This window comes from Eucalyptus grandis, chromosome 2, assembly GCF_016545825.1.
Source record: "Eucalyptus grandis isolate ANBG69807.140 chromosome 2, ASM1654582v1, whole genome shotgun sequence".
NCBI classification, from domain to species: Eukaryota; Viridiplantae; Streptophyta; class Magnoliopsida; order Myrtales; family Myrtaceae; genus Eucalyptus; species Eucalyptus grandis.
The window spans coordinates 37,874,419-37,935,366 of NC_052613.1; the positions used below are offsets into that span (position 1 = coordinate 37,874,419).

The window sequence follows — 60,948 nt, forward strand, 5'->3', positions numbered from 1 at the left end:
CTCACGGGTCCAGATACAAAACAGAGGCACCGAAAACTTTCGGGAGGGAATTATTCGCACACTATGAATAGTGACTGTATTGTGAACAGTACTTTCCCTAGCCTGGTGCTACAGTAAAAGTGAACAGTGATTTTGCTACAGTGAAATTGTACGGACTCAACGGTCTCGTCCGTCACGAGCATTGTAGCTACACACTGAGTCTTCCAAGCTGTCTTCTAGAATATGTGCTTCGTATTTCTGCTCAAGGGCTTCAAGATCTTCAGGTGAGAGGATTTGATTCAGCTTTCTTGATGAGGATGCTTGTTCATGAGCCCAATGTGATGCTTCTTGTTCAGCCCAGTTTGTATTTTCATCTTCTTGAGGGTCAAGAATATATCGATAAATTATCAAAAAGTTTATGAATAAATTGGTACAATTAAAAGATTTATTACTTAATTAGTTGTTGTGACATTCTGAAATCTAGGTTCTGCTTTCGATCGAAATAGTTGGGCATTTCATCGACACATTTATAGTTCTTTTCCCCGAACCGATCACTCATGGGATAACTAGTCTATCAGGTGAAGCCGTTAAAGAATTTTAATGCATTAGACTTGAGAATTCGACCAGGAAACGACTGCTCGACCGTGTAAATTTGCAAGAGATCATTATGACACAGTAAGATCGATTAGAAATCGGAGATATGTTGACTCGACAAAGGTATGTGATTAAGTGTGGGTGATTCCACCTAATTGCACAATTCTTGTCGATCGGCACTAGACCGATTATTCTGTCGTTTCGATACCCCGTGTCTGTATTTGAAACCTTGAGATTTCTACAACAATTGAGAGTCGCCAATGTATCGAAGATGTACTTTGTGACTTAAGAATAATCAACCACGGGTCAAATGCAAGAAAATTTCCTAAAAACTATCCGGTAGATTAGGACGCACTAAATTCGCGTCGAATTGAAATTAACCGTGAAATCGAACTCGAATTCAGAAATTGAGAATTCTGTCAAGTCACAATTCTTTTTAGGAACGTCGACTCATCCTCGAAGATTTTTCTACAAACCGAGATTTTGGCGGAAAAGCAAAGTAAGGCTGTTTTGTTCAAGATTGTCAGAGGGCCGTTTTGATCGAATCTTTGGGAAGCAAGTTGGATCATTTGATGAGGAAAAGTTATAAGAAGGTTGAGGACACATGGGTTAATTTAATTGAGCTTCAATTAGATGGAATTGATTGAGAATTGATTGAATTAAGTGTACGAGATTTTATGCCACAGCGGAAAAAGAAATTGGACCCATTGGACTAAGATTGTGAGAAATTGGAGATAGTGGAACATGACATACATGGTGGGCCAATTTTTGGGAGATTAAATAAAGAGAAAAAGAAAAGGAATGCCCCCCGGTTCTCTCTCCTCCCTCTCCCTACCGTGCGACTCCTTCGGCCCCTCTCAATCTTCTTCATCTTCTTCTTCTTTGAAAACCCAACCAGCCGAAGAAGCCGCAAAGCAACCAAAAGCCGGAACGCTGCCGTCTATGAAGCACAGACACGTTGCCCGTGCTTCCGTGTCGTGTCCGCCACGTGTCGGAGCGTGTCGACACGTCGACACACGCTCGGACACGCCGGACACGCGGTCAACGCGTGTCGGATTTTCCGACACGCGGTCAGCTTCTCGACACGCGTGTCGACGCGTGTCCGGGAAGACTCCGAATGGAGAAGAAGGAGGGGAAGGAGCAGAGGCCGCGAGCGACGGCGAGACGGCCAGAGAGAGGAAGAGAAGAGGAAGGGATCGGGGCCCGAGGGGGCGCCGAGTGGCGCGGCGGCTAGAGACGGCCGAGAGAGGAAGAGAAGAGGAAGGGATCGGGGCCCGAGGGGAGCCAAGCGGCGGCGGCGGCGACGGCATCTCCTCCTCCTCGGCGTCGCGTCCGCTCCATCGTCGGAAGCTGAGAAATGATACGAGGTGCGAAAGAGGGAGCGAGGTCGCTATCTGCGTGTTTGTCTTGGTCCAGTGTTTTTTGTGCGAGCAGTAGAAAGAGGAGGAAAAAGAGGTTCGCTAGGGTTTGTGATAAAGGAATAAAAAATAATAAAAGAGGGGGACGATGGCGTGTTTTTGAGTTTTGGGGGGGGAAGTGAGGGTGACAGCCTATCTGTCATGATTTTTGGGGGAAAAAAGTAAAATAAGTTTGGGGTGGAGGGAAATGGACAAAGGAAAGGAAGAGTGGATTTGAGAATTTTTTTTTATAGAAAAATTAAATAAATGAAATTGAAAAATAATTTTGAAAAGTAAAAGTATTGAATTTTGAATAATGATAAATTTTGATCATTCTAAAAATCATGAATTTATTTAAATAAATTGATTCTAATGTGCCTTAGTTATGAATATATCTTTCAAATTTCAAATGAATTGATTTATTAATATTATTAGTGTAAATTTATTATAGGCTTTATTTATTTATAAATTTGAATTAAATTAATTAAAAATAAAAATATTCATTTAATATTCAACGTGTCGCAACGTGTCGGAATTCTCTATTTTTTAGAAATGACGTGTCGACGTATCGTGTCGTGTCAGACACTCGTGTCGTGTCGCGTGTCCGTGCTACATAGGCCGCCGTAAGCCCACCGGAGGCCGTCGCACGTCCAGCCGCACCTCCGCCTCCCTCTCTTCCCCTCCTGCTGCCGGTCAACCAGCTCTTTTCTTCCTCCTGGTTGTGCCTTTCAAACCCAAAAATTTCATAGGAGAAGCCGCACGTCTCCTGGATTCGCCGCACGCCTGCCGTTCGCCGCTCCTCGCGCGCGCGCAGCCGCTGCTCCTCACCCGCTCGTGCTTGGCCGAAGCCCAGCCGCCCTCGTCTGTCTCGATCTGCAAGTTCCAGGCGTTGCCGGAGCTTGTCCCCACCGCCGTGAGCCACCATACGCCTCCGCCTTAGCCCGCCGGAGCTCCGCCTAGCCCTCTCGGCCCTTGCATGCCCCAACTGAGCTCGTATCTGCCCTTTTCGGCCTCAACCAGCAGTGAACGAAGAGGAGAAAAATGGGTATGGCAGCGGCTTCGTGGCCCGTTTTGGCCGGCTTCCCGACCCTGGAAGCTAGGCCCGCCTTGGAGTGAATCGATCCCCTTGGCGTCCCCGTCGATTTGAGCCGCTCGGAGCGCTAATCAGGTGAGTTTAACTCACTAATCCCCACTTAGTAAGTTAAGGATGTTTAGATTAAGCTAAGTAGGTTTAGGTGATTAGATTAATTTATTTAAATGTTAAGTGGATTAAGGGATGTGATTAGTTTAGTGAATAATTAATTAAGGCTAAGTAAATGTTTGGATTAAAGTAATATTGTTTAAGCCTTAATTAATTATTTTAAATTAAATAATTAATTCGAAATTGTACTATTATAATAATATAATATAATATTATTATATTTAATTTTCGAAATAAATTTAATTATTTATTATTTTTCCGAAATTTTGTTTGGGATAGCCGGTGATCGGAATTTTATGCTGATGATCGTGGTGAAGTCCGTTTGTTTAATTGAGCTCCGATTTGAGCTAAATTGAATTTATTGTAATTAATTATTAATTTTAGAAATTAATTAATTAATTAAATAAATTCGGAAATTAAGATTTAGATAGTCGACGACCGAAATTCCATGCTGATTATCGTGGTGCAGTCCATTTATTTATTTGAGCGTTAATTTGTGCTGAATCGAATTAATTGTGAATTTAGGATTTTCTAAATTATATGATTTTGGTTATTAATGGAGAAATAACCGGGCGTCGGTTTACAACGCCAAAAATATGTAATGGGCTGATGAAATTGGTGGGATATTTTTAAGTAAAATTATTATATTTTGGCTAAGGCCAACCGTGTACCCACACACGGCTATTTATCATGAATGATAAAAATGATGAATTGACTATATAGTTGAAGTGGTATATTATATCAGCCTTTGGGCGATATATCAGCTTTGGGTGAGCAATATACCGGTATACTATATTGACCTACGGGCGATATGTCAGTTTTGGGTGAGCAGTATGCCTTATTATCAACTTGGGCGAGCGATATATTTATCAGCTTTGGGCGAGCATATATAGTATATTAAATTGGCCTGGGGGCCCTAATCTATCAGCTTTGGGCGAGCATATACATAGTATACTATATTTATCAGCTTTGGGCGAGCTATGCTATCTATTATCAACTTTGGGTGAGCAGTCCTAGACTATGGTCGGATTTTATAGATAGTATTGAATGTACTGACTAGGGAAAGGTCGTGGTGACATGTAATCGATTAAGTCGATTGATCGCTGAGTCGATCTGATTGGTGGAATGTGATTGTTTGCTGTAGTTATCAATATTATTAATCGAACTAATGTGCAGGAAAGGAACTGATGCCAAGGAAAGCCTTTTGATTCGTGTTGTGCTTAGGCAGCCCTTATGGCGTATTGGCTTCCTAATTGGGTCTTAGTGGGGTAGAACTTGCTGAGACATAGTCTCATCCCGGTTTTGGGAAAATATTTCAGGTTCCTAGATGACGATCGTGGAGGACCGGAAGTCCTAAAGTTCGGAAGGTGGAGGCTCAAAAATCGGCAAATGGGTCTGACTAGTCGATGTTAAGATAGTCCCCTTTTTGATAAGCCGTTAATTTTGTAAACAGCCTAAGTTTGTAATTAACCAGTTTGTCTATAAAGACTCGTCTTGGTTTGAAAAATATGATCCTATTTTTCTATTCCATTGTTTGATTTTCTGGGGATTTTATTAAGCTTCCGCATGTGTATATAAATGAATGGGTCGGCGACCTTCCTGGGACGTCGCAAATAAATCGACCAAGTAAGGGATGGGCGCGCGCCCGAGGATCGGGGCGTGACGGTTGTCCTATAAAAGATTTAGGATTTTTTTGACAGAGTCAGTAAGATTTACAAGTCATCTGACTGGAGGTGTGAACATTACTAAAAACTCCAATTAAAGAAGAATAGAAACAATGAATGGACAGACAGGCCATGGCTGTCCTCACAGATCTGAATTTAGACATAGCACTATTTCTGACTTGTAATTTGCAAAGACAAGTCTCTCAAGTCTGAACCATATCAATTACTTTACTCAAGATAACGGCGCCCTTGATCTTTAGTTTAGTCGTGCACAACAAACATTCTTAACGAACAAAACACTGGCGGAGCTTGCAGCATGAAGTCGATTCAGGTATGGAAAACGGTCTGCTCATAGTCGATCACAACATGTTTGTCCAGATGGGGAAGGGATTGGTTCGCAAATTCGGCATGAACAGGATGATCCATGTACTCTGCTAATCCCTTGGCGCTGTCAAACGTTAAATATAAAACGTGCGTGAAGCCCTGGTCCAAATTCTTGATGCTCACGACCTTTCCCCTAGTTTTATAGAAGAGATGATGATGACCCAAGATCAGGCATTCCAAACAAACTGCCAAAGAAGAGTCTATGAACGATACACCAAGACATAGATATGCTCGACTGAGGGGAAACCAAGTAGGAAAAAGCGCCAGAAAAGGCGGGGAAAACACAGAGATCAGACACAGAGAGAAGAGTACATGTGCTAAGATTTCAAGGGTTCGATGAGGTCAACGAGATTGGCGAAATTCTTGATGATTTGCTGCATCTTGGCTGGTGGGGTTCCGTCTTTGAACTTGACAAGGAGCACATGCCGCACCAATCCCTTCGCTTCCTCCATTGTTAGTTTCCTACTACGGAGTTCCAAATTCCGGTCCACACTCCAAAGTACTCAAGCTCAGCCCACACTATCCCGTCATTTATATACTTATATAGTGGTCTGAGAAAATTACAGAAAACACACCCGGTTTTTAGGGTAGTATACATTTACCCTTAAATTTTTTAATTATTTAACATTACCCACCTAACATTCTTCGTCTTGTAGCCATTAGTCCTCCATTATATTTAGGTTAGAAATAGTGAGAGTATAAACACATCGATTAAAGAGTGTGATGTAGGAAAAGAATCAAAACTTTATGAAATCCTTAAGATTACCCTTGTACTAATGAAATTAATCTAACATATAGATTTTATTTTAATTAGTAGCAAAGTCATTGCAAAATCCTCCAGAAGCCACTTCATCAATTTACTATTTGTAGATATAGGTAACCTGAGTCAAGAGAGTATTTTATATGTCAAATACATTTCTTGTGATAGAATTCTTTCATTTTTAATTATTGATTCAAGCTAAGGTTTTCCTTTTTTTTTTTAATCTTAAGTTACTCTATAGATCTTTCTAGCAGTCAAAGCGGATTAGGTGGAGTTACGTACTTCATTTCAATTATCTAAGACGATGCTCCCACATGCTAGGTTTTCCCTTTTATCGTAAGTTACTCTATTAATATTTTCGGCAGTTAAAGCGAACTAGGCCGAGCCAAGTACTTCATTTCAATATCCGAGACTACGCTCCCCTATGCTAGGTTTTCCCATTTTATCTGAAGTTAACCTATAAATCTTTCCAACGCTTAAAGTGGATCAGATCTAGCTAAGTACTTCATTTTAATTATCTAAGACTACGCTCCCGTACGCTAGATTTCTATTCATTTTACTTATAAACACATTTTTTCGGGTGATGCGAATCTATATAACGTACTTCTAGGACTTCATCTTTGACTAGTTTCTGGAAACTCGCAAATGCGGCATGAATGTGGGTTGAAAATAATGAAAGCATGCAAAGGAAAAGAACCAGACTTGAGTGTGTTGCACCGAGGTCGACGAAACACGTTTCAAAATATGGATTGATGAGCCAATCGACAAATAATGTGATGGATTCTTTGCTGATTTTTTGACAAAAAGCACAATTCGGCTAGAAGAAAAAATTCATAAGTACTGAGACTGGATGTAACATCTTTAGATTGACTCATTTGAGATATTGTCTACTTTAACCCGTCTCACACTGAACCGCACAGATTAGTCGTTTGGTGTACAGGCAAGTACTTTACTAAAAAGTCACATATCATGATCGTCCTCTAACCTAAACATACTTGTAAAGCCTGTTGTTGTGTCAAAAGACGCTTTTATAAATTAATTTCAGTTTTCACATAAATATCCCAGGTATGTCCTCCTCCTATTCAGTGCATACTCCAATTCATTCATGCCCCATTTGCCATTCAAGAAGCCTACCATGAGCCACTCTTTGTCCAGGCCGTCTAACCTCAACGACCACGCTCTATCCTTATTGATAGGGGTGTCAAAATCGAACGAAACTAAATTGAACAAAAAAATTCGATTTTTTCGGTTCGGTTTTTATTTGGTTCGGTTCTCATTAAAAACGAAATTTTTTTTATCGATTAACTGAATCAAACCAAATCGACAAACCAATAAAATCCTCTCCACAGGTCACAAACCATTAACCAAATTCCTTTTCTAATTCTCTCCCGTCTCCTCTCGTCTTGGTCGGCAATGGCAATGGTGATGGAGAAGGACATTCCGGCGAGGACACGGTCGGAGCGACAGGGCTGGACCGGCTGCCGAGATCCGCTTGCGGTCTGCCGCTGCGCACTGTGTTTCGGGTTGGATGTAGATGCGGAGAGAGAAAGAAGAGAGAGAGAGAGAGAGAGAGAGAGAGAGAGAGAGGGGAAGAAGAAGAAGAAAAAGAGTGTTGCTTTTTGTCCACTAATTTGACGTTGAGCTTGGGGAAAAGACAACAATTATTATTGCTTTTTTCGCCTTTTTCGTTCCTGCTGATTTCTTTCTTTCTTTTTATTCAGTTATCTACAAATTATTATTTCGGTAGCTTTTTTTCTTTTATTCAGGATTAATTATTTATATAACGAATAGACATCAGTAAAAGAAAATATTTTTGGATGAAACTTTTCTATTAAAATAAAAGAGTTGGAGAGGCCACTCGTTTAAATTGGTAATTACATATCGTATGCATATGCAATAAATAACGTACTTATTGAAAATAATAGGTTATTAAGTTTAAAGGTTTGATCAATTAATTCATTAATTGAGATCATAATTAAACTGGGTTTTTTTTTTGGTCGCTCTACTCTATATCTACTATACACTCACTCTTAGACTTTTACCCTGTCTCTTGCAGAGCGTGGGAGTCGAAACCCACTCCTGAAACTTACTTGTCCCCACCCCATCCCCCTGAGAAGGTGGGGATTTGAACCCCTCACCTCCCCCTTATATATTGGGGTGGCCACTAGGGCGAATCCCAGTGGTAAACTGGAATTGGACCGATCCGAAAACATACGACCAAAAAAATAAAAAAATAAAAAATTCGAATTGAAGCGAGCCAAACCGCCAAACCAGGGATTGGGAAAGTTATTCTTATAAAATTTGACCAAAAAAGAAAAAGAAAAAAACAAAGCGAAAACCCAAAACTGAAAATACGAATCAAACAAGGGCTAGGAAAATTACTCTTATAAGTTATAATATACAACAAAAAAAAAACAAAAAAACAAATGCAAAAACCAAAAATTGAAAGTTGAAAACTAAAAACCGAAAAACTAAATCAAACCAAATTTCGGTTTAGTTCGTATTCGGTTCGGGCCTCATTCGGTTTGGTTCGGAAGTTTTTCTAACGGTTCGATTTGATTCAGTTTTTCAAAAAAACTAAGTCAAGCCCAACCAAACCGAACCGTTAACACCCCTACTTATCAGACCCATTGTTATAGGCCTGCCAACTTCCGCGTGTTTTGTTCTCGAACCATACACCTATTGGAGGGGATCCTACTCTAACAACATATTATAACATATTAGAACTAACTCACTCAAGATTTTATTCGCTTTGGCCAGTCCTACATCAAGCCTCACGATTTTGTCTTGCAGAGTACGGGTCGACACTTTCTCAAGAGGTCACCCATCATAGTAGTGGTCTAGCCTAAACACATTTAACTTTAGAGTTCCAAAGCAAAACTTAATGTTCATCAAAAGGTGTCTTTGTGAGTTAATTCTAATTTTCACACACACACACACATATCCCAAACACGTTCTCCCCAAATTCAATGCACAATTCAATTCATTTATATCCCCTTCATCATCCTAAAAGCTTTCTATGAGTTGCTCCTTGTCCAAGCTCTTTGGCCCCAACAACCACTCTCTATCCTCGTTTGACCTGGTTGTTATAATGTTGGAGTTTGGAGCAACATCCCTTAGCAACTCTTTTGTAAGATGCCTTAGAAGATTGACTTCTTCAGGTCAATTTCCTTCTATTGCTCTCCTGGCGGCTAAAGACTCAAAATGCAAGGTAACTTCGTTTCCAGTTTGTGGTATTGGATTGTTGTTACCGGCAACATTATCTGGTTCTGGTTGATTTTTGGTTCTCACCATGAAAACTTCCTTGGATCAATGAACAAGAGTCCCATTGAGTGTGCCAAAAGAGATGTTTCACCAAAAAAATATTGACAAAATGCCCTTCAAAATATGATTGATAAGCCAATGGATAGAGGATGTGAAGAGTCATTTGCTAATTTTTGAACAGGAAGTGCAATTCGACCAAAAAAGATCAAAAGTACTGAAACTTGAGATAGTCGTGTTCAACCATATATAAAAGGAAACTGAAATGTGAATATAAGTTAGAAGTAAAACTGAACAACGTTAATTGATTGGTGATCCTTCACAAAGAGTACAATGCGAGTTTCTATAGCTTATAATCGACAATTACAAGCGTATTCTAAGACTCCACTACTCGACAAAGAGTACAATGCGAGTTTCTATAGCTTATAATCGACAATTACAAGCGTATTCTAAGACTCCACTACTCGACAGTTACATCAATATTTACATTGACTTCGCTACTCAATGATTACTTGACTCCTCTACTTGACCTCCAACAAGTTTCTGTTGATCAAACTGTCACATACTACACTCGAACATTTTTTTGCCGTCAACAGATTGTTAGGAAAGATTGGCTGATAATTGAAAAGTAGTTGGTTTGCAAAGATTCGATGACAAATGAATTTATTGAACAAATAAAACTAGGTCCAACTTTAATCGGAGGATGATATGAAATTTTTTTGTTCGAGATGATAAAGCGTTTGAACAATGAGGAGATTCAACAAGGAGATGTAGACTCTGGCTAAAGGCCAGGCGAAAACACTCAAAAGGACTTGAAACAAAAGATACGGACCAAGAATAAATTTCATAGGTGGCCACAGAACCTTCCTGTGAATTTTTCTCTTGAGTTAGCAACATTTGAGACCTTACTACTTAATCATAAAATCAATTTAGTCAAGTCTTAATATTTGTTGGTATTTAGTAGCACGGCCGTCTCATCAAAGCTGTGCATTGGAACACAAAATTCGCCATGTTACACGAAGAAAATATGAAGATTTTGTCAATATAACTTTTCAAACCATATATTACATTAACCAACACTACAGTACAATAGAATTCAAGTTATTACTCTCACGCAATAAAACTTTTATTTAAGCATGGCATCAGCAGAATATAGCACGATTCGATTCGGTTTAAGCGTGAACAGTGGTCGGCTTGAAGTCGACCACAAGGACCTTCTCCAACCGGGGGAGGAACCGCTTTGAGAACTCGACATGGGCTGGATGAGGTAAGTACTCTGCTATTCCCTCTGTGCTCTCGAACGTCGTCTCGAACACATGAGTGAAACCTTGATGGACATTCTCAATGCTCACATCCCTTCCCCTGTAACATTAACCCCAGAAATGATCACAAAAAATCATTTGGCTCAGCGAGAGAGAGAGAGAGAGAGAGAGAGAGAAGAGAGAGAGAGAGACCAGTGGAAAGATTTCATGGGAGGGACGAGATTGACGAGATTGGCGAAGCCCTTGATGAGTTCTTCAATCTGGTCAGGCGTGGTATCATCTTTGAACCTCACAAGCAACACATGCTTCACTAGTCCTTTGGCTTCCTCCATTTTCTCAAGTTTTCTCTATACTTCATTTGTCACCTGGCGGTCTCTTATTTATACCTGGGCGTGTTGCATCTTACTTTTCATCACTCCCATGTCTGCACGCTTCCCTCTTTTGAACTTTCCAAATAAAATTTCTGGAAAGTCGTAAACAAACGACGATGAGTCCTTCCCGTCTCATGTCACTTCACAGCTTCGTCGTCATGGGTGACTCAATTGGAATTTCGTCACGTGAGTTGCCACCGATGTTCTTTTGGAGGATGGTTTGACCAGATCGATTCGATAAGGTTTGTTTCAATTCAATGGTGGTGATCAATTGGCATTCGAATTGCTTCTTAGATATATTTCTAGAAGTAGTGTTTCGTTTGAACTAATGCAAAGACACATGTTGTGTCAAAGAAACTTATCATTATGGATTGGAGAGCGATGTGAGAAAAATTAGAAACTCCTTAACTCAAGAGAGTGAGATGTAAAAACTTCGCATTAAGTAGGGATGTCAAATTATTATGGATTGTGCCTGGCCAGCTTGAATTAAGGTGTCGCCTTGTGCTAGGCCGGGTTGATAGATCCTCCACATCACGACATGATGCACGTGCTGGGCCAAGCCCATTGTTTCAAATTTATTTTAGCCCAAAGGGTAATTGTTCAATCTCCATTAGCCATACAAAAACCCAATATCTTCATATGGGAAGATCGTCAAAAGGAAATCTGAACCAAAACATTGACTTATGAACCATATACGATTCCATACCATCTAATTCTTCGACGTGACACTTTTCTAATACAACTCACAAATGCATCTCAACAAGCCACTCCAAAAAAATTCTCGCAATGCACTTGGAAATGACCTCAATTTGGCATGCTGAGATGTCCAAGGCTTGCATGAACCAAAATCTTTCCTTTCTCTCTCCCGATTTCACCTCTTTCCTTCTCTTCTCATTCAATTTTGGGGTTTATGCTAAGATGCAAAGATGTTCGAGGCTTGTCACAAATATATTAGGTTGGGATTTTTAGTGATAAAAAAATTAATTTAGGTATAAATTTATCATAGATATACTAATTTAGGATTTTTCGTGGTATTAACGATTATTATAACTCATTGAAAAATTTATGCCCACGAATGCAAACTAGTAAGTTCGTGCATCCAAAATCACTATTTGGTTAGATTCGATTTGAAGTATCGATATATATTAAAAGATCAGTTAAATAAAGGATTAAGTCTACTCTTATTCTGGCTCTCACTCTCAAGCTCTTTGATCTGCCTCATTACATAGTGTGAGAGTCGAAATTCATATCTAAAGCTAAATTGCCTTCCTCCCAATCCCTGAGAAGGTCAAGATTCAAAATCCTTGCCTCCCCCTTCCCATGTAGAGAGGGTGATCCCAATGGTTTCTTAAATAAATAATTAAGCCTACAAGTATCTAAAGGGACTCGATAAAAAGCGTATTTAACCAAAAACAGAGTCTAATTTTCCAAAGGACCTATGCATCATAAAAGTTCAAATGAAATCCTTTTTTTTATTTTATTTTTTATAATCGTGAATGTAAGGGCATCCGACGGGTATCTTTGTCTCTTTTGAGTCGCTTGAGAGTTGTGTATTCATCCAAGATCCGTATTCATCCGGTTCACATCAATTCGACAAGTTTATCCCGATAAAGAAGTTTCGGACCGACTGCTAGCATGACATTGGCGGCTCTAATTGCGGCTCACCCACGCCTGCCTGGCTTTAAGACGGGTCATGCACTTCGAGAGGTCGTGCGAAATTTATTTACCAGCGTAACAGCCCCACCTAAATGACGTGAAATCCAAGACATACACAAGGATTGACTCCAAATGGAAAGGCTTTCTTATTTCAATAAGTTGTTAAAATAGATGTCCTATTCTTCAATCAAAATTCCGCTTTTTCTGGGATGATAATATCAAGAAAATTATTTAAAAAATTCTAAATTTATTGTATGACGGTCATTTCATTCATCTATCTTTTAATTTGTTAGTTTAGTTTTAAATATTTTAATGATTTATCAATATAATACTTATGGACGATTTTTGGTTGGGAAATTGCTCATGTGTATGCTGGTTGGCGCAAATGTAAACAATTTTTGTATTTTTAAAATTTTCTAAATTTTTTCTTTTCTATTTTTCCTTTTTTTTTTTTTTTTTATTTTTTTTTTTGGCCTATGGTTAGTAGCCGACGACTGGCCACAAGTGAGGACTAGTAAGGGTCACTATTGCGGCTTGAGTGAGGACCGCCTTCACCTAGGTCATGAGGGTTGCACTCTTGTAGGTTGCGAGAGTCAGCTCTCACCAAATTTGCGGAGGGTCGCAATGCCCTTTTTTGGCCTCCCTCGTGGCTAGACACTAGCCATAGCTAAGTACTTTGTGAAAGAAAAAGGAAAGAAAAAAAATCAGAAAATTCTCTAAAAAAGAAAAAAGAAAAAAATTATTCACGTTAATGCTAGTCATATTATGTAAGATGTCTAGTGTTCATTTTAACTATTTCCAATCAAAATTGGCCAAACGAACTATATTGACAAATTGTCAAAAAAATTTATGACTAAATTGACACAATTAAAAGGTTTAATACTTAATTACCTACGGTACAATAGGTTTAGGATTGCTTTTACAATTATTTCCAGTAATGTCTAATTATACCAATTTAGTAAGATTTATGAGTGATCAGACTAAATGCATGAACGTTCAAGAACTTCATGTAAACCTAAAGAAAAATCAAAACACAAGACCACAATGAATGGACAAGCCACGGTTTTACTCATGGATCTGAATTTAGATGTAGTGCTATTTCTGATTTGTTATTTTCAAAGACAAAAGTCTTTAGAGTCTAAACCATATTAAACACCTTATTCGAGATAATGGCACCTTGATCTTCAATTTAGTCATACATAACAAACCTTTTATTCGAACACGACATTGGCGGATATCGCAGTAAGAAGGTGATTCAGGTACAGAAGGCAGTCGGCTCGTAGGTGATCACGACGACTTTATCCAGATGGGGACGGAGCCGGTTTGAGAATTCGGTGTGAACAGGATGATCCACGTACTTTGCTAATCGCTCAGCGCTCTCGAACGTTAATTCGAAGACGTGCGTGAAGCCCTGGTCCAAATTCATGATGCTCACGTTCTTTCCCCTAATTTCACGAGAGAGAAGTTCAACACAAGATCAGGCATCTCAAACAAACTACTGATGAACATTCCATGGCAGATCACCAGGACAAAGACATGCTCGATTGAGGGGGAACTGAGGGGAAAAAGCGCCAAGAAAGTGGGGAAAACGCAGAGATTAGACAGAGAGAGAAGGATACATGTGCCAAGATTTCAAGGGTTCGACGAGGTTGACGAGATTGGCGTAGTTCTTGAGGATTTCCTCGATTTGGGCAGATGGGGTACCGTCTTTGAACTTGACAAGGAGCATGCGCTTCACCAATCCCTTCGCTTCCTCCATTGCTAGTTTCCTACTCCGCAGTTCAAAATTTCTGTTGAAGTGCTTGGGCTCCACAGTCCACGCCATCCCGTAATTTATAGTGGTCGGAGAACACACCCGGTTTTTAGGGTAGTAATACGTTTACCCTTAGATTTTAATTGTTTCACGTTGCCCACCAAACATTCAATTTTTTTTTTTTTTTTTTTTATAACCGTTCGTCCTCCATTATATTTTGCTCTCGCACGACTTTTATTAAGGAGTGAAAGTATATTTCCATCTCATTTTCTCTAAGAAGTCCCTCCTTCAATACATGCCACTTAGCCAAAGAAAGATAATTAAAAGTCGACCAAAATGAATACTAAATACTTTTTAAGAGATCTCCTCTAAATCAGTGATATGGCTATCAAAATCGAGAGTATCAACATGTAGTAGGTCGATATGTTCCTTTTCTATTCCTTCTATGTCGTACGGTTAAAACCAAAATATATTTGTTTTTTCCCTCAATTTCTATATATAAAAAAAAAAAGATTGAAAAATTGAGAAAATAAAGAGAAATTGGAATAGTATTTCTCCATTTTTTTCAAAAAAAAAAAAAAAAAAAAAAAGACTGATTCTAAAAAGACCAATTCAATGAAATGTAATTTCATTCTCGTTCCATCTTTTTTTTAAAAAGGCATGGAGGAGAAATTTTAGTTAGAAGTTGTAAGAGTATAAATACATTAATTAAAGGGATGATGTAGGAAAAGAATCAAAACTTTATGAAATCCTGATCAAGAGGTAAGATTATCCTTGTACTAATCAAATTCATCTAATATATAAATTATTTTAATTAATATCATGACCATTGCAAAATCCTCAAGAAGCCACGTCATCAATTTATTATTCAAATGCCTTTACTTAATATATGTAGATATAGGTAACATGAGTCACGAATATCTCATATGTTAAAAACATCTCACGTGATAGAATTCTTACACTTGCAATCGTTGATCAAAGCTAAGGTTTTCCTCTTTTATCTTAAGTAACTCTATATAGTTCTTTCTAGCAATTATCTAAGATGATGCTCCCATATGCTAGGCTTTCCTCTTTTATCTTAAGTTGCTCAATAAATCTTTTTAGCAACTAAAGCGGATTAGGTTGAGCCAAGTATTAGGGGAGCATGGTTCTAGATAGAACCTGAAATATGAGAAGTGGATCAGTTGGAACTTGGGTTCTAGGTTTCAAAGTATGCAGGGTAGATTCCATGTTCAAAAAAATAAAGAATCTATTTTGACATGTAGGTTTCAGGTTTTTAGCTAGAGGAACTTAGAACTTGGAGCTTGTAACCTAGAACTTGGAACAACTTTTAATGTTTTTAGTTTATGTCTTTGCATGATCTTGTAATATTCCATGCTGTTCGATAATAAGTACATAATCTGAAAGTGCTAATCTAAGCTTCCATTTTATGATCGAGACTTTTACTTTATTAATATTCATATTTTTCTATGTCTAAATATAAGTTATGGTCAGTGAATTATAACAGCAAGTGGTGATTATTAAAGATTTTAATTTACTGCATTCATTCAATTAATAATCGATGTGAAACCTAGGTAAACCCTAGAATCGACCATGGAACCCATAATAGGGTAAGTTCCAGATTCTAGGGTATGTAAAGTAGGTTTCAAGTTTCAAAAAATGAAGAACTTGTTCTAACGGGTAAATTCCAGGTAAAACCCATACGGAATTTGGAACCGATCATCCCTGCCATCCACCTTTTTCACCTCCCCATAGGATAAATGTATTTGGCCTATATCTCATTTATATCTGACTTTATCATGTCTTGAGTAAGCGCCAAACGTAGGATAAAATAAATTTTATCATATCTTGAATTTTATTCAGATTACCAAATACAATCTAATAGGACAATCATCTCTAACCGCTATAAAGAACACGCTGTTAAATTAATATATCGAATTTAAATTCGGATAATGATTTGTTAAACCGAATTTTGTTGATAAAGATTTTCCAAGTATATTTCAAATTGGATGAAGAAGCCCTTCTTTTCTTAGACTAAGAGGAAATAAAATAGAATTTGAAAAAAAAAGGAGCAAAGGTTTCTTCTTTATCTGCAGGCCCGAATAGGAATTTTGAAGTTTTGACTCTGGGCACATAATATAAAAAGTTTAGGGTTTCTTTTATGTGGAGGAGTGAGCTGCACGTATGAGTCGCAAGATTCCAGAAGCTGCACAAGAAAGACGTCCAGCCACGTGAAGCCTTGAAGCCGTATGTTCGCAGACCAAAGATGAACGCTGGAGTTCCTGATTTTGGCGTATGTAAAGCGTTTTGTTTTGAGCTTGAACGAGTGGTAATTTTATGTAGTGAGTTTATATTTAAGTGAGTTGTTTATTTATAAACATTTTGGGTTTTGGGTTAAATCTAGATGTGAAAAATACTCGAGCGTGTAAGCGATTATAAACTTTGATTGATTATAGTAGATTATTTGCTGCTGCCTCTCTTTGTGGATATATGTATCAATTTTTAAACTGAACCAAGTAAAAAATTTTCTGGTGTCCTTATTATTTCTTATTTATTTCTCTGGAGTTTGTGCGTTGATGTAAATTGTAAGATGTTATCGTTTTCGTATATTATATTCCAACATGCGCGAACTTCAATATGAACAGGGATGCAAGTTCTTCAACTCTAGAAAACGGGTGCAGGTGAGGAGCAAAGATTGAGAATGGCAGTCTATGTAAATGAATGGAGTCCTAAACAGAATTGCTGTGAACTCGACAGCATTCAGCAGAGACAAAAGGCTCTCGGTCTCCAAAATTGATTGGTGAAAATTTAAATTTGTAGTTCCCATGATCGCCCATCATGAGGGGACAGATATTAGATTCGGATGAAGCAACAAGCGTATGATGCCCATGGCTAGACCCAGCTCATTTGTTTCCCATACACCTAGTCTCGTTATTGGCCCTCGGATTCAAGCAATTTAGGTTCTCGGACCTCTTTGAAGGCGACAACCTAGAAAGGAAATGCACGCATGGTGAAGGACCGACATTGTGTCTTGGCCCAGACGATTCACCTAGCGAGGAACAATCTGCCTTTGCAATATTGGACTGCATAAACAATACCCGTTTGAAATTCAACTATTATGAACTTCAATCTGTAACTCGGACTAACGACAGAAGAACCCGGAAATGGGGACTTATCTACACTGAACACAATTCCTTAGCCAGGCGCCATATCCATAAGTTCATTTATCTTGTATTTGAGAGTTCACGACAGTTAAAAGAAGTTTAAAATGCCATATTTCATTTCAAAAAAGACCGACAACAACATACGAAGATGCTTTTTGGCCATGATAACACAGCGTTGATGTAGCAGTAATCCCCAATGATAAATATATGTGGTCACAAATCAAGCAACTCGGAGCTTATCAAAAATATATGATCAATATATGGCAAGTTCTTAAAGAGTCGAAACCGTACCATCTCTTCACATAGAGGGCCAAGGTTACAACTTTAGGTGCTTTCAGATCATTTTAAAATCAGGAAATGAACCATTACATCCACACCCGTATGTGCAAGGTTAGGAGACTAAATGGAATCTGAAATTTTAGTGTGTGAGTTTCTTGGCTGGGTTGATACATCGCATCGATCCTCCACATTATGACATAAGGCACGTGCTGGGCCAAGCCCATTGTTTCAAATTTATTTTAGCCCAAAGGGTAATTGTTTTTTTTTTCTTTTCTTTATACCCAAGGAATCTCGTACAGCCAGCAGTCGGCAGGCAAACCCTGGGGCGACGCTAGCAGGAGACCCACCACCCCGATGTCATGCTTAAGATCCCGTGTGTCCCGCATAATTCGAACTCCTCCGTCTTAAGTAGACATCATGGGAGCTTTTATCCAGCTAGGCCACCGCATGCGGTGGTTTTATTTTTGCCCAAAGGGTAATTGTTTTTTTTTTTTTTTTTTTGTGCTGGAGGAATCGGCTTGCAACCAACAGCCGGGGCCGTAAACCCCCACGTGACACTTAAGCAGGAGGACCCACCACTCCTGAGTCACACTTAATACACCTAGCGCCTCCCCTGGGTTTTGAATCCTTCACCTCTAGGTTGAGGATCAGTAGGACCTTATCCAGCGGAGCCACCGCGACCGGTGGACCCAAAGAGTAATTGTTCATCTCCATTAGCCATGAAAAAATCCAATATCTTCATAAGGGAAGATTGTCAAAAGGAAATTCGAGCCAAAACATTGACTTATGAATCAAATACAATTCCATACCACTAATTCTCCGACGTGAGACTTTTTTAATACAACTCACAGATGCATCTCAACAAGCCACTCCAAAAAAATTCTTGCAATGTATTTGGAAATGACATCAATTTGGCATGCCGAGATATCCGAGGCTTGCATGAACCAAAATCTTTCCCTTCTCTCTCACGATTTCACCTCTTTCCTTCTTTTCTCATTCATTTTTGGGGTTTATGCTAAGATGCGGAGATGTTCGACATTGGCGGCTCTAATTGCCGCTCACCCACGCCTGCCTGGCTTTAAGACGGGTCATGCACCTCAAGGTCGTGCGAAATTTATTTACAAGATGACGTGAAATCCAAGATATATACGAGGATTGACTCCAAATGGAAAGGCTTTCTTATTGCAATGAGTTGTTAGAATAGATGTCCTATTCTTCAATCAAAATTCCGCTTTTTCCGGGAAGATAATATCAAGAAAATTATCTAAAAAATCTTAAATTTATTTTATAACGGTCATTTCAGTCATCAATCTTTTACTTGTTAATTTAGTTTTAAACATTTTAATGATTTAACAATGTAATCCTTCTGGATGATTTTGGCTCGGAAATTGCTCGTGTATGTTGGTTGGCGCAAACGCAAACAATTTTTGTATTTTTAAAAAAATTCTGAATTTTTTCTTCTTCTTTTTTCCTTTTTTTTTTTTGGCCTATGATCGGTAGCCGATGACTGGCCACAAGTGAGGACCAGTGAGGGTCAGTATTGCAGCGTAAGTGAGGGCCGCCTTCACTTAGGTCATGACGGTTGCACTCTTGTAGGTTGCAAGAGTCATTTCTTGTCAAATTTCACGAGGGTCGTGCCCTTTTTGGCCTCCCCTGTGGCTAGACACCAGCCATAGCTAAGTACTTTGCGAAAAAAAAAAAAAATGAAAGGAAAAAAATCAGAAAAATCTCTAAAAAAAAAAGGAAAAAATTATCCATGTTAATACCGGTCACGTTATGTAAGATATTTAGTGTTCATTTAAGCTATTTTTAATTAAAATTGGCCAAAAGAACCTTATTGACAAATTGTCAATAAAATTTATGACTAAATTGACACAACTAAAATGTTTAGTACTTAATTACTTGCAGTACAATAGGTTTAGGATTGCTTTTACAATTATTTCTAGTAATGTCTAATTGTACCCATTGAGTAAGATTTATGAGTGATCTGACTGAATGCATCAACGTTAGCAAGAACTCCATGTAAACCTAAAGAAAAATCAAAACACAATACCGCAATGAATGGATAGGCCACGGTTGTACTCATGGATCTGAATTTAGATGTAGTGCTATTTCTAACTCGTTATTTGCAAAGACAAAAGTCTTTAGAGTCTGAACCATATTAATCACCTTATTCGAGATAAGGACACCTCGATCTTCAGTTTAGTCATACATAAAAAAACCTTTTATTCGAACACAACATTGGCCGATATCGCAGTAAGAAGGCGATTCAGGTACAGACGGTCGGCTCATAGGTGATCGCGATGACTTTATCCAGATAGGGGCGGGTTTGTTTCGAGAATTCGGTGTGAATAGGATGATCCGCGTACTCTGCCAATCCCTCAGCGCTCTCGAACGTTACTTCGAAGACGTGCGTGAAGCCCTGGTCCAAATTCATGATGCTCACGTTCTTTCCCCTAATTTCACGAGAGAGAAGTTTAACCCAAGATCAGGCATCTCAAACAAACTACTGATGAACATTCCATGGCAGATCACCAGGACATAGATATGCTCGACTGAGGGGGAACAGAGGGGAAAAAGCGCCAAGAAAGTGGGGAAAACGCAGAGATTAGACAGAGAGAGAGAACGATACATGTGCCAAGATTTCAAGGGTTCGATGAGGTTGACGAGATTGGCGTAATTCTTGAGGATTTCCTCGATTCGGGCAGGTGGGGTACCGTCTTTGAACTTGACAAGGTGGACGCGCCTCACCAATCCCTTCGCTTCCTCCATTGCTAGTTTCCTACTCCGCTGTTCGAAGTTGCTGTTAAAGTGCTCGGGACCATCCCGTAATTTATAGTGGTCGTACAACACACCCGGTTTTTAGGGTAGTAATACGTTTACCCTAAAACTTTTTAATTTTTTCACGTTGCCCACCAAACATTCAATTTTTGATTTTTTTATTTTTTTTTTTTTTTTTTTATAAAACCATTCGTCCTCCATTATATGGCTATCAGTGATATGGCTATCAAAATGAACATTAAATACTTTTCAAGAGATCTCCTCTAAATCAGTGATATGGCTATCAAAATCGTGAGTATCAACATGTAGTAGTTCGATAGGTTCATTTCCTATTTGTTCTATGTCGTACGGTTAAAATCAAAACACATTTATTTTTTTCCTCAATTTCTATTAAAGAAAAGATTGAAAATTTGAGAAAATAAAGAGACATTGGAATTGTATTTCTCATTTTTTTTTCAAAAAAAAAAAGACTGATTCTAAAAAGACCACTTCAATCAAATGTAATTTCTTTCTCGTTCCATCTTTTTTAAAACGGTATGGAGGAGAAATTTTAGTTAGAAGTAGTAAGAGTATAAATACATTAATTAAAGATTATGATGGAGGAAAAGAATCAAAACTTTATGAAATCCTGATCAAGAGGTAAGATTATCCTTGTACTAATCAAATTCATCTAATATATAAATTTAATTTTAATTAATATCATAATCATTGCAAAATTCTCAAGAAGCCACGTCATCATTTTATTATTCAAATGCCTTTACTTAATATATGAAGATATAGATAACATGAGTCGACAATATCTCATATGTTGAAAACATTTCACGTGATAGAATTCTTACACTTGCAATCGTTAATCCAAGCTAAGGTTTTCCTCTTTTATCTTAAGTAACTCTATATAGTTCTTCCTAGCAATTAAAGCGGATTAGGTCGAGTCGAGTGCTTGATTTCAATCATCTAAGATGATGCTCCCATATGCTAGGCTTTCCTCTTTTATCTTATGTTGCCCAATAAATCTGTTCGGCAACTAAAGCAAATTAGGTTGAGCCAAGCATTAGGGGGAGTATGGTTTCATGATAGAACCTAAAATCTAAGAAGCGGATCAGTGGGAACCTATGGGTTCCAAGTTTCAAAGTATGCAAGATAAATTCCAGATTTCAAAAAATAATGAACCTATTTTAACGAGTAGATTTCAAGTTCTTAACCGGAGGAATCTAGAACTTGGAAGAACTTGGAACAACTTTTAATGTTTTTAGTTTATGTCTTCGCATGATCTTATAATTTTCCATACCATTCGATAATGAGTACATAATCTGAAAGTGCTAATCTGAGCTTCCATTTTATGATCGAGACTTTTGCTTTATTAATATTCAAATTTCTCACATGTCTAAGTATAAATAAGTTAGTGAATTGTAGCAGCAAGTGGTGATCATTAAAGATTTTAATTCACTGCATTCGTTCAGTTATTAATCTATGTGAAACCTAGGTAAACCCCAGAACCCACCATGGAACCTATGATAGGGTATGTTCTAGATTCTAGGGTATGCAGAATAGGTTTAAGGTTCCAAAAAATAAAGAATATATTCTAACGGGTAAGTTCCAAATGGAACCTGTATGGAATGAAACCGCTCCTCCCCACTATCCACCTTTATCCCACCTCCCCATAGGATAATTTATTTGGCTTATATCTCCCTTATATGTGACTTCATATTGTCTTGAGTAAGCGCCAAATGCAGGATAGGATAAATTTTATCATATCTTGAATTTTATCCGGATCGCTAAACACAATCTAATAGGACAGTTTTCTCTAATCGATGTAATACGAACAGGGATGCAAGTTCTTTAACTCAAGAAAACGGGTGCAGGTGAGGAGCAAATATTGAGAATAGCAGTCTATGTAAATGAATGGAGTCTTAGGCGGAATTGCTGTGAACTTGATAGCATTCAGCAGAGACAAAAGGCTCTCGGTCTCCAAAATTGATTGTTGAAAATTTAAATTTGTAGTTCCCATGATCGCCCATCACGAGGGGACAGATATTAGATTCGGATGAAGCAACAAGCATATGATGCCCATGGCTTGACCCAGCTCATTTGTTTCCCTTACACCTAGTCTCGTTATAGCCCTCGGATTCAAGCAATTCAGGTTCTCAGACCTCTTTGAAGGTGACAACCTAGAAAGGAAATGTGCGCATGGTGAAGGACCGAAGTTGTGTCTTGGCCCAGATGATTCAGCTAGCGAGGAACAATCTGCCTTTGTAATATTGGATTGCATAAACAATACCCGTTTGAAATTCCACTATTAAAACTTCAATCTGTAACTCGGACTAACGACAGAAGAACTTGGAAATGGGGACTCATCTACACTTAATGCAATTCCTTAGCCAGGTTCCATATCCATAAGTTCATTCATCTTGTATTTGAGAGTTCCCGACAGTTAAAAGAAGTTTAAAATGCCATATATCATTTCAAAAAAGACTGACAACACCATACGAAGATGCTTTTTGGCCATGATAACACAGCGTTGATGTGTTGGATATTTCAGCAGTTTTGAAATATTTATTAGAAATTATTATCGTCATGAAAGTCATCATTTTTGTAACGGTTTTTTCAACGGTCATATAACGGCTTTCTAATGGTTGTATAACGGTCGTCTAACGACTTTATAACTTTTGATTTATTACTTCATAAACTCTTCATTATTTTATCATGGTCATCTTTTTAATTAGCAATTGATTTATGATGATCTCCCGACGACTCTCTCTTTTCCTTGTTTAAATATAAATTAAACTTCAAACCACAATCTTAGTAGATACAACATGTTCTCACATCTGTCATTTTCTTTTTGCTGGGTTATACACAAAAGTTGTTCTATTTCCTTCTAATATTTAGTGCGGAGTACAGAAGAAGGTCTGTTGTATCTTAGGAGGATAGCCGTTGAAGCCTTACACACTGAGTTACGTACTCCGAGGGACGGAATTATCCTTAAGGACAGTGTTTGCATGCCTCAGACATTTCTTTTTATTTTCTAATCATTTATAATATATTTTCAATAATTATTATTATTTTATGTATTCTAATTTTTTTCCAACAATCTTAAGGATAATTGCCTTATACCTTTCAAAATTGGAACTGCCGGTGCTTCCATCGACCTTGGAATTAAACAAGGATTTGGAAATGGTGAAGGACAAGTATCACATATTCTTGGGTGGTTTGTCATGGGACAGTATCAAGCAATAACACAAAATAGCTTTTGGTCGTTTTGGTAAGTTTATTGAGTTTCAAGTAAGTCGTTTTTTGGAAACTCTAAATTAATGCTTGAAGAACGTAATTGCCATTTTGGTGTGCTGTTTCCACATTTCGAGGAATCATCATCACGTAGGTCGAGATCCTTTCATTCTAATATTTGAAATTTGGCGTCACGAGCTTGTGTGTTCTCTTTAGATTTGATTTGATCTTGTTAGATATATTCCATGAATGTGTGCTCTTATACTTTTACGGAAGATGCTTACAAATTTTCCAATTACCTATATAGAAAATCTTTTAAAATGGCATAGTGATTCCATGTGGCTACTTAAAAAGAAATAGAAAAGGAAAACCATAAAAGAAATAGAAAATCAGGCTAATATTTCTTTTATATATATTTATTTTATTTTGGGGCTTCAATACCTATACTTGTTTTCCAATAGTAAGTCAAACGTGTGTATGCATTTTCTCTCTCAAGTTCGTGATTATTTTAATAATCATCCATATATGATTGGAAATTGGGGTGCTCCTCTATTACTCAAAATATTTCCATTTGTCCTTAATTCTTCCTATTCTCTTGGTAAGATTTGTTTAATGTACATTCATGAAGCCAATTTATAACTGTTTTTATCTGCTATTTAATTTGTCTTTGGCTCCATCTCTACAAAATCTTATCGAGCCTGTTCATGTTGGATCAGGTTATATATAATTGTTTTCAGCGAAACAATGGATGCTGTCAAGTGGGATTTTTGTGTTTTACCACTAAAATTACGCGCTTTTTACCTTATATTATTGTGCTTATAAATTTTGAAAATAGGTGTCATTTGACTTTGGAATAAAATTCTATAGTATTCCTCACAGTGTTGTCCCGTCATTCTTGGGAATATACTAGAGTGCATACAATCATTAGTCAGTTGGTGATGTCCATGCCAACATGCTCAAGTAAGTGTAGACACGAGTTTGTGTTGGTATTTGATAGCATATCTTTATTCATGCTTGCTTGGGAGTGCAGCGTGGGCCTCTATCTATGTATATGCTCATACATGTGTTGGTATTTGCTACATGACAATGTGTATGTTTGATAAATACATGAAGATGTGATAATTCTCTCTCGTCCACACACATATAGAACTTCTCTAGCATTAGAATGGTAGCAAATTATTGCCTTCTTGACGACGTGGAATTATGCTTAATAGAAAGAGAAGGGAATGGAGACCCAATTTAGCAAGCATAAGCTGAGAGAATAATTGGGCAACGGCTATTCAATTGATTAATGATATACCCCAATATTTTCCATTCATTACTTTTCTGGCTAAATTAGCGTGATCGGCATTTAGTGAGTTTGCATCCTGCCTTTTGTGATATTTTTTATATTTCAAAAGTTAGTCATTTAAATGTTGCTTAAAGAGTTAAAGTCTACTTTGAGTTTTACATGTGTAAAACATTGTTGGCATTATATTTATGACTACTAAAGTTTTAGTCCAAACATTTTTTTTTTGTCAAAATTGTCATGATCCTATTCCTAAATTTATTAGATTCTCACTTATGTTTGAAACAATCAAAGAAGTTTATATTTTATAATAGCCACAAATTTATGGGTTAAAGATTATAATGTCTCTTTTGCAATGATCTAATTTTCCACGCACAACTTTTGACAAATTTATTAAATAGTATTTTATTGCATAATTAAATTGATTACATGTTTTATATTGAGTATGCATTGTTGAGACATTTTTGGTGATTCATATATAACCTTAGAGGAAGTCTTACAATTATTTTGTGAAATTGTTAATTCATTTTAGATTTCTGCTAACCTCTGAGTTTTGGTTAATATTTTTGGAGCAACATGTATTATTGACAGCAGTAAAAAAAAAAATGTGGGGGGAAATGATAATCCTGTTAACCAAAATTTGACTTGGTTGAAGCAGATAATCTGATGATGTAATTACTGTAATCATTTTCCAAGCCAATATTTTGGCAAATGGAAAGGAATTGGTGGTAGACTCAAGTGCTATTAGGCATATATGTGTAAACAAAATGCCTTATCCTCCTAAGTTCCAATGGGGTGAATGAGAAGAAAATATTTATTGTTCTTTGGTAAATTGAGAACTATTCAAGTTCTTAAGAAAAAAAAAATTCTTCTCAAACTCATATATGAAAATGAGGCCGAGTAGTTGAGAAACTCTTAGTACATATTCCTTTGGGAAAATGACACATTTTCTGTTTATACATCATGATTGCCAAGAGGCAATAGCCGTTCAAAGATAAAATTTTCAATGGTAAAAATTGACGCGTCCGATTGAGGGATGACGTGGTAAAGCATCTGCTTAATGATGGAAGTATGTCCATTAACTATATGAAGTCAGAAATTGATTTTGGCCAATCCTCTTACTATACATCGAGGGGAATGGGACAAGCCAATTGAAGAAAATCAATAATGATAGTAACCCAACCTATGTGATTGGCGATCCCATGAATCAGGTTCATATGGGTAATAACAAGTCATTTGTTGATCTAATGCACTATTAAAAATTATTGTCCATCCTAAAATGACAATAGTGCAAAACTGTAAGGAAAAAGAAGTTGGGCTAAGCTCTTAATGAAATTTCATAGCCATTAGGTGGTGTATTAAACTGCAGAATACACTGGATGGAATCACCTATATAAGTGTGGAGTAGAGCCACTCCTATGAGAATTTTTGGCGAAAATCTCTAAAGCACTTACGAATAAACCAAGCACGCGCATGGCCTATTAGCGCAAAACCGCGTTGAACAACAAAGTTTGTGGGAGTGTAATGTGATTGATGAAAATTATAATTCACAAAAATAAATTCTTGATTTATAGAAGTTTCAAATTTTACCAATGATTTCGAAAATTATAGTACATTCTTTCTAGAGTTGGTTCATAGCCTAACAAGCACCAATTCTGATGCGTTACTCTCCAATAACCTAGCATTATTCTATTTTCTTGTCAAACTTTCTGAAATATGTGAGGGATTGTTGGATATTTCAGTAGTTTTGAAATATTTATTTGAAATTATGATCGTCATGAAAGTCATCATTTTTGTAAGGGCTTTTTCAACGATCATGTAACCGTTTTTTAATGATTGTATAACGGTCATTTAACGGCTTTATAACTTTTGATTTATTACTTCATAAACTCGTCATTGTTTTATAACGGTCATATATTTAATTACCAATTGATTTATGATGATCTCCTACTCTCTTTTCCTTGTTTAAATATAAATTAAACTTCAAAAACCACAATCTTAGTAGATACAACATGTTATCACATCTTTTCTTTTCTTTTTGCTGGGTTATACACAAAAGTTGTTATGTTTCCTTCTAATATTCAGTGCGGAGTATAGAAGAAGGTCTGTTGTATCTTGGGAGGATAGTCGCTGAAACCTTACGCACTGAGTTACGTACTCCGAGGGGCGGAATTATTCTTAAGGGCAGTATTTGCACACCTCAGACATTTCTTTTTATTTTTTAATCTTTTATAATGTATTTCCAATAATTATTATTATTTTATGTATTCTAATACTTTTTCCAACATGATGTAGCAGTAATCCCCAATGATAAATATATGTGGTCACAAATCAAGCAACTTGGAGCTTATCAAATACATATGATTAATATGTGGCAAGTTCTTAAAGAGTCGAAACCGTACCATCTCTTCACATAGAGGGTCAAGGTTACAACTTCAGGTGCTTTCAGATCATTTTAAATTCAGGAAATGAACCATTACATCCACACCCGTATGTGCAAGGTTAGGAGACTAAACGGAACCTGAAACTTTAGTGTGTGAGTTTCTTGCATCTGACCTTAAAGCCTGGCATTCCAAAAATTTCCTTGCTTTACGCTTCTTAATACCATCTCTAAACAGAACACTTGCAACAGGTTGGATTTCTCTGAATGTAGAAGCTTGCTGCTTGCTTCTCTCCATTTCTTTCCTCTTCAAATATTTCACTGCCTTTGCCTGAACTGTACATACCACGATGAGTCAAACTACAGCATGACTATGCTTAGCATTCCATTCACTGCAAAGAGCTTATTAAAATGCAGTTGACGGTACTCACCAATCAAATAACTGCTAGTAATCCCAAGTCAAGATTGAGAGAAGTCCCAAAAATTCTGATGGTAATATCCAAGACAAACTTACATGGAGAGTTTAATCAGCAGAATTTCACATCCAACACTCCATACGGTCAAATATTTCCCTAGACACACTGATTTTTCTGATTCATGCTTCACATTGATAAACATCACTGCTAAAGATGGTGAAATCTGCTAAAGAGGGAACATATGACTCCGCAAATATTGACCAGCAAATTGCATGTGCAGCAGCACCATCAAGCTATTGCATGGTTAACTCAAAATTGGGAAGTGTTTCAATCCAAGTGCTAAAGTATGCCCAAGATCTGGCTACCTACAATTTTTGTTTTCAACGAAAAGAACAATTTTGCATGTTGAGAATCAGAATTGATCAAAAAAGTTAAGGAACTAAACTAGATAATGCTGTGTAAAATTTTTAAAAACGATGTTGTCTTATTGGTCAAGAAAGGACATCATTAAATAATACAACCAGGGTACTTCTTCATCATCACATCTAATTTCAGGTTCATTTTCTTAGCCATCATCACTTCTGTGAGGCAAGGGATACATTTATCCCTACTGGCAAAAGTTGGAAAAGGTAAAAGGAATAGGCTCAACAGCTGTCTCTGTTCATCTATATTAGTTTGTCTAATAGATTCCATGAAAAATGAAATTTCCACTCAAAGCTCTGTAGTCTTTAAATACAGCAGAATGAGGACAGTTGATTTCTTCCATTCCCACGACCATTCTCCATAAGCGCTCAGTGCTAAGAATACTTACATACAGACTTGATCAAATGGAGCAACTTAAATGATGCATCCAAAAATAATGTAACTTCACTAAAACATTTTCCAGGAAGAACTAAAGATATTATGAGTTTGAACCAACATGGTCGATTGTCACTGAAGCATCATGCCCCTAAAGTGCATCATAAAAGAAAATTGAGCGAATTCTTTTATGGACTATATCCTTTCAGTAGCAGTGTAAAGTACTATATCAAAGAGAGAACATTCATGGACCACTGGTATGATAGAGGCAGGACAAGCGGTAGAGATAAGATCAGATTAAAATTGATAAGACTAACGCTTTACTATACAACATACCACTGCATGAACCAGTGGATGCAATAACAACGTCCTTGAGACTTGCTATACTCCGGACATCTCCAGTGAAATTTTCTAAGCCAGAAGTGTCACACCTCCGTAGACATAGAAGGGCATTTTCACATGCCTGATTGGCAAGGAGAGAAAAACCAAAATCATAGTGAAGACTGCATGCTATAATTTCGGAAGCATCGAAAGCAAAATGGTCCACATGCATATAAGTTAGACATGCCCCTTTTAAAGCGGAAAGTCCAAAAAAACACTGGACTGTAAAAAAATAAAAGACTGGCATGACAAAAGTAAGGAAACTGCTACCGGCTGTGCATTATCAAGTATAATAGACATTAAAGAGCTACAGTACATAGTCCCGCGTTCTTGTTGACTGTCCTAGTTTGGATTGTCAATGCTTAGCAAAGGGAAACTGCAGCAAGCAATTTGTCAATGCAGACACTATACATTCATAACTAACTTCTATACGCAACGATGCTTCCTAAGTATGCCGCAAAATATAGTTTCATTATGGATGGAGTTCTCTTAAGGAAGTCCGAAGTAGTCGTCTTGATCCACCACTTCCTATACAGCGGCTTACTTGACGAGTCAAATAGAACTTGATGCACAAACCAATGAATCTGGTCGATAAGATACAACAGCATTGGAATACTAATATCAGCTTGAAGATGCATAGTTCCAAATCTAGTCATCCAAACTGCTACCAACCTAGACTTGGAAAGAAGATATCAACACCCATCCCCACCCCCCCCGCCCCCTTCTCCCAAGGGCGGTGTATGGCATTGAAGAAATGCACATTGCTTCATTTTCCGCTCAGTATTACATTGAAAACTTTCGCAGGTCATTGGGACTATTGCAGCAATAGTATGCTACCTTCGTGGCAATGGGATAAAACCATTGTCGAGCGCATCCTTAGCGAAGTTCCCCATTCGGTATGACCGACTTGTAGCCATTGATGAACTCCAGATTTGTTCTCCCGAAAAACGAGCGCTTCGTACCTCAGCGCCATGCAACTCTGATAAGAAAAGACAAACCAAACTCAAAAGGGCAAAAAAAAAAAAAAAGGCCTGTCAAAGACTGCACCCAAGGCTATCCCAAGGCTATAGGAACGCGATGAGCATTCGACTAAGGAAGCCTCTATATCATCCAAAATTCATCAAGGATTTGGCTTCAATGTCGTCGAATGGTCGTGACAGGAAAAAGAAGAAAGCGATGACATAAATCAGCTCATCAGTTCGTCGTCCAGAAACATCCACAGAGCAACTCGTAGGTCCCTCTTTCAGGTTTCTTTATTCATGAATAACAGAAAGAGGGACACGTCCCTGGAACTCACCTCGAAATCGCCAACGACGGCAAAAGCTCGAACGAGGAACTCGAGGACCGAAAGCACGTGGACGACGTCCTCTTCCACGATGTCGCGAAGCATCCAAAGAGCCTCGGATCTCAGGAACCGCTCTAGGCTCGATCGCACACGAACCGCCGAGCTCGCGTCCTTGGAGACCAGCGAGGTCCGGAGAACGCCGTGGGTCGCGTCGTAGAACCTGCGAATGGCGACGGAAGTTGCGGTTTCGACAGGAACGAGACGCCGGCGGCGGGCGAGCGTGCGTGCGTGCATCGGCGTCGTGAATCGAGCGCCGGAGCGAACCTTCTGAGTTCGATGAGGGAGAGGAAGAGGAGGCTTCCGGCGACGAGAGCGCGTCCGCCATTGTCGAGATCGCGAAGGGAGCTGCTTCCGTCGATGGCGCCACTTCCTCACTCTCCCTCTCCTCCTTGTGCCTTGTGGAGAAACGCGAGAGTTTGACTGAAAATAATGGTGGGCCCGGTTCCACGTGGAGCCAAGCGTCGCTTCCTGATTGGGGTGGCGCACGATTACTTGACTCCACTACTCGACCTCCAAGAAGTTTCTGTCGATCAAACTGTCCCATACTACACTCGATCATTTTTTTGCTGTCAACAGACTGTTGGGAAAGATCGGCTGGTGATTTAACGAAATTTGAAAAGTAGTTGTTTTGCAAAGAGTCAATGACAAATGAATTTACTGAACAAATAAAACTAGGTCCAACTTTAATTGGCAGATGATATGAAAAATTTTCGTTCGAGATGATAAAGCGTTCGAACAATGAGGTGATTCCACAAGGAGATGAAGACTCTAGCTAAAGGCCAGGCGGAAAGACTTAAAAGGACCTGAAACAAAAGATACGGACCAGGAATAAATTTCATAGGTGGCCACATAACAAGAGTTAGCAACATTTGAGACCTTACTACTTAATCATAAAATCAATTTAGTCAAGTCTTAATATTTGTTGGTATTTCGTAGCGTGGCTATTTCATCAAAGCTATGCATTGGAACACAAAATTCGCCATATTACATGAAGAAAATAAGAAGATTTCGCCAATATAACTTTTCAAACCATATCGATTACATTAAGATTAACCAACACTACAATACAATAGAGTTCAAGTTACTACTCTCACACGATAAAACTTTTATTTAAGCATGGCATCAGCAGAACATAGTATGATTTGATTAGGTTTAAGCGCGAACAGTGGTCGGCTTGAAGTCGACCACAAGGACCTTCTCCAACCGGGGGAGGAACCGCTTTGAGAACTCTGACATGGGCTGGATGAGGTAAGTACTCTGCTATTCCCTCTGTGCTCTGAACACGAGTGAAGCCTTGATGGAGGTTCTCAATGCTTACATCCCTTCCCTTGTAACATTAACCCCAGAAATGATCACACAACATCATTTAGCTCAGCGACAGAGAGAGAGAGAGAGAGAGACCAGTGGAAAGATTTCATGGGAGGGACGAGACTGACGAGATTGGCGAAGCCCTTGATGAGTTCTTCAATTTGGTCGGCGACCGCCTCTCTCTCTCTCTCTCTCCTGGAGCTCTCCAATCTCCCTCCCTTTTTACTCGTCCAGATTTCTCTGTCTCTCAAGATAATTCCTCAGCCGCAATTGTTGACAAATGGGTCAACAAGTTGCAATAAAATAATAGCAAGTTGAGATATTTGGTGTGGAATGTTGGTGAATGTGCCGACTTTTTTTTTTTAGTCAGTCCTACTCTATTTCTACTCTACACTCACTCTCATTTGCCCTACCTTTAGCAGGGCGTGGGAGTCGAAACTCACTCCTAAAACGTACGCGTCCCCACCCCATTCCTCCTTGAGAATGTGGAGATTTGAACCTCTCATTTCCCCTTTCCATGTTGGAAGGGTGGCCACTGGGGTTACACCCTAAAAATGGGGGCTCTTGCCTCTTGTGTGTGTACGTGTATGTAGTGGTGTGGAGTGCGTGCGTGAGGTGTGTGGGTGTATGTAGGGGTCTTGAGTGTGTTGAGTAGATTGTGCTACGTATGCATGTGAGTGTGATAGGAGTTGCGTAGAATTATATTTATATTTACCAGTTCTTTGTTTTCCTCCATTTTCTCAAGTTTTCTCTATACTTCATTTGTCACCTGACGGTCTCCTATTTATACTTGGGCGTGTTACTTTTCACCACTTCCATGTCTGCACGCTTCCTTCTTTTGAACTATCCAAATGAAATTTCTGGAAAGTCGAAAACAAACGACGATGAGTCCTTTCCGTCTCACGTCACTTCACAGCTTCGTCGTCATGGGTGACTCAATTGAAATTTCGTCACGTGAGTTGCCATCGATGTTCTTTTGGAGCATGGTTTGATCAGATCGATTCGAAAAGGTATGTTTCAATTCATTGGTGGCGATCAATTGGCATTCGAATTGCTTCTTAAATATATTTCTAGAAGAAGTGTTTCGTCTGAACTAATACAAAAACAAACATCGCATCAAAGAAACTTATCATTATGGATTGGAGAGCGAGGTGAGAAAAATTAGAAACCCCTTAACTCAAGAGAGTGAGATGTAAAAACTTTGCATGAAGTAGGGATGTCAAATTGTTATGCATTGTGCCTGGCCAGCTCGAATTAAGGCACCACCTTGTGCTAGGCTGGGTTGATACATCGCATCGATCCTCCACATCACGACATAAGGCACGTGCTGGGCCAAGCCCATTGTTTCAAATTTATTTTAGCCCAAAGGGTAATTGTTCGATCTCAATTGGCCATGAAAAAATCCAATATCTTCATCTGGGAAGATTGTCAAAAGGAAATCCAAGCCAAAACAGTGACTTATGAACCAAATATGATTCCATATCATTAATTCTTCGACATGAGACTTTTTTAATACAACTGACAAATGCATCTCAACAAGTCACTCCAAAAAAATTCTTGCAATGTACCTAGAAATGACCTCAATTTGGCATGCCGAGATATCCGAGGCTTGCATGAACCAAAATCTTTCCCTTCTCTCTCACGATTTCACCTCTTTCCTTCTTTTCTTATTCATTTTTGGGGTTTATGCTAAGATGCGGAGATGTTCGACATTGGCGGCTCTAATTGCCGCTCACCCACGCCTGCCTGGCTTTAAAACGGGTCATGCACCTCAAGGTCGTGCGAAATTTATTTACAAGATGACGTGAAATCCAAGACATATACGAGGATTAACTCCAAATGGAAAGGCTTTCTTATTGCAATGAGTTGTTAAAATAGATGTTCTATAACGGTCATTTCAATCATCAATCTTTTACTTGTTAATTTAGTTTTAAACATTTTAATGATTTACCAATGTAATCCTTGAATGATTTTGGTTGGGAAATTGCTCGTGTATTTTTTTTTGGTAAAGGTAAGATTAAAAAGGATAGAGGTGCTCGTGTATGTTGGTTGGCGCAAATGCAAACAATTTTTGTATTTTTAAAAAATTTCTGAATTTTTCTTCTTTTTTTATCTTTTTTTTTTTTTTTTTTTGGCCTATGATCGGTAGCCGATGACTGGCCACAAGTGAGGACCAGTGAGGGTCACTATTGCAGCTTAAGTGAGGGCCGCCTTCACCTAGGTCACGGGGGTTGCACTCTTGTAGGTTGCGAGAGTCAATTCTCACCAAACTTGACGAGGGTCGTGCCCTTTTTGGCCTCCCCTGTGGCTAGACACTAGCCATAGCTAAGTACTTTGAAAAAGAAAAAGGAAAGAAAAGGAAAAAAAATCAGAAAAATATGTAAAAAAGAAGAAGAAATTATCCATGTTAACACCGGTCACGTTATGTAACATATTTAGTGTTTATTTAAGCTATTTTTAATTAAAATTGGCCAAAAGAACTTTATTGACAAATTGTCAATAAAATTTATGACTAAATTGGCACGACTAAATTGGCACAACTAAAATGTTTAATACTTAATTTACCTACAGTACAATAGGTTTAGGATTGCTTTTACAATTATTTCTAGTAATGTCTGATTGTACCAATTGAGTAAGATTTATGAGTGATCTGACTGAATGCATCAACGTTAGCAAGAACTCCATGTAAACCTAAAGAAAAATCAAAACACAATAGTGCAATGAATGGACAGGCCACGGTTGTACTCATGGATGTGAATTTAGATGTAGTGCTATTTCTAACATGTTATTTGCAAAGACAAAAGTCTTTAGAGTCTGAATCATATTAATCACCTTATTCGAGATAAGGGCACCTCGATCTTTAATTTAGTCATACATAAAAAAAACCTTTTATTCGAACACAACATTGGCCGATATCGCAGTAAGAAGGCGATTCAGGTACAGACGGTCGGCTCATAGGTGATTGCGATGACCTTATCCAGATGGGGACGGGTTTGTTTCGAGAATTCGGTGTGAATAGGATGATCCGCGTACTCTGCCAATCCCTCAGCGCTCTCAAACGTTACTTCGAAGACGTGCGTGAAGCCCTGGTCCAAATTCATGATGCTCACGTTCTTTCCCCTAATTTCACGAGAGAAGTTTAACCCAAGATCAGGCATCTCAAACAAACTACTGATGAACATTCCATGGCAGATCACCAGGACATAGATATGCTCGACTGAGGGGGAACAGAGGGGAAAAAGCGCCAAGAAAGTGGGGAAAATGCAGAGAGATTAGACAGAGAGAGAGAAGGGTACATGTGCCAAGATTTCAAGGGTTCGATGAGGTTGACGAGATTGGCGTAATTCTTGAGGATTTCCTCGATTCGGGCAGGTGGGGTACCGTCTTTGAACTTGACAAGGTGGACGCGCCTCACCAATCCCTTCGCTTCCTCCATTGCTAGTTTCCTACTCCGCTGTTCAAAATTGCTGTTAAAGTGCTCGGGATCATCCCGTAATTTATAGTGGTCGTACAACACACCCGGTTTTTAGGGTAGTAATACGTTTACCCTAAAAAATTTTATTTTTTCACGTTGCCCACCAAACATTCAATTTTTGAAATATTTTTTTTTTTATAAAACCGTTTGTCCTCCATTATATGGCTATCAAAATGAACACTAAATACCTTTCAAGAGATCTCCTTTAAATCAGTGATATGGCTATCAAAATCGTGAGTATCAACATGCAATAGTTCGATAGGTTCATTTCCTATTCCTTCTATATGTCGTACGGTTAAAATCAAAACATATATATTTTTCCCTCAATTTCTATATAAAAAAGATTGAAAAATTGAGAAAATAAAGAGAAATTGGAATTGTATTTCTCCATTTTTTTTTCAAAAAAAAAAAAAAAGGTTGTGATTCTAAAAAGACCACTTCAATGAAATGTAATTTCATTCTCATTCCATCTTTTTTTAAAAGGGTATGGAGCAGAAATTTTAGTTAGAAGTAGTAAGAGTATAAATACATTAATTAAAGATTATGATGTAGGAAAAGAATCAAAACTTTATGAAATCCTGATCAAGAGGTGAGATTATCCTTGTACTAATCAAATTCATCTAATATATAAATTTTATTTTAATTAATATCATAATCATTGCAAAATTCTCAAGAAGCCACGTCATCAATTTATTATTCAAATGCCTTTACTTAATATACGTAGATATAGATAACACGAGTCAACAATATCTCATATGTTGAAAACATTTCACGTGATAGAATTCTTACACTTGCAATCGTTGATCCAAGCTAAGGTTTTCCTCTTTTATCTTAAGTAACTCTATATAGCTCTTTCTAGGTAACTCTATATAGCTCTTTCTAGCAATTAAGGTAGATTAGGTCGAGTCGAGTGCTTGATTTCAATTATCTAAGATGATGCTCCCATATGCTAGGCTTTCCTCTTTTATCTTAAGTTGCCCAATAAATCTTTTCGGCAACTAAAGCAGATTAGGTTGAGCCAAGTATTAGGGGGAGTATGGTTCCAGGATAGAACCTAAAATCTAAGAAGCGGATAAGTGGGAACCTATGGGTTCCAAGTTTCAAAGTATGCAGGGTAGATTTTCGATTCCAAAAAATAATGAGCCTATTTTAACGAGTAGATTTTAGGTTTTTAACCGGAGGAATCTAGAACTTGGAACTTGTAATCTAGAACTTGGAACAACTTTTAATGTTTTTAGTTTATGTCTTCACACGATCTTATAGTTTTCCATACCGTTTGATAATGAGTACATAATCTGAAAGTGCTAATCTGAGCTTCCATTTTATAATCGAGACTTTTGCTTTATTAATATTCAAATTTTTCGCATGTCTAAATATAAATTATAGTTAATGAATTGTAGCAGCAAGTTGTGATTATTAAATATTTTAATTCACTGCATTCGTTTAATTAATAATCTATGTGAAACCTAGGTAAACCCTATAACCCACCATGGAACCTATGATAGGGTAAGTTCTAGATTCTAGGGTATGCAAAATAGGTTTCAGGTTCCAAAAAATAAAGAACATGTTATAACGGGTAAATTCAAGATGGAACCTGTATGGAATTTGAAACTACTCATCCCCACTATCCACCTTTATCCCACTTCCCCATAGGATAATTTTATTTGGCTTATATCTCCCTTATATCTGACTTCATATTGTCTTGAGTAAGTGCCAAACGCAAGAACGCAAGATAGGATAAATTTTATCATATCTTGAATTTTATCCAGACCGCTAGACACAATCTAATAGGATAGTCATCTCTAACCGCTATAAAGAACGCACGAACTTCAATACGAACGGGGATGCAAGTTCTTCAACTCTAGAAAACGGGTGCAGGTGAGGAGCAAAGATTGAGAATGGCAGTCTATGTAAATGAATGGAGTCTTAAGCAGAATTGCTATGAACTTGATAGCATTCAGCAGAGACAAAAGGCTCTCGGTCTCCAAAATTGATTGGTGAAAATTTAAATTTGTAGTCCCCATGATCGCCCATCATGAGGGGATAGATATTAGATTCGGATGAAGGAACAAGCGTAGATGCCCATGACTTGACCCAACTCATTTGTTTCCCATACACCTAGTCTCGTTATTGGCCCTCGGATTCAAGCAATTCAAGTTCTCGGACCTCTTTGAAGGTGACAACCTGGAAAGGAAATGTGCGCATGGTGAAGGACCGACATTGTGTATTGGCCCAGACGATTCACCTAGCAAGGAACAATCTGCCTTTGTAATATTGGACTACATAAACAATAGCCGTTTGAAATTCAACTATTATGAACTTCAATCTATAACTCAGACTAACGACAGAAGTGTTAGAAATTTCAGCAGTTTTGAAATATTTATTAGAAATTATGATTGTCATGAAAGTCATCATTTTTGTAACGATTTTTTTTAATGGTCATATAACAGTTTTCTAATGATTGTATAACGGTTATCTAACAATTTTATAACTTTTGATTTATTGCTTCATAAACTCTTCATTATTTTATAACGGTCATATTTTTAATTACCAATTGATTTATGATGATCTCTTAACGGCTCTCTCTTTTCCTTGTTTAAATATAAATTAAACTTCAAACCACAATCTTAGTAGATGCAATATATTCTCACATCTTTCCTTTTCTTTTTGTTGGGTTATATACAAAAGTTGTTCCGTTTCCTTCTAATATTCAGTGCGAAGTATAGAGGAAGGTTTGTTGTATTTTGGGAGGATAGCCGCTGAAGCCTTACGCACCAAGTTTCGTACTCTGAGGGGCGAAATTATCTTTAAGGACAGTGTTTGCATGCCTCAAACATTTCTTTTTATTTTCTAATCTTTTGCAATGTATTTCCAATAATTATTATTATTTTATGTATTCTAATCCTTTTTCCAACAATCTTAAGGATAATTGCCTTATAGCTTTCAAAATTGGAATTACTGGTGCTTCCACCGACCTTGGAATTGAACAAGGATTTGGAGATGGTGAAGGACAAGTCTCACATATTCTTGGGTGGTTTGTCATGGGACAGTATCAAGCATTAGCACAAAATAGCTTTTGGTCATTTTGGTAAGGTTATTGAGTTTCAAGTAAAGTCGTTTTTTGGAAACTCTAAATTAATGCTTAAAGGGCATAATTGCCATTTTGGCGCGCTGTTTCCACATTTTGAAGAATCATCATCACGTAGGTCGAGATCCTTTCATTCTAATATTAAAATTTGGCGTCACTAGCTTGTGTGTTCTCTCTAGATTTGATTTGATCTTGTTAGACATATTCCATGAATGTGTGCTCTTATACTTTTACGGAAGATGCTTACAATTTTTCAAAATTACCTATGTAGAAAATCTTTAAATTTCTTACTTTTACCAACTATTCAATTTTTCCACATATTCCATGAATGTGGGCTCTGATTTGATCTTGTTAGACAACTATTCAATTGACTAATGATACACCCCAATATTTGTCATTATTTACTTTTCTGGCTAAATTAGCGTAATTGACAATTTAGTGAGTATGCTTTTGCATCCTGCCTTTTGTGATATTTTTATTTTTCACATTTCAATCATTTAAATGTTGCTTAAAGAGTTAAAGTCTACTTTTAGTTTTACATGTGTAAAACATTGCTGGCATTATATTTATGACTACTAAAGTTTTAGTCCAAACATTTTTCTTATTAAAATTGTCGTGATTCTATTTCTGAATTTATTAGATTCACACTTATGTTTGAAATAACCAAAACTGTTTATATTTTATAATAGCCACAAATTTATGGGTTAAAGATTATAATGTCTCTTTTGCAGTGATCGAATTTTTCATGCATAACTTTTGATAGAATTATTAAATATTATTTTATTGCATAATTAAATTGATTACATGTTTTGTATTGAGTATGCGTTGTTGAGACATTTTTGGTGATTTATATATAACACTTAAAGGAAGTCTTACAGTTATTTTGTGAAATTATTAATTCATTTTGGATTTCTGCTAACCTCTGAGTTTTGATTAACAGTTTTGGAGCAACATGTACTATTGACAGCAATAATGATGTAAAAAAAAATGTTCTTTGTAAGAATATTTACCTTGCCAATTTATGTTGAATGTCCATTCATGCATGATGATAATTAGAGATTTGATTGGCTATTGCATTGGGAAAGAGAATCTCCTTTAGTGATTGTTGTGGAGATGAAATTTATATATATATTTTTGGCATCGGTAGCCAACATAGATCTATATTGAATAAGATTGATGTCTTTTGTGAAATACTTTGTTAAAGAGTGACTATTGTCAAGTTTATTAGGTTTTACATAGTGCATTTCCCATTATATCATAAGGAAACGGTGATGTTAATTGGATCTTGGATTCAGATGAAATAAAATCCATTAATGAATATTTGTTCACCCGGTGGAAGTGCTTGACATAAAAGCAGTCGAATGAAATCATAGGGGAAATAGCAATCCTGCTTAACCAAAAGTTGACTTGGTTGAAGTAGATGATTTGACTAAATAATTGCTATAGTCATTCCCATGCCAATATCGTGGCTAATCGAAATTATGGGCGGTAGACTCAAGTGCTACTAGGCAAATATGTGTAAACAAAATGCCTTATCCTCCTAAGCTCCAATGGGCGAAGGAGAAGAAAATATTTACTGTTCTTTGGTAAATTGAGAACTATTCAAGTTATTGAGAAAAAGAAAAAAATTCTTCTCAAACTCATATATGAAAATGAGGATGAGTAGTTGAGAAACTCTTAGCAGATATTCCTTTGGGAAAATGACACATTTTATGTTTATACATCATGATTGCCAAGAGGCAATAGCCATGCAAAGATAAAATTTTCAATAGTAACTATTGACACGTCCGATTGAGGGATGACGTGATAAAGTAGCTATTTAATGATGGAATTATATCCATTAACTATATGAAGTTAGAAATGGATTTTAGCCAATCCTCTGACTATACATTGAGGGGAATGGGACAAGTCAACTGAAAAAAAAAAAAATCAACAATGATAGTAACCCAACCTATGTGATTGGCGATCCCATGAATTAGGTTCATATGGGTAATAACAAGTCATTTGTTGATCTAGTGCACTGCAAAAAATTATTGTCCCTCCTAAGGTAAAAATAGTGCAAAATTGCAAGGAAAAAGAGGTTGAGCTAAGCTCTTAATGAAATTCCATAGCCATTATTGGTGGGATATTAATCTGTAATATACACTTGATGGAATCACCTATATAAGTGTGGAGTGGAGCCGCTCTTATTAGAATTTCTGACAAAAATCTATAAAGCACTTATGAATAAACCAAGCACGCACATGGCCTATTAGCGCAAAACCGCGTTGAACAATAATGTTTGTGGGAGTGTAATGTGTTTGGTGAAAATTATAATTTACAAAAAGAATTTCTTGGTTCATAGAAGTTTCAAACTTCATCAATGATTTCGTGAATTATATTTCATTCTTTCTAAGATTGGTTCATAACCTAACAAGCACCGGTTTTGATACATTACTCTTCATTAACCTAGTATTATTCTATTTTTCTTATCAAATCTTTTTGAAAAATGTGGGGATTGTTAGATATTTCAGCAGTTTTAAAATATTTATTAAAAATTATGATCGTCATGAAAGTCATCATTTTTGTAATGGCCTCTTTTAACAGTCATATAATGGCTTTTTAATGGTTGTATAACGGTCATCTAACGACTTTATAACTTTTGATTTATTACTTCATAAAATCTTCACTATTTTGTAACGGTCATTTTTTTAATTACCAAGTGATTTATGATGATCTCCTAACGGCTCTCTCTTTTCCTTACTTAAATATAAATTAAACTTCAAACCATAATCCTAGCATACAACATGTTCTCATATCTTTCCTTTTCTTTTTGCTGGGTTATACACAAAAGTTGTTCTGTTTCTTTCTAATATTCAGTACGGAGTATAGAGGAAGGTCTATTGTATCTCGGGAGGATAGTCGCTGAAGCCTTACACACCAAGTTTCGTTCTCCAAGAGGCGGAATTATCCTTAAGGACAGTGTTTGCATGCCTCAGACATTTCTTTTTATTTTCTAATCTTTTGCAATGTATTTCCAATAATTATTATTATTTTATGTATTCTAATACTTTTTCCAACAAGAAGAACTCAGAAATGGGGACTCATCTACACTGAGCACAATTCCTTAGCCAGGCTCCATATCCATAAGTTCAATTATCTTGTATTTGAGAGTTCACGACAGTTAAAAGAAGTTTAAAATGCCATATATCATTTCAGAAAAGACCGACAACACCATACGAAGATGCTTTTTGACCATGATAACACAGCGTTGATGTAGCAGTAATCCCCAATGATAAATATATGTGGCCACAAATCAAGCTACTTGGAGCTTATCAAATACATATGATTAATATATGGCAAGTTCTTAAAGAGTCGAAACCGTACCATCTCTTCACATAGAGGGTCAAGGTTACAACTTCAGGTGCTTTCAGATCATTTTAAATTCAGGAAATGAACCATTACATCCACACCCGTATGTGCAAGGTTAGGAGACTAATCGGAACCTGAAATTTTAGTGTGTGAGTTTCTTGCATCTGACCTTAAAGCCTGGTATTCCAAAAATTTCCTTGCTTTACGCTTCTTAATTACATCTCTAAACAGAACACTTGCAACAGGTTGGATTTCTCTGAATGTAGAAGCTTGCTGCTTGCTTCTCTCCATTTCTTTCCTCTTCAAATATTTCACTGCCTTTGCCTGAACTGTACATACCACGATGAGTCAAACTACAGCATGACTATGTTTAGCATTCCATTCACTGCAAAGAGCTTATTAAAATGCAGTTGACGGTACTCACCAATCAAATAAGTGCTAGTAGTCCCAAGTCAAGATTGAGAGAAGTCCCAAAAATTCTTATGGTAATATCCAAGACAAACTTACATGGAGAGTTTAATCAGCAGAATTTCACATCCAACACTCCATACGGTCAAATATTTCCCTAGACACACTGATTTTCTGATTCATGCTTCACATTGATAAACATCACTGCTAAAGATGGTGAAATCTGCTAAAGAGGGAACATATGACTCCGCAAATATTGACCAGCAAATTGCATGTGCAGCAGCACCATCAAGCTATTGCATGGTTAACTCAAAATTGGGAAGTGTTTCAATCCAAGTGCTAAAGTATGCCCAAGATCTGGCTACCTACAATTTTTTGTTTTCAATGAAAAGAACAATTTTGCATGTTGAGAATCAGAATTGATCAAAAAAGTTAAGGAACTAAACTAGATAATGCTGTGTAAAATTTTTAAAAACGATGTTGTCTTATAGGTCAAGAAAGGACATCATTAAATAATACAACCAGGGTGCTTCTTCATCATCACATCTAATTTTAGGTTCACTTTCTTAGCCATCATCACTTCTGTGAGGCAAGGGATACATTTATCCCTACTGGCAAAAGTTGGAAAAGGTAAAAGGAATAGGCTCAACAGCTGTCTCTGTTCATCTATATTAGTTTGTCTAATAGATTCCATGAAAAATGAAATTTCAACTCAAAGCTCTGTAGTCTTTAAATACAGCAGAATGAGGACAGTTGATTTCTTCCATTCCCACGACCATTCTCCATAAGCGCTCAGTGCTAAGAACACTTACATACAGACTGGATCAAATGGAGCAACTTAAATGATGCATTAAAAAATAATGTAACTTCACTAAAGCATTTTCCAGGAAGAAATAAAGATATTATGAGTTTGAACCAACATTGTCCATTGTCACTGTAGCATCATGCCCCTAAAGTGCATCATAAAAGAAAATTGAGCAAATTCTTTTAGGGACTATATCCTTTCGGTAGCAGTGTAAAGTACTATATCAAAGAGAGAACATTCATGGACCACTGGTATGATAGAGGCAGGACAAGCGGTAGAGATAAGATCAGATTAAAATTGATAAGACTAACGCTTTACTATACAACATACCACTGCATACCACTGCATGAACCAGTGGATGCAATAGCAACGTCCTTGAGACTTGCTATCCTCCGGACATCTCCAGTGAAATTTTCTAAGCCAGAAGTGTCACACCTCCGTAGACATAGAAGGGCATTTTCACATGCCTGATTGGCAAGGAGAGAAAAACCAAAATCATAGTGAAGACTGCATGCTATAATTTCGGAAGCATCGAAAGCAAAATGGTCCACATCCATATAAGTCAGACATGCCCCTTTTAAAGCGGAAAGTCCTCAAAAACACTGGACTGTAAGCAAATAAAAGACTGGCATGACAAAAGTAAGGAAACTGCTACCGGCTGTGCATTATCGAGTATAATAAACATTAAAGAGCTACAGTACATAGTCCTGCGTTCTTGTTGACTGTCCTAGTTTGGTGTCAATGCATAGCAAAGGGAAACTGCAGCAAGCAATTTGTCAATGCAAAATATAGTTTCATTATGGATGGAGTTTTCTTAAGGAAGTCCAAAGTAGTCGTCTTGATCCACCACTTCCTAATACAGCGGCTTACTTGACGAGTCAAATAGAACTTGATGCACAGACCAATGAATCTGGTCGATAAGATACGACAGCATTGGAATACTAATATCAGCTTGAAGATGCATAGTTCCAAATCTAGTCATCCAAACTGCTACCAACCTGGACTTGGATAAGATATCAACACCCATCCCCCCTCCCTCTCCCAAGGGCGGCGTATGGCATTGAAGAAATGCACATTGCTTCATTTTCCACTCAGTATTACATTGAAAACTTTCGCAGGTCATTGGGACTATTGCAGCAATAGTATGCTACCTTCGTGGCAATGGGATAAAAACCATTGTCGAGCGCATCCTTAGTGAAGTTCCCCCATTCGGTATGACCGACTTGTAGCCATTGATGAACTCCAGATTTGTTCTCCCGAAAAACGAGCGCTTCGTACCTCAGCGCCATGCAACTCTGATAAGAAAAGACCTACCAAACTCAAAAGGGCAAAAAAAAGAAAAGGCCCGTCAAAGACTGCACCCAAGGCTGTAGGAATGCGATGAGCATTCGACTAAGGAAGCCTCTATATCATCCAAAATTCATCAAGGATTTGGCTTCAATGTCGTCGAATGGTCGTGACAGGAAAAAAGAAGAAAGCGATGACATAAAATCAGCTCATCAGTTCGTCGTCCAGAAACATCCACAGAGCAACTCGTAGGTCCCTCTTTCAGGTTTCTTTATTCATGAATAACAGAAAGAGGGACACGTCCCTGGAACTCACCTCGAAATCGCCAACCACGGCAAAAGCTCGAACCAGGAACTCGAGGACCGAAAGCACGTGGACGACGTCCTCATCCACGATGTCGGGAAGCACACGAAAGCCTCGGATCTCAGGAACCGCTCCAGGCTCGATCGCACTCGGACCGCCGAGCTCGCGTCCTGGAGACCAGCGAGGTCCGGAGAACGCCAAGGGTCGCGTCGTCGAACCTGCGAATGGCGACGGAAGTTGAGGCTTCGACAGGAACGAGACGCCGGCGGCGCCGGGCGAGCGTGCGTGCATGCTGTTAAGAGTATAACACAAGATATGGGTGCTGATAGAAACAGAGGAAAGAAGAAAGAAGACTTCAAGAACAGAGGAAAGGAAGAAGGTGAAAGTGAGTTTAGTAGCAGCAATAAGAAAGCTGATGAAAACGAGAGAAGTTAACAACAGAGATTACAGAATTCGTGAAATTGATTTACCTTTGAGAAATCGGTTTTCAATTTTCAATTTGTAAAGTCAAACTCTGTTCTTTAATTCAGTTAGTTTGTTAGTACTTTGTTAAGCTAGTTAGTTTTCATTCAGTTTAGAGCACTTCAGCGAGATATAAAAGCTGATAAGAGAAAGGCAAGAGGATGTACCTTCTTATTCATTGAAACAGAGCACTCAGTTGAATAATAGACGATTTTTACTCTCTGAATCATCTTTCCTTCTTTGCTTCCATTCATTGTTCTGTTCATCAAAATCCTTCATGGTATCAGAGCAGTCTTCCTGAGAGTATGAATCCACCTTCTTCTCAATGAAAAGATGATGAATCTACAGCAGATTGAAGCTTCGTCGATTGCTGTCTTCTGGTGTTGATGGTGAGCAGTCTTCCTGAGAGTATGAATCCACTTTCTTCTCAATGGAAAGACGATGAATCTACAGCAGATTGAAGCTTCATCGATTGCTGTCTTCTGGTGTTGATGGTGGTATGTACTCGTCATTTGAGGATCTGGAAATCGGTTTTCAATACTAAAGAAGAACAGTGAGTTGTTTCTTCTTCTAAATCAAGTTCTTATCATCATCGGTAATAGAATCACAACTCGTTCTCGTTCTGCAAAATCGGTAGGGGATTAGTTTAGTAATAAAGAATCCTCAAGAATCGAGTGTGAAAATGGCAGCAAGGGTGCGAAGTATCCATTCCCTATTCACGTTAACATCTCAAACTTTGTTACCATCAAATTAGCCGAAGAAAATTTTCTTCTTTGGCAAGCTCGGTTTCATAGGTTTTTAAGAAGTCAAGATGCATTCGGTTTTGTTAGTGGAGAAAGTCCACCACACCGCCAAATCATTGCAAATTGAAGGAGAAGAACAGGGTACTGAAATTATAAACCCTGATTACAATGATTGGATTAAGACAGATCAACTTGTGTCGTCATGGATTAGTGGTGCTGTCTCAGAGAACATACTTAGCCTAATAATTGGTTTAGATACTGCGTTTGAAGTTTGGCAGACACTACTTAACCGATTCACACAAAAGTCTGTGGCCAGAGAATTTGAGTTAAGAGGGAAGTTGCAAGGATGTCAGAAACGTGATCGAGCTTTGGCTATATATCTTAGGGAATACAAGTCTATCTGTGATCAACTCAAGGCCATAGGGAAACCTGTTGATGAAATAACAAAATTGTTTGGAGTTTTGGAAGGTTTAGGGTCTGAGTATGAAAGTTTTAAGACCACAATATATTGCTTAAAACCACAACCTGAATATGATGAGGTGATATCACATTTGGAGAGATTTGAAGCAAGATTACAGAACTACTCGTCAAATCAGTTCAGTCCTAATCTAGCCTATTATGGCCAAAGGAAAACTGAACTTCTACAAAGAGAAGTTTTTGACAGAGAACCAGCACAAAATGTCAATTTTGGAGGACCAAGAGGATATATTCGTGGAGGCAGGAGTTATGGAAGAGGACGTCCATTTAATAATCGATATCGCAACTATGGATATTCTGGTAGAAGTATAAGCTACGAGACAGAATAATCCAAGTTATGATCAAGGGGAACAACGGTTCAAGCAATTCAACACTATCCACGGCATTGGTTGGTCAAGGTTTTAGACCGTATGCTGGTTCCACACAAAGAAATCCAGATATCAAGACATATCCCTCTAACTCATCAAATCTAACCCTTCATAAAAATCTGCAGGAAAATAGAGTGACAGAAAACACTCGATTAGAGTGTCGAGATCGCAAACGTCTGGACATGATGCTCTTCCTTTGTTGGTATAGATTCGACAACTCTTATCAAGGAGGAAATACCAACAGCACTAGCAGCAATGCATCTTGAAGAACCAGGTGGTAGTGAATGGTATCCAGTTTCTTGGCGCAACAGCTCACATCACTTTGCTAATGCTGGTATTCTTCACAATTCCTCTAAACACATTGGTAATGATACTTTTGTTATGATTGGTAATGGCTTATGCTTACCTATTACTCATATTGGTGATGCCTTACTACCTACTACAAAGTGGATACTTTACCTTTGAATGATGTGTTAATTGTTCAGAAATTAAGAAAAATCTTACGTCGGTCTCAAAATTAAGCGATGATTATCCTTGCTCGTTTGTCTTTGACAAAATCGGTGTATATATAAAGGATCACTCATCCAGCAGAATCAAGATGCTCGGAAGGAAAGTTAATGGACTTTACCGAGTAGACCCTCGTGTTACAGAAGTCCTCTTTACTCAAAAACACAGAACAGTTGGAGAAGATGTGTGGCACCAACGTTTAGCCCACACGAACTTAAAGGTCTTGGAGTACATGAAGAATCAGCAGTTAATTCACTGCAATACAAAGCTGCAGTCTATATGCAGGAGTTGTAAAATAGCTAAGAGCACTGCTTTACCCTTCCCATTATCAGACTCTGTAGCTTCTAGACCCTTAGAACAGATTCATTGTGACATCTGGGGACCTTCTCCAGTTAATTCATTTCAGCACTTCAAGTATTATGTGATTTTTGTGGACAACTTCTCTCGATTTAGCTGGCTTTATCCGCTGAAACTAAAGTCAGATTTCTATAATGTCTTTCTCATGTTTCAGAAGTTAGTAGAAAATCAGTTTGATTGTAGAATCAAGGTCTTCCAATGTGATGGTGGAGGAGAATTCATCAGCCACAAATTCAAGTCTCATCTACAGAATTGTGGAATTCAACAACGTCTGTCCTGTCCTTACACACCTGAACAGAATGGCATATCCGAAAGAAAACATCGACACATTATTGAGATTGGTCTGGCTATGCTTTATCATGCAAGACTTCCTTTAAAGTTTTGGGTTGATGCATTTATAACAGCAAACTACTTGGTTAATCTACTTCCCACTCCAAAGTTACAAATGAAGTCGCCCTACACTATGCTATATCAGCAACAACCAAGTTATGATCATCTCAGGATCTTTGGGTGTGCATGCTATCCATGTCTCAGACCCTATGCACAAAACAAGTTTGATCCAAGATCTCTTACTTGTGTATTCTTAGGTTACGTGATCGCCATAAGGGATATCGGTGTCTTATTCCCACCTTTGGTCATATATACATTAGTCGCCATGTTGTATTTGATGAAAGTTTCTTTCCATTTACTCGAAAGCGACAGCGAGACTATCCTCATCATACAAAACTATATCAGCGTGGACAAAGGAAGCTCAATTCTTCAACTCTCCAAATGAAGAAGGCAAACAATCCACATTATCGAACATACAAACCATTTACGAACAACAACATCATCACCTTGCAGCTCACTTACGGGACTCTCCTAGTTCGAGAATCACATTCAGCCTTGTCTTCATCTCCATTGCCCATAACATCGCTGATTCTTTAAATTCAGCATCCTCCTCAACCTCTTCTTTGGATCATTTGTCTCGAACTAACTCGCAGAATCGGGAGCTCCTCTCTCCACCTTTGAATCACCAGGTGATCCTACTTGTTGCTCGAACTTCTTCTTCCCCAATTATCTCATCACACATATCATCTACTCATCCTATGCAAACTAGATCCAAATCGGCATTGTAAAGATCAATCCTCGATATGCCCGCTAGCTGAATATCAAGTGCCTCTGAGCCACGCTCACTTAAATCTGCACTAGCAGATCAAGGCTGGTATAGAGCCATGAAAGATGAAATGGATGCATTAGATGAAAATCAGACTTGGATACTAGTTCCTCGCACTAGCCAGATGAATGTTATTGGCTGCAAGTGGGTATACAAGACAAAACTTGCACCAGATGGCAGTCTTGATCGTCTAAAGGCTCGGTTAGTAGCCAAGGGCTTTCATCAGGAAGAAGGAGTGGATTTTACAGAAACATTTAGCCCTGTTGTCAAGCATGCCACTATCCGCATTGTGCTCTCGGTTGCAATAGTACGAATTGGCGAGATCCATCAACTTGATGTGAAAAATGCATTTCTTCATGGCAACTTGAATGAAACAGTCTATATGCAGCAGCCTCCTGGCTTTGTTCATCCACACAAATCTCAGCATGTCTGTCTTCTTAAGAAGTCCCTTTATGGGCTTCGCCAAGCACCACGTGCCTGGTTCGATAAGTTCAGCAACTTCCTCCTTGAAGTTGGTTTCTTCTGTAGTACCACAGATCCATCTCTCTTTATATTGAGAAATGGCCAAGAGATAGTCCTGCTGTTATTATATGTGGACGACATTATCTTTGGCAGCGGCTCGGACACATTACTACATAATCGATTCGATCTCTCGGTCTTCACTTTCATATGAAAGATCTTGGCCATCTTCACTACTTCTTAGGAATTGAAGCAAAACGTACCACTCTGTAACTGTTTTTGTGTCAAACTAAATATGCCCTTGACCTACTCAAACGAGCACACATGGTCGGCGTAAACCAATCTCCACTCCCTTGTCCCCGCAAACCAGTTATCCTCAAAACTGATCACACCCTTCTCTCCAATCCAATTGAATATCGAAGTTTAGTTGGTGGATTACAATATTTGACTATAACACGTCCTGATCTTGCTTTTGCCACAAATCTATTATGCCAGAAAATGCAACAGCCTACTATAGGCGATCTTCATCGATTAAAAAGGGTCCTTCGGTATGTTAAAGGCACAATTCATCTTGGCCTCTTCATTCGTTCCCACAGCTCTATGCATTTATATGGCTTCGCTGATGCAGCATCGGGCTGGGCTGGTTTGTGTAGAGACCCGGACGATCAACAAGCGGTTCTTGTACCTTTCTTGGATCAAATCTCATTTCATGGGCAGCTAAGAAACAATCTCTTGTCTCTCGCTCCTCCACTTTGAAGCCGAATATAGAGCACTTGCCTCGGCTACGGTGATCTAACTTGGATTAGTTTTGTTCTCCGTGATATTGGCCAACCTTTGCATTCTCCAACTCTTTCTCTTCTCGTGACAATCGCCCGCTATCTCACTCACAGCAAATCTGTTCTCCATGCTCGCACCAAACATATTGAAGTCGACTTCCACTTTGTCCGTGAGAAAGTTTCTTCCGGTTCTCTTCGAGTTCAATATGTTCCGAGCAAATGTCAACTTGCTGACATTTTCACTAAAGCCTTAACACGGCTCACACATTCTACTCTACGGATCAAATTGGGTATCGGTATACTACCTCCTACCAATTTGAGGGGGGATGTTAAGAGTATAACACAAGATATGGGTGCTGATAGAAACAGAGGAAAGAAGAAAGAAGACTTCAAGAACAGAGGAAAGGAAGAAGGTGAAAGTGAGTTTAGTAGCAGCAATAAGAAAGCTGATGAAAACAGAGAAGTTAACAACGAGATTACAGAATTCGTGAAATTGATTTACCTTTGAGAAATCGGGTTTCAATTTTCAATTTGTAAAGTCAAACTCTGTTCTTTAATTCAGTTAGTTTGTTAGTACTTGTTAAGCTAGTTAGTTTTCATTCAGTTTAGAGCACTTCAGCAGATATAAAAGCTGATAAGAGAAAGGCAAGAGGATGTACCTTCTTATTCATTGAAACAGAGCACTCAGTTGAATAATAGACGATTTTTACTCTCTGAATCATCTTTCCTTCTTTGCTTCCATTCATTGTTCTGTTCATCAAAATCCTTCACATGCGTGCATCGGCGTCGTGAATCGAGAGCCGGAGCGAACCTTCCGAGCTCGATGAGGGAGAGGAAGAGGGAGGCTTCCGGCGATGAGAGCGCGTCCGCCTTTGTCGAGATCGCGAAGGGAGCTGCTTCCGTCGATGGCGCCACTTCCTCACTCTCCCTCTCCTCCTTGTGCCTTGTGGAGAAACGCGAGAGTTTGACTGAAAATAATGGTGGGCCCGGTCCCACGTGGAGCCAGGCGTCGCCTCCTGATTGGGCTGGCGCACGATTCCACTACTCGACCTCCAAGAAGTTTCTGTCGATCAAACTGTCCCATACTACACTCGAACATTTTTTGCTGTCAACAGACTGTCGGGAAAGATCGGCAGGTGATTTAACGAAATTTGAAAAGCAGTTGGTTTGCAAAGATTCGATGACAAATGAATTTACTGAACAAATAAAACTGGGTCCAACTTTAATCGGAGGATGATATGAAAAATTTTCGTTCGAGATGATAAAGCGTTCGAACAATGAGGAGATTCGACAAGGAGATGTAGACTCTGGCTAAAGGCCAGGCGAAAAGACTCAAAAGGACCTGAAACAAAAAATACGGACTGAAGATAAATTTCGTAGGTAGCCACAAAACCTTCCTGTGAATTTTTCTCCAGAGTTAGCAACATTTGAGACCTTACTACTTAATCATCAAATCAATTTAGTCAAGTCTTAATATTTGTTGGCATTTAGTAGCACGGCTATCTCATCAAAGCTGTGCATTGGAACACAAAATTCGCCATATTACACGAAGCAAATATGAAGATTTTGCCAAGATAACTTTTCAAACCATATCGATTACATTAACTAACACTACAGTACAATAGAATTCAATTTATTACTCTCACGCAATAAAACTTTCATGTAAGCATAGCATCAGCAGAACATAGTACGAGTCGATTCGGTTTAAGTGCGAACAGTGGTCGGCTTGAAGTCGACCCCAAGGACTTTCTCCAACCGGGGGAGGAACCGCTTTGAGAACTCGACATGGGCTGGATGAGGTAAGTACTCTACTATTCCGTCTGTGCTCTCGAACGTTGTCTCGAACACATGAGTGAAGCCTTGATGGACGTTCTCAATGCTCACATCCCTTCCCCTGTAACATTAACCCCAGAAATGATCACACACAGAGAAAAGGGGGGAGGAGAGAGAGAGAGAGAGAGAGACCAGTGGAAAGATTTCGTGGGAGGGACGAGATTGACGAGATTGGCGACGCCCTTGATGAGTTCTTCAATTTTGTCAGGCGTGGTATCATCTTTGAACCTCACAAGCAACACATGCTTCACCAGTCCTTTGTTTTCCTCCATTTTCTCAAGTTTTCTCTATACTTCATTTGTCACCTGGCGGTCTCTTATTTATTCTTGGGCGTGTTACTTTTCACCACTTCCATGTCTGCACGCTTCCTTCTTTTGAACTATCCAAATGCAATTTCTGGAAAGTCGAAAACAAACGACGATGAGTCCTTTCCGTCTCACGTCACTTCACAGCTTCGTCGTCATGGGTGACTCAATTGGAATTTCGTCATGTGAGTTGCCATCGATGTTCTTTCGGAGGATGGTTTGACCAGATCGATTCGAAAAGGAATGTTTCAATTCATTGGTGGCAAGTGGCATTCGAATTGCTTCTTAGATATATTTCTAGAAGTAGTGTTTTGTTTGAACTAATACAAAAACAAATGTCGCATCAAAGAAACTTATTATTATGGATTGGAGAGCGAGGTGAGAAAAATTAGAAACCCCTTAACTCAAGAGAGTGAGATGTAAAAACTTCACATGAAGTAGGGATGTCAAATTGTTATGGATTGTGCCCGGCCAACTCGAATTAAGGCGTCACCTTGTGCTAGGCTGGGTTGATACATCGCATCGATCCTCCACATCACGACATAAGGCACGTGTTGGGCTAAGCCCATTGTTTCAAATTTATTTTAGCCCAAAGGGTAATTGTTCAATCTCCATTAGCCATGAAAAAATCCATTATTATTCATCTGAGAAGATTGTCAAAGGGAAATCCGAGCCAAAACATTGACTTATGAATCAAATACGATTCCATACCACTAATTCTTCGACGTGAGACTTTTTAATACAACTCACAAATGCATCTCAACAAACCACTCCAAAAAAATTCTTGCAATGTACTTGGAAATGACCTCAATTTGGCATGCCGAGATATCCGAGGCTTGCGTGAACCAAAATTTTCCCTTCTCTCTCACAATTTCACCTCTTTCCTTCTTTTCTCATTCAATTTTGGGGTTTATGCTAAGATGCGGAGATGTTCGAGGCTTGTCACAAATGTATCAAGTTGGGATTTTAAGTGATGAAAAAATTAATTAGATATAAATTTATCATAAGTGTACTAATTTAGGATTTTTCGTGATATTAAGAATTATTATAACTCATTGAAAAATTTATGCCCACGAATCCAAACTAGTAAGTTCGTGCAACCAAAATCACTATTTGGTCAGATTTGATTCGAGGTACTAATATATATTAAAATTTCAGTTAAATAAAGGATTAAGTCTATTCTTATTTTAACTCTCGCTCTCAAACTCTTTGCTCTGCTTCATTACATGGTATGAGAGTCGAAACCCATATCTAAAGCTAAATCGCTTTCATCCCAATCCCTGAGAATGTAGAGATTCGAATCCCTGGCCTCTCCCTTCCATGTAGAAGGGGTGGTCTTAGTGGTTTCTTAAATAAAGAATTAAGCCTACAAGTATCTAAAGGGACTTGATAAGCGTATTTAACCAAAAAGAGAGTCCAATTTTCCAAAGGACCTATGCATCATAAAAGTTCAAATGAAATCCTTTTTTAATTATAATCGTGTATGTAAGGGCATCCGACGGGTATCTCTGTCTCTTTTGAGTCGCTTGAGAGTTGTGTATTCATCCAAGATCCGTATTCATCCGGTTCACATCGATTCGAAAAGTTTATCCCAATTAAGAAGTTTTAGCACGCAGGCCCGCTGCCAGCATGACATTGGCGGCTCTAATTGCCGCTCACCCACGCCTGCCTGGCTTTTAGACGGGTCATGCACCTCGAGGTCGTGCGAAATTTATTTACAAGATGACGTGAAATCCAAGACATATATGAGGACTGACTCCAAATGGTAAGGCTTTCTTATTGCAATGAGTTGTTAAAATAGATGTCCTATTCTTCAATCAAAATTCCGCTTTTTCTGGGATGATAATATCAAGAAAATTATCTAAAAAATCCTAAATTTATTGTATAACGGTCATTTCAGTCATCAATCTTTTAATTTGTTAATTTAATTTTATACATTTTATTGATTTACCAATGTAATCCTTCTGAATGATTTTGGCTGGGAAATTGCTCATGTGTATACTGGTTGGTGCAAACGCAAACAATTTTTGTATTTTTAAAAATTTTCTAAATTTTTTATTTTTTATTTTTTCCTTTCTTTTTATTTTGGCCTATGGTCGGTAGCTGACTGGCCACAAGTGAGGATCGTGAGGGTCACTATCGCGCCCTAAGCGAGGGCCGCCTTCACCTAGGTCATGAGGTTTGCACTCTTGTAGGTTGCGAGAGTCAGCTCTCGTCAAATTCTCGCCAAATTTGACGAGGGTCGCAGTGCCCTTTTTGGCCTCCCCTGTGGCTAGACACTAGCCATAGCTAAGTATTTTGCGAAAGAAAAAGGAAAGGAAAAAAAATGAGAAATTCTCTTAAAAAAAAAAGAAAAAATTATCCACGTTAACGCTGGTCATGTTATGTAAGATGTCTAGTATTCATTTCGGCTATTTCTAATTAAAATTGGCCAAAAGAATTATATTGACAAATTGTTAATAAAGTTTATGATTAAATTGACACGATCAAAATGTTTAGTACTTAATTACCTATGGTACAATAGGTTTAGGACTACTTTTACAATTATTTCTAGTAATGTCTAATTGTACCAATTTAGTAAGATTTATGAGTGATCTGACTGGATGCATGAACGTTACCAAGAATTCCATGAAAACCTAAAGAAAAATCGAAACACAAGACCGCAATGAATGGACAGGCCACGGTTGTACTCATGGATCTGAATTTAGATGTGGTGCTATTTCTGACTTGTTATTTGCAAAGACAAAAGTCTTTAGAGTCCGAACCATATTAATCGCCTTATTCGATATAACGGCACCTTGATCTTCAGTTTAGTCATACATAACAAACCTTTTATTCAAACATGACATTGGCCTGCGTTATTCAAACATGACATTGGCCGATATCACAGTAAGAAGGTGATTCAGGTACAGAAGACGGTCGGCTCGTAGTTGATGACCACGAATTTATCAAGATAAGGACGGCACTGGCTCGAGAATTCGGTGTGAGCAGGATGATCCGCGTACTCTGCTAATCCCTTAGCGCTCTCGAACGTTAATTCGAAGACGTGCGTGAAGCCCTGGTCCAAATTCATGAAGCTCACGTTCTTTCCCCTAATTTCACAAGAGAGAAGTTTATCCCCAGATCAGGCATCTCAAACAAACTGCTGAGGAACATTCCATGGCAGATCACCAGGACAAAGACATGCTCGATCGAGGGGGAACAGGGGAAAAAGCGCCAAGAAAGTGGGGAAAACGCAGAGATTAGACAGAGAGAGAAGGATACATGCGCCAAGATTTCAAGGGTTCGACGAGGTTGACGAGATTGGCGTAATTCTTGAGGATTTCCTCGAGTCGGGCAGGTGGGGTACCGTCTTTGAACTTGACAAGGAGCACGCGCTTCGCCAATCCCTTCGCTTCCTCCATTGCTAGTTTCCTACTCCAAAGTTCAAAATTCCTGTCGAAGTGCTTGGGCTCCACAGTCCCCACCATCCCGTAATTTATAGTGGTCGGAGAACACACCCGGTTTTTAGGGTAGTAATGCGTTTACCCTTAAACTTTTTAATTGTTTCACGTTGCCCGACAAACATTCAATTTTTGATTTTGATTTTTTTTTATAACCGTTCGTCCTCCATATAGTTCTTTCTAGCGATTAAAGTGGACCAAGTCGAGTCGAGTGCTTGATTTTAATGATCTAAGCTGATGCTCCCATATGCTAGGCTTTCCTCTTTTATCTTAAGTTGCTCAATAAATCTTTTCAGCAACTAAAGTGGATTAGGTTGAGTCAAGTATTAGGTTGAGTTGCCATCGATGTTCTTTTGGAGGATGGTTTGACCAGATCAATTCAAAAAGGTATGTTTCAATTCATTGGTGGTGATCAATTGGCATTCAAATTGCTTCTTAGATATCTTTCTAGAAGTAGTTTTTCGTTTGAACTAATACAAAAACAAATGTCGCGTCAAAGAAACTTATCATTATGGATTGGAGAGCGAGGTGAGAAAAATTAGAAACCCCTTGACTCAAGAGAGTGAGATGTAAAAACTTCGCATGAAGTAGGGATGTCAAATTGTTGTGGATTGTGCCCGGCCAGCTCGAATTAAAGCGTCGCCTTGTGCTAGGCTAGGTTGATACATTGCATCGATCCTCCACATCACGACATAAGGCACGTGCTGGGCCAAGCCCATTGTTTCAAATTTATTTTAGCCCAAAGGGTAATTGTTCAATCTCCATTAGCCATGAAAAAATCCAATATTTTCATTTGGGAAGATTGTCAAAAAGAAATCCGAGCCAAAACATTGACTTATGAACCAAATACGATTCCATACCACTAATTCTTCGACGTGAGACTTTTTAATACAACTCACAAATGCATCTCAACAAGCCACTCCAAAAAAATTCAATGTACTTGGAAATGACCTCAATTTAGCATGCCGAGATATCTGAGGCTTGCATGAACCAAAATCTTTCCCTTCTCTCTCTCACGATTTCACCTCTTTCCTTCTTTTCTCATTCATTTTTGGGGTTTATGCTAAGATGCGGAGATGTTCGACATTGGCGGCTCTAATTGCCGCTCACCCACGCCTGTCTGGCTTTAAAACGGGTCATGCACCTCGAGGTCGTGTGAAATTTATTTACAAGATGACGTGAAACTCAAGACATATATGAGGATTGACTCCAAATGGAAAGGCTTTCTTATTGCAATGAGTTGTTAAAATAGATGTCCTATTCTTCAATCAAAACTCCGCCTTTTCCGGGATGATAATATCAGGAAAATTATCTAAACAATCCTAAATTTATTGTATAATGGTCATTTCAGTCATCAATCTTTTACTTGTTAATTTAGTTTTAAACATTTTAATGATTTACAAATGTAATCCTTCTGGATGATTTTGGCTGGGAAATTGCTCATGTGTATGTTGGTTGGCGCAAACACAAACAATTTTTGTATTTTTACAAAATTTCTGATTTTTTTATTTTTTCCTTTTTTATTTTATTTTTTTGGCATATGATCGGTAGCCGATGACTGGCCACAAGTGAGGACTGGTGAGGGTCACTATTGTGGCCTAAGTGAGGGCCACCTTCACCTAGGTCATGAGGGTTGCACTCTTGTAGGTTGCTAGAGTCAATTCTCGCCAAATTTGACGAGGGTCGTGCCCTTTTTGGCCTCCCCTGTGGCCAGTCACTAGCCATAGCTAAGTACTTTGCGAAAGAAAAAAAAAGGAAAAAAGATCAGAAAATTCTCTAAAAAAAAAAGAAAAAATTATCTACGTTAACGCCAATCATGTTATGTAAGATATCTAGTGTTCATTTAAGCTATTTTTAATCAAAATTGGCCAAAAGAACTTTATTGACAAATTGTCAATAAAATTTATGACTAAATTAACACAACTAAAATGATTAGTACTTAATTACCTACAGTATAATAGGTTTAGGACTGCTTTTACAATTATTTCTAGTAATGTCTAATTGTACCAATTTAGTAAGATTTATGAGTGATCGGACTAAATGCATCAACGTTAGCAAGAACTCCATGTAAACCTAAAGAAAAATCAAAACACGATGCCACAATGAATGGACAGGCCACAGTTGTACTCATGGATCTGAATTTAGATGTAGTGCTATTTCTGGATTGTTATTTGCAAAGACAAAAGTCTTTAGAGTCTGAACCATATTAATCACCTTATTCGAGATAAGGGCACCTCGATCTACAATTTGGTCATACATAACAAACCTTTTATTCGAATACAACATTGGCCGGTATCGCAGTAAGAAGGCAATTCAAGTACAGAAGACGGTCAGCTCGTAGGTGATCACGATGACTTTATCCAGATGGGGACGGGTTTGTTTCGAGAATTCGGTGTGAATAGGATGATCCGCGTACTCTGCTAATCCCTCAGCGCTCTCAAACGTTACTTCAAAGACGTGTGTGAAGCCCTGATCCAAATTCATGATGCTCACGTTCTTTCCCCTAATTTCACGAGAGAGAAGTTTAACCCAAGATCAGGCATCTCAAACAAACTGCCGAGGAACATTCCATGGCAGATCACCAGGACATAGATATGCTCGACTGAGGGGGAACAGAGGGAAAAAAGCGCCAAGAAAGTGGGGAAAACGCAGAGATTAGACAGAGAGAGAGAAGGATACATGTGCCAAGATTTCAAGGGTTCGATGAGGTTGACGAGATTGGCGTAATTCTTGAGGATTTCCTCGATTCGGGCAGGTGGGGTACCGTCTTTGAACTTGACAAGGTGGACGCGCCTCACCAATCCCTTCGCTTCCTCCATTGCTAGTTTCCTACTCCGCTGTTCAAAATTGCTGTTAAAGTGCTCAGGACCATCCCGTAATTTATAGTGGCCGTACAACACACCCGGTTTTAGGGTAGTAATACGTTTACCCTAAAACTTTTTAATTTTTTCACGTTGCCCACCGAACATTCAATTTTTGATTTCTTTTTTATTTTTTTATTTTTATAAAACCATTCGTCCTCCATTATATGGTTATCAGTGATATGGCTATCAAAATCGTGAGTATCAACATGTAGTAGTTCGATAGGTTCCTTTCCTATTCCTTCTATGTTGTACGGTTAAAATCAAAATATATTTGTTTTTTCCCTCAATTTCTATAATAAAAAAAAGATTGAAAAATTGAGAAAATACAGAGAAATTGGAATTGTATTTCTCCTTTTTTTTCAAAAAAAAAAAAAAGACTGATTCTAAAAAGACCACTTCAATGAAATGTAATTTGATTGACGTTCCATCTTTTTTTCAAAAAGGTATGGAGGAGAAATTTTAGTTAGAAGTAGTAAGAGTATAAATACATTAATTAAAGATTATGATGTAGGAAAAGAATCAAAACTTTATGAAATCCTGATCAGGAGGTAAGATTATCCTTGTACTAATCAAATTTTATTTTAATTAATATCATAATTATTGCAAAATTCTCAAGAAGCCACGTCATCAATTTATTATTCAAATGCCTTTACTTAATATATGTAGATATAGATAACATGAGTTGACAATATCTCATATGTTGAAAACATTTCACGTGATAGAATTCTTACACTTGCAATCGTTGATCCAAGCTAAGGTTTTCCTCTTTTAGCTTAAGTAACTCTATATAGTTCTTTCTAGCAATTAAAGCGGACTAGGTCAAGTCGAGTGCTTGATTTCAATTATCTAGGATGATGCTCTCATATGCTAGGCTTTCCTCTTTTATCTTAAGTTGCCCAATAAATCTTTTCGGCAACTAAAGCGGATTAGGTTGAGCCAAGTATTAGGGGAGTATGGTTCCAGGATAGAACTTGAAATCTAATAAGCGGATCAGTAGGGACCTATGGGTTACAAGTTTCAAAGTATGCAGGGTAGATTCTAGATTTCAAAAAATAATGAAACTATTTTAATGAGTAGATTTCAGATTCTTAACCGGAGGAATCTAGAACTTGAAACCTATAATCTAGAACTTGGAACAACTTTTAATGTTTTTAGTTTATGTCTTCGCACAATCTTATAATTTTCCATAACGTTTGATAATAAGTACATAATCTGAAAGTGCTAATTTAAGCTTCCATTTTATGATCGAGACTTTTGCTTTATTAATATTCAAAATTTTCGCATGTCTAAATATAAATTATGGTCAATGAATTGTAGCAACAAGTGGTGATTATTAAAGATTTTAATTCACTGCATTCATTCAATTAATAATCTACGTGAAATCTAGGTAAACCCTAGAACCCACCATGGAACCTATAATAGGGTAAGTTCCAAATTCTATGGTATGTAGAATAGGTTTCAAATTCCAAAAAATAAAGAACATGTTCTAACGGGTAAGTTCCAGATGGAACCTATATGGAATTTGAAACCGCTCATCCCCACTATCCACCTTTATCCCACTTCCCCATAGGATAATTTTATTTGGCTTATATTTCCTTTATATTTGACTTCATATTGTCTTGAGTAAGCGCCAAACATAGGATAAGATAAATTTTATTATATCTTGAATTTTATCCGGACCGCTAAACACAATTTAATAGGACAGGCATCTCTAACCGCTGTAAAGAACACGCGAACTTCAATATGAACGGGGTTGCAAGTTCTTCAACTCTAGAAAACGGGTGCAGGTGAGGAGCAAAGATTGAGAATGGCAGTCTATGTAAATGAATGGAGTCTTAAGCGGAATTGCTGTGAACATGACAGCATTCAGCAGAGACAAAAGGCTCTCGGTCTCCAAAATTGATTGGTGAAAATTTAAATTTGTAGTTCCCATGATCGCCCATCACGAGGGGACAGATATTAGATTCGGATGAAGCAACAAGCGTATGATGCCCATGGCTTGACCCAGCTCATTTGTTTCCCATACACCTAGTCTCGTTATTAGCCCTTGGATTCAAGCAATTTAGGTTTTCGGACCTCTTTGAAGGTGACAACCTCAAAAGGAAATGTGCGCATGGTGAAGGACTGACATTGTGTCTTGGCCCAGACGATTCACCTAGCGAGGAACAATTTGCCTATGTAATATTGGACTGCATAAACAATACCCGTTTGAAATTCAACTATTATGAACTTCAATCTATAACTCGGACTAACAACAGAAGTGTTAGATACTTCAGCAGTTTTGAAATATTTATTAGAAATTATGATCGTCATGAAAGTCATCATTTTTGTAACGGCTTTTTTTAACGGTCATATAACGGCTTTCTAATGGTTGTATAATGGTCATCTAACAGCTTTATAATTTTTGATTTATTACTTCATAAACTCTTCATTATTTTATAACGGTCATCTTTTTAATTACTAATTGATTTATGATGATCTTAGGGCTCTCTCTTTTCCTTTTTTTAAATATAAACTAAACCTCAAACCACAATCTTAGCAGATACAATATATTCTCACATCTTTCCTTTTCTTTTTGTTGGGTTATATACAAAAGTTGTTCTGTTTCCTTCTAAAATTCAGTACGGAGTATAGAGGAAGTCTATTGTATCTTGGGATGATAGCTGTTGAAGCCTTACGCATCCGAGGGGCGGAATTATCTTTAAGGACAGTGTTTGCACGCCTCCGACATTTCTTTTATTTTCTAATATTTTGCAATGTATTTCCAATAATTATTATTTTATGTATTCTAATCATTTTTCCAACAATCTTAAGGATAATTGCCTTATAGCTTTCAA

The 60,948-nt window shown here is 38.0% G+C and overlaps 7 protein-coding genes and 1 pseudogene across 7 annotated transcripts; all 8 read right to left on the minus strand.

Annotated features, from left to right (window-relative positions):
• Nucleotides 1-5,162: 5,162 nt before the first annotated feature.
• On the minus strand, nt 5,163-5,671 carry LOC120290707 (annotated as a pseudogene).
• A 4,520-nt stretch (nt 5,672-10,191) lies between these two features.
• LOC104435292 (stress-response A/B barrel domain-containing protein HS1-like) lies at nt 10,192-12,960 on the minus strand. The gene is made up of 2 exons (XM_039306406.1): nt 10,695-12,960; nt 10,192-10,602 (listed from the first exon to the last, which is right to left on the minus strand). Exons 1-2 carry the CDS (start codon nt 10,832-10,834, stop codon nt 10,413-10,415), a joined length of 330 nt encoding a protein of 109 aa, XP_039162340.1. The 5' UTR covers nt 10,835-12,960; the 3' UTR covers nt 10,192-10,412.
• A 641-nt stretch (nt 12,961-13,601) lies between these two features.
• Nucleotides 13,602-14,369, minus strand: LOC104432613 (stress-response A/B barrel domain-containing protein HS1). The gene is made up of 2 exons (XM_010045084.3): nt 14,149-14,369; nt 13,602-13,974 (listed from the first exon to the last, which is right to left on the minus strand). The coding sequence occupies exons 1-2, from the start codon at nt 14,352-14,354 to the stop codon at nt 13,785-13,787; spliced, it is 396 nt and encodes a 131-aa protein (XP_010043386.1). The 5' UTR covers nt 14,355-14,369; the 3' UTR covers nt 13,602-13,784.
• Nucleotides 14,370-19,866: 5,497 nt separating this feature from the next.
• Nucleotides 19,867-20,515, minus strand: LOC108957065 (stress-response A/B barrel domain-containing protein HS1-like). Its single transcript, XM_039305984.1, has 2 exons — nt 20,358-20,515; nt 19,867-20,181 (listed from the first exon to the last, which is right to left on the minus strand). Exons 1-2 carry the CDS (start codon nt 20,495-20,497, stop codon nt 19,995-19,997), a joined length of 327 nt encoding a protein of 108 aa, XP_039161918.1. The 5' UTR covers nt 20,498-20,515; the 3' UTR covers nt 19,867-19,994.
• Nucleotides 20,516-34,392: 13,877 nt separating this feature from the next.
• LOC120290182 (stress-response A/B barrel domain-containing protein HS1-like) lies at nt 34,393-35,108 on the minus strand. The gene is made up of 2 exons (XM_039305924.1): nt 34,941-35,108; nt 34,393-34,764 (listed from the first exon to the last, which is right to left on the minus strand). Exons 1-2 carry the CDS (start codon nt 35,078-35,080, stop codon nt 34,578-34,580), a joined length of 327 nt encoding a protein of 108 aa, XP_039161858.1. The 5' UTR covers nt 35,081-35,108; the 3' UTR covers nt 34,393-34,577.
• A 16,262-nt stretch (nt 35,109-51,370) lies between these two features.
• LOC120290708 (stress-response A/B barrel domain-containing protein HS1-like) lies at nt 51,371-51,771 on the minus strand. The gene is made up of 2 exons (XM_039307075.1): nt 51,632-51,771; nt 51,371-51,560 (listed from the first exon to the last, which is right to left on the minus strand). The coding sequence occupies exons 1-2, from the start codon at nt 51,769-51,771 to the stop codon at nt 51,371-51,373; spliced, it is 330 nt and encodes a 109-aa protein (XP_039163009.1).
• Nucleotides 51,772-54,585: 2,814 nt separating this feature from the next.
• On the minus strand, nt 54,586-55,247 carry LOC104432614 (stress-response A/B barrel domain-containing protein HS1). The gene is made up of 2 exons (XM_010045085.3): nt 55,069-55,247; nt 54,586-54,896 (listed from the first exon to the last, which is right to left on the minus strand). Exons 1-2 carry the CDS (start codon nt 55,206-55,208, stop codon nt 54,707-54,709), a joined length of 330 nt encoding a protein of 109 aa, XP_010043387.2. The 5' UTR covers nt 55,209-55,247; the 3' UTR covers nt 54,586-54,706.
• A 2,313-nt stretch (nt 55,248-57,560) lies between these two features.
• LOC104435293 (stress-response A/B barrel domain-containing protein HS1) lies at nt 57,561-58,089 on the minus strand. Its single transcript, XM_010048071.3, has 2 exons — nt 57,927-58,089; nt 57,561-57,750 (listed from the first exon to the last, which is right to left on the minus strand). Exons 1-2 carry the CDS (start codon nt 58,064-58,066, stop codon nt 57,561-57,563), a joined length of 330 nt encoding a protein of 109 aa, XP_010046373.2. The 5' UTR covers nt 58,067-58,089.
• Between the last annotated feature and the right edge of the window lie 2,859 nt (nt 58,090-60,948).

Coding starts and splice junctions, on each gene's coding strand:
- LOC104432614 (XM_010045085.3), bottom strand. CDS start 55,208: ATGGAGGAAGCGAAGGGATTGGCGAAGCGCGTGCTCCTTGTCAAGTTC. Junction 54,897..55,068: donor CCCTTGAAATCTTGGCGCAT/GTATCCTTCTCT, acceptor TTGTGAAATTAG/GGGAAAGAACGTGAGCTTCA.
- LOC120290708 (XM_039307075.1), bottom strand. CDS start 51,771: ATGGAGGAAAACAAAGGACTGGTGAAGCATGTGTTGCTTGTGAGGTTC. Junction 51,561..51,631: donor CCCACGAAATCTTTCCACTG/GTCTCTCTCTCT, acceptor TTAATGTTACAG/GGGAAGGGATGTGAGCATTG.
- LOC104435293 (XM_010048071.3), bottom strand. CDS start 58,066: ATGGAGGAAGCGAAGGGATTGGTGAGGCGCGTCCACCTTGTCAAGTTC. Junction 57,751..57,926: donor CCCTTGAAATCTTGGCACAT/GTATCCTTCTCT, acceptor TCGTGAAATTAG/GGGAAAGAACGTGAGCATCA.
- LOC108957065 (XM_039305984.1), bottom strand. CDS start 20,497: ATGGAGGAAGCGAAGGGATTGGTGAGGCGCGTCCACCTTGTCAAGTTC. Junction 20,182..20,357: donor CCCTTGAAATCTTGGCACAT/GTATCGTTCTCT, acceptor TCGTGAAATTAG/GGGAAAGAACGTGAGCATCA.
- LOC104432613 (XM_010045084.3), bottom strand. CDS start 14,354: ATGGCGTGGACTGTGGAGCCCAAGCACTTCAACAGAAATTTTGAACTG. Junction 13,975..14,148: donor CCCTTGAAATCTTGGCACAT/GTATCCTTCTCT, acceptor TCGTGAAATTAG/GGGAAAGAACGTGAGCATCA.
- LOC120290182 (XM_039305924.1), bottom strand. CDS start 35,080: ATGGAGGAAGCGAAGGGATTGGTGAGGCGCGTCCACCTTGTCAAGTTC. Junction 34,765..34,940: donor CCCTTGAAATCTTGGCACAT/GTACCCTTCTCT, acceptor TCGTGAAATTAG/GGGAAAGAACGTGAGCATCA.
- LOC104435292 (XM_039306406.1), bottom strand. CDS start 10,834: ATGGAGGAAGCCAAAGGACTAGTGAAGCATGTGTTGCTTGTGAGGTTC. Junction 10,603..10,694: donor CCCATGAAATCTTTCCACTG/GTCTCTCTCTCT, acceptor TTAATGTTACAG/GGGAAGGGATGTGAGCATTG.